The 67793-nt window shown below is 58.4% G+C and overlaps 1 protein-coding gene, 3 long non-coding RNA genes and 2 other non-coding genes across 16 annotated transcripts; 4 read left to right on the top strand and 2 right to left on the bottom strand.

Moving 5' to 3' along the window:
* Positions 1-27919: 27919 nt before the first annotated feature.
* On the bottom strand, positions 27920-29736 carry LOC140696197 (uncharacterized). The gene is made up of 2 exons (XR_012072364.1): positions 29662-29736; positions 27920-28425 (listed from the first exon to the last, which is right to left on the bottom strand). It is a non-coding gene; the product is annotated as an uncharacterized lncRNA (long non-coding RNA).
* A 37-nt stretch (positions 29737-29773) lies between these two features.
* On the top strand, positions 29774-33768 carry LOC107034962 (uncharacterized). Of its 4 annotated transcripts, XR_012072362.1 has the most exons (6): positions 29774-29932; positions 30805-30875; positions 31039-32365; positions 32457-32741; positions 33147-33249; positions 33554-33768. It is a non-coding gene; the product is annotated as an uncharacterized lncRNA (long non-coding RNA). The 4 variants fall into 4 exon arrangements; XR_012072363.1 differs by lacking the exon at positions 31039-32365 and having other exon boundaries at positions 29777-29932; positions 32457-32603; XR_012072361.1 differs by lacking the exon at positions 31039-32365 and having other exon boundaries at positions 29777-29932.
* Positions 33769-37337: 3569 nt separating this feature from the next.
* Positions 37338-41923, top strand: LOC107034961 (uncharacterized). Of its 4 annotated transcripts, none has more exons than XR_012072359.1 (6): positions 37338-37474; positions 38252-38292; positions 38489-38618; positions 39313-39477; positions 40346-40437; positions 41236-41923. It is a non-coding gene; the product is annotated as an uncharacterized lncRNA (long non-coding RNA). The 4 variants fall into 4 exon arrangements; XR_012072357.1 differs by having other exon boundaries at positions 38446-38618; XR_012072356.1 differs by having other exon boundaries at positions 38252-38618.
* On the top strand, positions 38435-38565 carry LOC116280418 (small nucleolar RNA SNORA17). Its single transcript, XR_004189805.1, has one exon. It is a non-coding gene; the product is annotated as a small nucleolar RNA SNORA17 (small nucleolar RNA).
* Positions 39550-39683, top strand: LOC116280417 (small nucleolar RNA SNORA43). The gene has a single exon (XR_004189804.1). It is a non-coding gene; the product is annotated as a small nucleolar RNA SNORA43 (small nucleolar RNA).
* Positions 41924-42077: 154 nt separating the features above from the next.
* DIPK1B (divergent protein kinase domain 1B) lies at positions 42078-50282 on the bottom strand. 5 transcript variants are annotated; one of them, XM_072960464.1, is made up of 7 exons: positions 50070-50212; positions 48797-48879; positions 47943-48123; positions 46499-46633; positions 44086-44193; positions 43811-43987; positions 42078-43336 (listed from the first exon to the last, which is right to left on the bottom strand). In XM_072960464.1, the coding sequence occupies exons 4-7, from the start codon at positions 46562-46564 to the stop codon at positions 42524-42526; spliced, it is 1164 nt and encodes a 387-aa protein (XP_072816565.1). In that variant the 5' UTR covers positions 46565-46633; positions 47943-48123; positions 48797-48879; positions 50070-50212; the 3' UTR covers positions 42078-42523. The 5 variants fall into 5 exon arrangements, with proteins under 5 accessions (XP_072816565.1, XP_072816564.1, XP_072816563.1 ...); XM_072960463.1 differs by lacking the exons at positions 47943-48123; positions 48797-48879 and adding an exon at positions 46737-46803 and having other exon boundaries at positions 44086-44212; positions 50070-50182; XM_072960462.1 differs by lacking the exons at positions 47943-48123; positions 48797-48879 and having other exon boundaries at positions 44086-44212; positions 50070-50282.
* Between the last annotated feature and the right edge of the window lie 17511 nt (positions 50283-67793).

Raw genomic sequence — 67793 nt, 5'->3', positions numbered from 1 at the left:
AGCTGAGACTCAGCCGGTGGTGGTTTCAAAACATGTCTGCATTCTGAGCCCCCTTCCCATCAAGGAGGGAGCTGAACCCCAGCCCCCTTGCACACAGCCTGGCTTTGGTCCCTGACTCTGACAAACAAAATGCCAAAGAGGGGATGCTGTGGGACTTTGCAAGACAGGTCATGAAAGGGGATGCAGCTCTGTCTGTCTTGGGGACACTGATCTTGGAAGAAATCTCATCCAAGCTAAGAAGCCCAGGCTGCTGGGGAGGCCAGTAGGTGTCTCAGCCGGGAGCAGCAGCAACCAGCAGATGTGAGGAGGCCTTCGAGGTGACGGGGGTCCAGCCCCCATCATCCTTCCCCCAGCCACGAGGGTGTGAGAGACAGAGACAGAGAGACAGTGCTAAAGGAGAAATGACCACAGGAGGAAGTGGCCAGATGGGAAGAGCAGGAAAAGAGTGGTCTCAGAGGAGGGCACAGCACAGGCAAAGGCCAGAGTCAGGTGGAGCACAGAGGGGAGGTGCTGTGGGAGGGGCCAGGCTGGAGAAGCAGCAGATCGGAGTGTTCTGGAAAGATGGTTCTGGCTGATGGAGCAGACAGGGAGAGGACCAGGGAGGCTGCGGGAAAGATGAGGGAGCCTCACCCAGAGCAGCGGAGAGAAAGCAGGACAGGTGAACTGGAGACACACTCACAGGTGGGACTGCTGGGCTGGTGCCCAGCAGGTGTGGCTGAGGGTGAAGGAAGAGGCAAGCGCGGTTCCCAGGTTTCTCCCTTTGGCACCTTCCTCAGCGCTCCAGCGGGGTTCCCACCGCACACTCAGCCCGCGAATCCCGCACCCCGCTTTCCCGACGCACCTGCGCTTGTCCAGCCTGGAGCTGTTCCAGGTGAAGCAGGGGCCCGGGTGACCGTGCCAAGGCGGGCAGGGCAGGGCTGGCGCTGAGAGGCCCGGGGACGAGAGAGCCTGCCCAGGACTCACTTTCGGGCCCCAGGCGGTCTGCACGGGGAATCCCAGTTCCGGGAAAGACCGCTTTGTGTAAACGGGGGTGAGGGACACTCCGAGAGTCTCGAGCCACCCGACCCGACCAGGACCAGGACCAGGACCAGGACCAAGGAGGGTCTCAGAAGGCCCCAGAGCTGCCGTCGTGGCCGCTCCGCAGGCGGCTCTGGACGCCCACCCCTCGCAGCCCTCGGGCGCAGAGTCGCGCTTCCCCGCCGGGGCCCTTCCCACCCGGGGCCTCGCGTCCCTCGGCGGCCGCCCGCGGCCTCCGAGGTGCCCACATGCGGCCCGGACTCCCCGACGCCCATCCCCGTGAGGGGACAGTGGGCGGCGCAGGGGGCCGATGTGGGAGGACAGAGGGAGAAAACTCAGGGTCCCAGGGACCCCAGCCTCGTGGGGGGACGGGGTCTCAAGGGGCCCCAATGAGGCCATGCCCCCTCCCGGCCACGCCCTCCGGCCCCTCACCATTCCTCTACGCCCCGCCCCCACCCACTAACCAGGGACCGAGTCACCTGTCCCTGCGCCCCCAAGACGGGTCCCAGACTCCCGGACTGACCGACACCGCGGCCCCTGGAGTCCTGGTCTCCGCCCTCCCTCCACCAGGCCGAACCCCGAGCCCCAGGACCTTTGTCGCCCCCGCCCCTCCTGGCGGAGCGCGGCCCCTCCGCAGCCCCCAAGTCCGTCTAGAGGTGAGTCCCTAGTTCCATCCCGATCTTGAGGCGCCTTCGTGGGCCAAAAGGTCCGGCCGAGCGGCTGTTCCGTGTGGCCCTGGCTGCGCCTGCCCAGCTGGGCCTCCGCCCAAGGAAGCCAGGAGATGGTGGTGGGGTCTGGACCAAGGATTCTGTGTGCCACCGGGAGAGGGGAGGGAGGGGGATGGAAGCGGCATCCTGACGGTGGCTGTGATCGCCACCCCGGAAGTGTGTGCCAGGTGCGCTCCGGAGGCCTTTTACTCTCTTCCAGGCACATCAAGGAGGTGCTGCAATGCGCCTTCTTTACAGGGGAGGGAACTGAGGCGCAGGGAGGGCAGGCAGTCTGGACGGTGGAGTCAGGGCACCCCCTTGCCGGGCTTAATCCTTGAATTTGCGAGACCGAATGAAGGAAATCTCCTGTAAAAGGGAGCCTGGGGGCAGAAGGGGGTGCTCTCAGCACTTTCACTCCTTGCCCTCCGCAGACCCCAAGCAGAAAGAGACCTACCTTGCATCTCGGAGGGGAAGAGGGTTACTGCTCTGCTGCAGAAGGAAGGAAGGCCCAAGGCCACACCAGGGAGTGTGGGGTTGATCTAGAATCCTGCCCGCTGGAGGTGGGGCAGCACTGGGATCAGCCTGCTCCAGCCAGACGTCCAGAGTCTGAGGTCAGGGGCGGAGGGGACGTGAAGGTGGGGAGGGAGGCCTCACTGACCTTGCCCTCGACCTTGGTGGGAGGAGGCCTCCACGATGGCCAGCCTGGAGAGGAGCCCCCAGAGAGCCCAGAAGAGGCAGCAGCAGGAGAAGGTTCCTGTGGCTGTGAGGGAGGGGCTCCGGGGTCAGAGGAGGGGGCTCCTGCCTCCCAGCAGGAGGCCTCCATGTCAGAGGGAGGGGCGTCCTCCCCAGCCCTGACTCCTGCTGCCCCAGAGCCCGAGTCCCGTCCATCAGAAGTGACCAGAGCAAGAGCCTGGGAGAGCCAGGGGCAGGATGGGTGTGGGTGGGGAGGGGCCAAGCCCCCAAAGCTGTGATTTGCTAAAAGCTGGCTCTGGGAGGTGACCAGGACGAGTTTGGTGTCCCTGGAGGCTGAAGGGGCGGCCCTGGGGGAGGGCAGGTAAGGGTCCCAGGCGGCTCCGCGGGGTGGGCGGGGTGAGAGGGGCTGGGCTGAGGTGTTTGGGGGAGGGGCTTTGGCCGGCACCCAGAGCAGGCTCCTCAGCACCCCCACCTCGACGGCACTGGGTGCTGTCCCCTTCATGGACCTGGTGATGCTGGGCATTGCAATGGAGGACAGTCTGGGTGGAAGCCTGGGGGCCGGGTCAACGGGACCCGGACCCCCAGGTTTAGGGGAAGAGAGCGCGCTCTGAGCCCTGAGCTCCCGACTGCCTACTCTGAGAGCCTCCCAGCGCCCTGGGGGCTGGGGCGTCACGCCCACCTGAGCCTGGAGTAAGCGGAGGCTCCACAGAGCCCCTGGTCCAGGCCCCAGGCTGGTGGGCTCAGAGCTGCGGGAGGCTTGTCTGAGCCGGCTTGGCCCTTCCCTCAGGTGATGCCCGTGTGGAGGGGATTGGGGCCACCCCAGCATCAGGGAGCACAGAACTGCCCGAGCAGTCCCGAACTGCCCGGGGAAACCAGTCTCCCCATCGGTCATCAGAGAGGGTGGGGCTGGGAGGTCCCTGGGCCTCCCTCCCAAGTGCCCCTCCCAGGGCTCCAGGCCTGGCATAGGTCCAAGTCCTGTTTCTGGGTGTGCTCTGCTCCCTGGTGGTTCCTGGTAGTAATGCAGCACCAGAAGGGGCCAGGGTTGGGGCTGGGAAGAGGCTGGAGCTCTTTCCGCTGGACCTTAGCTGTCTGCCTTCCAGGGAAAGATGATCAATTTCCAGAAAAGGAGGGGAGTGGGCAGCTGTGGCCTCATGGCGGGGAAGGTGGGGTGTGAAATCAGAGCCCCTCTGGGGCAGACCCTCCCCGGCTCCATCCCCTGCATCTTACATTTATCTCGAGAGTTTGATGCACAGAGCAGAGGAGATCTGTCCCATTGGCTGATGGTGGGAGGGCTGGCATCAGGGAGAACCTCTTGGAGGAGGGACATTTGAAACCAACTGTAAGAGAGAGGGTGTTGGATGGAGTTGGAGGGAGGAAGGTCTCATGTGAGCAAAGGTGGGGGGGGGCAGCCCCCTGCCCCAGCTTGCAGCCCAGCCCCCAAGGTCTCACAGCATCCCTCACCCAGGCCTGTCTGTCCCCTGTCCTTCCCTCTGGCCCCGGGAATTCAAAGTAATCAGGGAGCTCTGGCTGCTCCAGGAATCTGCAAATCACTGAGACCAAGCAGCACTTTGGGGCCTGGTTCTGAGCCCTGGAGTGGCTCAGCGAGAATGAGCAGTGAGGCTGGGAGGAGTCAGGTGAGGGCAGGGCACACCTGCCCTGGGGTCATGGCTCCCAGGCCAGCCCAGTCCCTGTTGTGTGAAGACCCCTGGGGCCCACGGGCTCCAGTGCAGGGACTGGCGCTGGGAGGGAGACCTGAGTGTGGGCCCTGGAAGCCAGCAGGTGCCTCTCTGTCCTGTGGCTACAGTTAGCCCTGCCAGCTGGGGGCCCCATTCCAGCCGGCCAGCAACATCCTCAAGGCGAAAAAGAAAAGGCTTTTTCAAGCTCAGGTGCAAGTGAGTGTTCAGGGTGGCAGAGGAAGGCTCCCTTGGGGCTCATTCTCAAATTAAAGAAAACATACATCAGAGAGAAAAATAAATCCAATGATATGACAATGTTATTTTTACCTAAATAGTATCATCTTTCAAGTCATGTCCAGAAACCTGACGTTTTCACTCAGCAAAATGTGTAGATGGTCATGTTTGAATATATAGACTTCGTCATTTTTTAAAAGCTCATGCATTGTATTTCAATGTATGAATAAATTGGTGTCTTTAATTATTTCCCTGATAATGGACATTGGCATTATTTACAATTTTGTGCAATTACAAATAGTTCTTTCTTCTATCTCCTTGAGCAATACGGAGTGTTTTTCTCTTTCCTAATACATATGGCAAAATATCTTCTCTCAGTTCTCCGTTTATCTACTGATTTGAAGTGTGATAAATATAAATGTATAAATATTATGTAAATAGAATATGTAAATATACTTATAAATATACAAGTAGAATATATAAAATATATATCAGTGTAATAGAGTTTATCAAATATACCAAAATATTTATGTTTATTTCAAGACTTCTATTTCCATTCCTTTCCCAGTAGAACTGTGTTCTAACAGCACAATTGGATGAATAGTTTCATAATTTAGTAAGGCAAGCCGTCTCCTGTGTTCTGCTTTTCAAAACTAACTTATTATTCCTGTACATTAACATTCCTTTAAGGAGTTTAAAATCAGTTCCTTATGAATCAATTTTTATGAAAGAGTCTATTGGGGGCGGCTGTGTATGAATTGAATTTTTAGATTTATTTTGAGAATAGTGGCATTTCCAATAGACAGCTACCCCCCGAAGACTCTTTACTCCCCTCGTTTCTTTTTCTTGCCCAATTGCGCTGGCCAGGGCCTCTGGTGCGACAGTAAATCCTGACAGTGAGGGTGGGTCGCCCTGCCTTACTCTGGTGGGGATGTCCTCCTGCTTCAACACTACACATGCTCTTTGATGAGGTGTTTGATGCTGAGTAAAATCTCCTCTGGTTTTATCGCAAACACAGCTTTTTTACAGCATGATTGGTAATTTCTATCAAATGGCTTTTTAGCACTAATCAAGATGTTCCTATGGCCTTTTTTCTTCTTCTATTAATACAATGCTTTTTATTGATAGAGTTCCAAAATTGACCAGTACAGAGAAACCAGTAGCTTTTATCCTCTTAAAGCAGCCACTTACACAAGAGTCCAGATCAGGCAAAGTCAGATAAGAAGTTGTTTACAATGGAGTCTTATGGGGTAAAACGTAAAATCGGGGAGTGGTCAGCACAGAATCCGGGGGACTGGCTCTGGGAGGGAAGGGATGAAAGCCACACGGATGCCCCAGAAGGAAGCGGGCTGTCAGGTCCCCGAGCTCCTGCGTCCCGAGCTGCTCCCGTGCGCTAAGAATCACGGTCCAACTCACAGGCGTCTGCAGGAGCAGAGAGACCGTGTGTGTCCCACAAGGCTCTCCTGTGGTTACACAAGGAAAGGAAGGCCAAAAGTAACTCCCTGGGTTAAGGAAATCATGAATAAAAGGTGAGAAGAAATAAAGAAATCTCCGTTCTCACTACCAACTTGAGGAGGGTTGACAACGTCTGTTTTGTTTATCCCTTTGCATTCCACAAAATCTTCAAAGATTCTCAGGACCTCTGGGTTCTCGTCTCAGGTGCAGCCTGCAGGGCCGATGGGTTAAGGTGGGTCTGGGAAGTTGAGGCAGGCCGGCCAATCCCTTGTCGGTGGGGGGCCCTCTCCCAGGCAGGACGCCTGCCTGCTGTCCCCAGGGACAACCCCAGGATGGCGCACTCCCTGCCAAGACATCCAGACAGTTGGGACCCTCCAGAGCCTTCAGGGTGAAGAGCATCTGAGTGCCCTTTGGGACAGGAGCCGCCTGAGCCCAGGAGCTGCCTGCATGGCTGAGGACCCTGAAGTGGTGCCCTGATCTGAGGACTCATAGGAAGAGGGGCCCCTCCACGGTCTTCATCCTGGAGCGCAGAGAACTGTGTTCTGCTGATGCATGCTGGGGAACTCCCTGCAGACACCCATCCTGGGCTCAGGTGCCCTGTGCCCCGACACAGTCTCCCCTCAGGGCCTCCTGTGTTTGACGGCTGGGTGGTGGGGAGGTACCACACCAAGAGAAGGGAGCCAGGCCATCAGTGCCTGCCTCCAGGGGCCAGAGACTGTCCCACCTTCTTCTCCTCGCCCTGAACCCCTCAAGAGGGGACCCCCATTTTCCCAGCATGGCCATTAGGGCCTGTCCCCCCACCCCTGTGAAGGCACCCATCCTGGAGAGGGATGGGCTCTCGGTGCAGCCCTCGGCCCCTCCAGGACGTTTGCCTCTTCCAGCCTCCTGGGCCTGGCCTCTCCCTGGGGAAGTCTAGGTTGCAGAAGCTGCAGCCAGACCGCTCCTAGTGGGCAAAGGGCACGTCGCACCCCCTGCCCCTCCCAGCTGCACACCTGTGGTGTGTGTGGTCTACACACTGGGCCTTGCTTAGGCCGAAGGTTTGTCCCCTACGGAAAGTGGGGCAGACAGTGAGGAGAGAAAGGGCCTGGGAAAAGCTGCCCGGTGCGGGGAGGAGTGAGGTGGCCCGGGATGCCTGGGAGCGGTCTGGGCATCGCTGGGGGCCCTTGTGGTCTGTAGTCATGATGTGATTGGGGGATCACCCTTGGCTCTGCACTGGCCTCTGCCCCTCTTCCAGCTGGGGGCAGGTGCAAAGAAAGCAGAGATTTGGGGTCCCAGGGACCTGGCCAGGACCACGGAAGGGCAGGAGTTCAGCGTGCGCAGTTAGGAAGGGCGTGATGTAGGGGAAGGCAAGTGGACGTCGGGCAAGGTTGGCAGACAAAGACCCGGTGGGCTGGGGGCTTGTCTGGGGAAAGAACCCATGATAAATAGGCTGGAAAGACACTACGCGAGTGCTGGCCAGAGGGACTGGCCCGAAATGGGGGTGTTTATATGTATAGAGTGAGGCCAAGGGAGTAGGTGGCAAGGGTCTGGTGAAGGAAGGGGGGAAGACAGGGCCCTGAGGGTCCAGGATGTCAGAAAGATCATCTTTGTGGATGAAGAGTGACCAAAAAGGGTCAAGTCACCGTGATGGAGAGAGACGTGCAGGCTTACACTCACACACACAGAGCTCCTGATCGGTACACGGGGTGGAGTTTGCCCCAAAGGCTGAGCGCTACTTCCTGGGGTGCCAGCTGGGGTGGGCAGCCCCCTCGGTGGTCACGCCACTGTCCTCAAGGCCCCTCCTGCAGCTGGAGACCCTCACCAAAGAGCTCCATCATCTGAAAGTCCTGATGGTTCATCCTATCTTTGAATTAGGCGATGCCGTGGTCCCTCTCCACAATGAACCAGATGCTGATGACAGGTCTCCACCCTGGAAGTGACACGGACTGGAGCCACAGTGGACGGATCAGAGTCCCCAGGGTCAGGGAGAGCAGAGGGAGGAGGGAGGCCTGGGCAGGGAGTTGTGGGGTCAGAAGGGTACAGGCTCAGACAGTCCTCGGGGAAGGGTGACATAGATGGGGGATGCAGGGACCATCCACTGTGGCCCCTCTACTGGCCTCAGGGTCTCTGCCCACAGCCAAGGTTCCCAGAGGCTCATTTCCATGAATTCTCCCAAACGCTGCGGGGAGTTTAAGAGCAACTGGCCAAACCCCAGACTTCCCGAGCAGCTCTCTGGATGGAGCAGAAGGGGCGATGGGTACTCTACCAACAGTGTGCGGTGTCCCCAGGGGCAGGGACCCTGCAGGTGGGGGAAGCACAGGTGTCCTGGCTCTGGGCGTGGGACCAGCTTTGGTGAGAAAGGGTCACCGCTGGAGGGCTGGCCTGGGCAGGGAGCACTGGGGCTCCAGGGAACGGGAGACAGTTGCTTCGCACATATGGTGTGGAAGGACCGGGAGCTGCGGGGAGAACTGATGGATCTGAGTGCTGGACGGAGGAAAACTGCCCCATCCCCCCACCCCCGCCCCAGGTAGAGAGCTGAGGTTTTCAGGGCACAGGGATGGTGAGTCTGTCACAAGCACATGCAGCCAGATTCAGTCTGGGTGTCACCGTGCGTACTCCGGCAGAAATGCTGTCCCTAGGGCCCCAACCCTCCGTGTGGCTGAGCCAGTGGCCACTTACAGGATTGGAATTTCCCAGGTCTTATTTCCAGAAAAGACATTTTAAATAGTTGGCATCCACTGGGCTTCCCAGAAAACAGAAGCTGCCTTGTAGCCCATCTCTGGTGATGGACGTGTCTCCAGGTCTCTCGAGGGTGAGCCCTAGCTTCTCAAACAGAGGGCGCCCTCCTCCCTCCCAGCCAGGGAACAACTCCAGCTCATGCACCCGGCCAGGCTCCTGCCCTGCCGGTCCCATCCGCCCTGCCAGTCCCACCTGAGGCACCGAGCAAAGCCCCCAGCCTGTAATTCTGCAGCACCTTTGCTCGACGAAATAAAAGGAGAGTTTCAATCCCAGGCATCATGCCCTGTACATCCCCGGCATGATTTCCGAAGCACGTGGTCTCCCTCACTAATGTCCCCAGGCAGCGCCGATGTGGCCACGTAGAATAAATAGTCAGGAACTTCGCCAGCGAATCTTGCTGACTTCTCCTCCCCCAGACCCCAAGCAGGGGCTCAGCTCCTCGCTGAAGCTCTCCCAGTCCCGCTGCACCAAGCGTGGGGACACTGCGGGCGGCAGGACTGGCGATCCTCCCGGGCCAAGCTTGCCCATCTGTCACTCGAGGGAACTGCATCTTATTTATCTTTGTGTCCCCAGAGCCCAGGATGGAGTAAACCAGCACCCAGCGCGTGTGGCTGAGCGAGGGGAGCGAGCTAACGGCGCAGCTCCCTTCCCCCGCGGGGGCTCATGAAGGGACCTTCAGAATCGCACCATCAGGCCCGTGGGCAGGAACCCAACGCTCACCGTGCAGACAGCGGCCGGCAGGATCCTGGCCAGGCTGGTGGCCTGCTGTGGCGCATGCCCCGACCCCTTGCCCTGCCCGTCCCCGCCGCAGCGCCGGGCTGCGGGATGAACCCACCAGGGCCCTGCCGGGTGCAGCAGGAAGACAAGCGCTCCGCCTGCCCCCCGCCCGCCTGCCCACCTGTCCTGTGGACAAGAGGCCTCTGTTGCTCGTCTCAGCAGAATCCCGTCCCACGGTTTGCACTCTGCCCTCAGGGATCCCCAGTGCCTGTCCACCCGTTTCTCCTGTTCCCCAAGCACCCACAGCACTGGGCTTCGCCAGGGGTGGGTGGGACAGTGAGACAAGGCTTGGAAAGCACGCTCCAGGTAACGGCACCGCGGTCCGTTTTCTGTACACGATGGTGACTTCCCCTTATTTTCAGTCCCCCCACCATCACCTTTACTCCTACGGATTCTCCTAGGAGAACCAGCACATGGAGGACGCGGCAGACACAGCACCGCCGGGCAGGCAGCAGCCGGCCCCAGAGCACAGGCAGGGAGTGAAGCCCGTTTCCTGCAGCCCCCAGGTGGGGACCGGGGAGCCCGGGGTGGGGTGGGGGGACACCCACACGATGTGTGTTCTAATCTCCAATAACCGTTGACGTTCCTCACAAGGCTGATGGGTGGCAGGGGAGATGATGCTTCTCCCTGGGGATACCCATGTGTCCGGCCCAGTGCTGTGTGTACCGTCTCCCTAAAAGGCTGGGCGGGGAAAGGATGTCTGTAATAAAGGCTTTAGTCAGGAAAATACAGAAGAACTGTAAGGACTGAGCCTGGATATGTCTAAAATGACTAACATCTGCACAGGTGTCCGTAGCGCAAGGAAAATGGACTGTGAAGATTTGGGTGAACGAGAGAAAGAGGTTAGTTAGTTGAGGGAGATCTGAGAAGCAAACAGAAAGGACCAGAAAGGAAGTCTCTGTTTGTATGGGAAGAAAGACACAGCAAGGTGTCCCCATACTTGGGTCCTGCCTCCCACCCGTTCAGCAGGGGAAGCTGATCCTGGACGGAACGTCCCGTGAGATTTCCCCAGGGGCTGCCACAGCCCCCACCTCCTGAAGACGAGTGGGTTAATGGGCCCATTGAGCGGAGAACTGCAAAGGTACCGGACCCCGTAAGAGTCGGACGTCCCCAGATCCAGAAGCAGGGGAGCCGCAAGCAAAGCAAGAGGAGAGGGTGGAGCAGCTTCGTGGGGAGCTCCCGGCGGTGGTCAGGTGGACCTAGACTGTTACCTCAGAGGTGGCCCTGTGAGCCTTATCAATCCTGGCTCACAGGCCTCCATCCATCCATCTGTTCATGTATCCATCCATCCACCATCCCCCCCATCCATTCACTTGTCCATCCATCCATCTATCCAACCTGCATTCATCCATCCACCCACTATCCACCCACCATCCTCCTATCATTCCACCACACATCCACTATTAATTCATCCACCCACCATCCATCCACTCGGCATCCATCCATCACTCACTCATCCATGGATGCATTCATCCATCCATTCTTTCATCCCTCCACCCACCACCCATTTACCTACCATTCGTTTATCTCTTCATTTGCTAGATCATTGAGGAACTTGAGATAGAAATTATTATGATGGTGGCCATATGTTTCTTTGTCCTGACACGATGGAGGGCCCCAGGTCCTCTAACCATTACTCTTGCCAAACTCTATCCCTTGAAACCAAGGACAGTTTTGTTCTGATGACAAGCACCCCTATGCAGGGCTGTCCCTGGGTTTGGGGCAGGACCAACAACCAGCATCCTGGTTTCAGAGAAAGCTCCTGCCTCATCCTTGGGTCTGCCAAGTCTCACTTTCCTTGAGAGGCTGAAGGTCCCTCTCAGGATGAAGGAGCCCAGGCCTTTCATGGGTTGGGAGGAGGGGGGAGCCAGACATGGGTGTTTAACAGGAAAAAGACAAAGAGAGGGGATCTTGGGTCCTTAGCCATCAGGTTGACCATCTTCAAGAGTGGGAGGTGGACGTGGGGAGGCAAGTGGGCAGAGAAGATGCGGGAACCTTGGACTCTGCAGGGGGAGGCCAGGAGTTGGGGGTGCTTGGGGCACAGGCTCGAGTGTCAGGGACATCCAAGAGGCAGCCCCAACAGGAGGTACTGAGGGTCCCATGGAGGTGAGGCTGTGACCAGGGAATGGGTGGCATCTGGGCATTTGCAGAACTCAGATATTGTTCCAAGAGCACCATGGAGTTCCGAGGTTTCTGATATGTTTGGTAATAATGTGTTTGATTGTTAATATTGGCCCTAATGCAGTATCTTGCAAAACAAAGTAAGGCTAACATTTCTCATGTTTCCAGAAGGTCTGTAAGAAGGGCTTGATATATGCCAAGTTCCTTTCAAGCCATGACTTTGAGCCCCCAACGGAACTACTTCTTAGAAAGGCCGCCTGACTGGCTCATAGCTCACTGGGATGAATCATTGTGTGCATTGCGCACTGTGGACGGAAACCTGGCCAAGGCCTCCCTGGTGGGCGGGAAGGAGGCCCGCCGTCCCGGGGCGCGGCTCCCCCTCCCCTCCCTGAGACGCCCTCAAAGACGCAGAGGGGGCTCTGGCCGAAGTCCACCTGGGGCTGGGAGCAATAGGACTGAGACCCTGAGCCAGTGCAGGCGCCTGATCTGGGGCACCCTTGCTCCCATCACCCACCTGTCCCACAGGCTCTCACCTTGTCAGACCGGGCGGGGGTAGACCCAGGCCCCTCGGCTCCCAGCACAGAGAGCAGACCCAGCCCCGCAGCCAGGACGAGCAGCCGCATGTTCAAGGCCTCACGTCTGCTCTGCGCTCCCCCGGCCTCCCTGCCTCTCATTTATCCTCCGGCTCCAGTCTGTCCAGGAGACAGGATCCCGCCCCGCCCCCCACCTTCACCAAAGGCCCCTCAGTTTTGCTGTGTAGGTGGTGATCCAATTGTTTTGTTTGGATCCTGTGAATGGCTGTTCTCAGTTTCGGGTAATTAGCTCATTACTCTCGAACAGGATGCCTTCTGAGAGCCTTATCTGGGAGGGAGGCTGTCATCAGGAAGGGAAGGAGGGCCCCCTGGATTAAGAGCCAGGAGATAAAACACCGGCTTCCCTACGCTCCCCGCCCCCCACCCCCTGCCACAGGGCCTTCCTGCACCAGCCCTGGTCCCTCCATCTTCCCCAGGAGAGCTGATCCACGTCCTGGCTCCAGCTGCCACCTCGGAGCTGATGTCCCCGTGCCCCGCTTTACTCCCAGACCTCCTGAACCCCAGGCTCAGCATCACGCCCTGAACACCTTCACCAGGCTGCCCGTCACACCACTGCAGCCCCTCCCCCAGGCGGGCTGGATTGATCTTCCCCACAAATGTCCCCGGGCTCCTGTGTTCCCTTTAGGGCCCCCAGAGAGGCCTCACTGACCCTCTGGAAACTTCTCCTCTGCTGCCCACGCAGCCCGAACACTTTGCCCCCAACCCCTACCCCACGTGTCCTGAATCCACCTCCTCCCTCTGTTCCTGCCCCTTCCCCCCTCATTCCAGGCTCCTGGGTGCAGCTCAGCCACCAACCAAAGCACCCTGAGTGGCCTCCACTTCCCTGCCCCCCATTCTGCTCCCAGAACTTTCTACCAAAGTGCAATGGCATCGTCTGGCCCCTGTGCACGTGTGCGTGCAAGTGTGTGTATGCATGTTTGTGTATATGCTTGTGTGTGACATGCGTGTGCATCTCGGTATGCACGTGCATGTGTGTGTGCACACGTGCCTTTCTATGTTGACGGATGTGCACGTGTGTGCATCATGGGCACAGGTGTCTTGCGAGGGTGTGTATGTTTCATTGTGTGTGTATTGTGCTGTGTCTGTGCTGCAGGTGTGACTGTGTGTGTGTCTGTGTCTGTGCATGGTCGAGGGAGGTTCCAGAACATTCCCTCGGCTACACAGTTCTTACGCCAGTGGTGGGTGGTCCCATCCCCACCAGACCCAGAACCTTCTCTGAGCCCTCCAGCCTGACCTTGCAGCCCCTCTGCTGGGGATGCATCACCATGTGGTCACGACAAAGCTCGGGCTCCCCTCTTGGGGGTCTTCCCACTGCTCCTAAGGGGTCAGCCACGCGGTTTCTCCCCTTTAATGGCTCCTCACACACCAGTGACACTCGTGTGGCAGGAGGGAACATCTGCTCCATGGAATTAGCCTGGCACGTGCCCCGCCCACCGAGAGGCCCTCGGAGTCACCGTCTCGCTGGTCCCTGGCAGCGCTGCGCGCGGTGCCCTTCGCGGCTGGTCCAGGCCAGACCCGTCGGTGTGTTAGACTCACGGCAGGGAGCCCTGCAGGTGCAGATGGGCTGAGGGGCGGATCAGCTCCCCTTGAGGTGGGAGACCATCCCGGATCAGCCATGTGGCCCAGAGCAGTCTCACCTGTTGGGAGGGGCAGGGGGAGGGTCAGAGAGGGAGGACGGGAGGATGGGACAGGGTCAGAGTGACGCCTGTGGGGTGACTGCGCTGGACGCTGCTGGCCCTGACGGTGGACGAAGGGGCCGCCAGCCCCGGGAAGGCGGTGGCCTCTAGAGGCTGAAAAAGGTGAGAAAACGGATTCTTCCTGGAGGCTCCGGAAGGCAACCAGCATGAACTAGGAAAACAACCCTGGTCTATGAAATGGATGGTTCGTTGGGGAGGCCGCCGCACCGTCTGGCAGACGAGGAGGCGCGGCTGGTCCCCTCGGGAGAGGCAGGAGGTGGCTCTGCACGGAGGGCCTGGTCCAGGCCCGTGGGAGTGTGTGTCTGTGCTTGTCTGTGTGTCTGTGCATATGTGTGTGTGTCCGTGTCTGTGTGTTTCTGTGTGTGTGTCCGTGTGTCTGTCTATGTGTGTCTGTGTGTCTCTGTGTCTGTCTGCGTGCCTCCGTGTGTGTGTGTCTCTGTGTGTGTCTGTGTATCTGTGTGTGTCTGTGTGTCTGTGTGTCTCTGTGTGTGTGTCCGTGTGTCTGTCTATGTCTGTCTGTGTGTGTCTGTGTGTCTGTGTGTCTCTGTGTGTGTCTGTGTGTCTCCATGTGCGTCTGTGTGTGTCTGTGTGCACCCGCATGATGTTGGTGGTTCACAGTAACAGGAAGTTCTCTCACAGTTTGGAGGACAGGTGTCTACATTCAGGTGCTGTCGGGAAGTCACCCAGGGCGTGTCCTGAACCAGTGGCGTCTGTGGCCCTGGACACACGGCTGCCCGGGCTCTTCCTAGGGTGGGGCTGGGTGTCCCTGTGACCTCTGCCCCCTGGGTCCTGTCGTCCAGTCTGACTGTCCTGGTTCCTACGAGCTGTGAGAGCCACAGGACCATGGCCCTGAACTGTATTTCCACATAAACCCACTGGAGAGCCTTCTGGCACCTGCAGTCAGAGCCCCGGTTGGCCAGATGCTTATAAAGAACAGTCAGCCCAGTGGCGCCAGCACCGGGGTCTGTGCGGAGCCGGCGCCGGCGTCCTAGGCTCTGTCCTCAGACAGAAGGACAAGAGACGGGAAACTTGGGAAGGGACAGAAAACCCGCGGACGGTGCGCTGAGGCCCTGCAACTCGTCTGACGCTGCTCATTTCTGAATTCGGGGAGGAATCTGAGGCTCTGTAAGTCATGTCATCAGCACAGGGCCAGCTTTTGGTGCATCACAGCTTTGCCCACCTACACCCATCCTGCCCCTGGCTCTCCCAGGCCCTTGCTCTGGTCACTTCTGATGGATGGGACTCGGGCCCTGGGGCAGCAGGAGTCAGGGCTGGGGAGGACACACCCCCCCCTGACGTGAGGCCTCCTGCGGGGAGGGAGGAGCCCCCTTCTCTGACCCCGGAGCCCCTCCCCCACAGCCACAGGAACGTCTCGTGCTGCTGCCCCTTCTGGGCTCTCTGGGGGCTCCTTTCCAGGCTGGCCATCGTGGAGGTCCCCTCCTGCCAAGGTCGAGGACAAGGTCAGCGAGGCCTCCCACCCCACCTTCACGTCCCTCTGGCCCCTGACTCAGAACATCTGGCCCGAGCCAGCTGGTCCCAGTGCTGCCTCCACCTCCAGCTGCGGCCATGGTTCTAGATCAATCCCACACTGGTTGGTGTGAGCGTGGGCCTGGGGCCTGGTCTGCCTGAGCCGCTTTCCTCCTCTGGAAGGTGTGAGGGGAACTCCCCCTGCCTCCCAGGGTCTCCGGAGGACTCTGTCGTGTGGCGGTCACCCTGGCTCTGGCCCTCACCCCCCTAGGGGAGCCAAGCACACTGCTACCATCCATTCCTCTCTGCCCTTGAACCTCATCTCTGCCCTGTGAGGCCTGGGCACAACATCACCACCCTCCAAGTCCAGATGCAGACACCCAGGCCCACAGGGACAGCAATTTGCTCAGGGCCCCTCCCAGCCAGAGGCCCCTCCCAGCGGCCCTCACCACCTGCGGCACCACCGCTGACCAGGGCCCCCTCCCCTAGGTGCTCGGTGTGTGTCCCGGCCCCCAGACCCGATGGGCCGCAGAGGAAAGGCCCAGGACTCTCCTGGGGGCCTGGCCAAGCAGCTTCTGCTGCCCCTGCCCCTGGGGTGTCTCCTGCAGGTTTGGTCCGAGGCCAGGAAGGCTGCCCCTCCCTCCAGGAAGCCCTCCGGATGCTCCCCCGCTCCTGCACAGAGCTCTGTCTCCACCAACCTCTGATGGACAGGGGAGGGGCTCCCAGGCACAGGTGGTGACAACTGGCTTCCCCTTTTGCAGGGAAGCTTCTGCATTCTGTTCCAGAAGAAATGCATTAGCCGCCCCGAGCGTCCTCACGAGCCGCCTCGCCGGCACCGGCTCACTGCTCCCAGACGCGGGCAGGCGGCTGCTCCTGTCACTCTGGTCGCAGCAGCTGCCACCTCAACGAGCCTTTCAGACCCTCCTGCCTGGCACCCCCCCAGCCCTCCCTAAAGAAGACTGTCCATATCACATGTCACCAGGGGAATGCAAATTAAAACAACGAGATGCCACTACACGTCTACTGGACTGGACAAAACCTGGAGCGCCGGCATAACAAACGCTGGTGAGCATGCGGAGCAGCAGGCACTCGCATCACCGCTGCTGGGAGCGCAGCGGGGTTCAGCCACTTCGGAAGATGATTTGGCGGTTTCTTGCAAAAGTCAACAGACTCACACCACATGATCTGGCAATCCTGTTCCCTGGTTTTTATCCAAAGGAGTTGAAAACTTACAACCACACAAAACCCACCCACGGATGTTTTCAGAGGCTTCATTCATAATTGCCAGCACTTGGAGGCAACCAAGACGTCCTTCAGTAGGTGAATGGATCAATAAACTGGTTCATCCTGACAGTGGGATATTATTCAGCACTGAAAAGAAATGCGCCTTCAAGCCATGAAGACATGGAGGGATCAAACGCGTATTACTAAGTGAGAGAAGCCTGCATACTGCGTGATTCCATCCTAGGACTTTCTGGAAAAGGCAAAATCAGGGAGCTGGTAAAACGCTCAGTGATTGCAAAGATGGATGGGGGTGGGTGCGGGGGGGTTTAGGACACTGAAATCGTGTGATACCATGGTGATGGATACGTGCCAGACCTTTGTCCAACCCCACAGAGTAAGCAACACCCAGGGTGAACCCTAAGGTAAACTATGGACTTTGTGTGATCACGATGTGTTAACACAGGTTTATCAGTCATAAAACATTGAGCGCCCTGGGGGAGATACTGAGATGAGGGAGGCTGTGTATCTGCGGGTTAGGGAGTCTCTGAGGAATCTCTGTGCCTTCCCCTCGATTTTTGCTGTTAACTTAAAACTGCATTAAAAAAATAAACTCTTAATTTTTTTAAAAAGCATACAATTTGGTGGATTTTAATATATTCTCAAGGTTGTGTAATCATCAATACTATTTAATTCCAGAAACATTTTCATCATCCTGAAGACCTTCTTTGTGCCTGTTAGTAGTCACTCCCAACGCCTCCCTCCCTCAGCCCCTGGCATCCAGTCATCGATGCTCTGTCCCTGTGGATTTGCCAATTCTGGACTTTTCTTATAAATGGAATCATACAAAATGTGGTACTTTGTGTCTGACTTCTTTCATTTTGCATAATGTTTCAAGGTTTACCCATTTTGTAATGTGTATTAATACTTCGTTAATTTTTATGACTGAATAGTGTTCCATTATATGAATAGCCCACTTCTGTTTATCACTTCATCGACTGATGGAAATTTGAGTTGTTTCCACTTCAGGCTCTCAGGAGTGATGCTGCTATAAATACTCGCATACCGGCTTTCGTGTGGACATGTGCTTCCATTTCTCTTGGGGAGACACGGGGAAGTGCAAACTCCCAACCTATGTTTCTAAGCAGCTGCTCTGTTTATATTCCCAGCAGGAGTGAAGAGGGAGGGTTCCAGTTTCTCTGAATCCTCTTCAACACTTGCCATTATCTAAATTTTAAAAAATTATTGTTAGAGCCACACTAGTGTGTGTGTGAAGTGACATCCCCCTGTGGCTTTGATTTGCGTTTCCCAAATGTCCGCTGCTCCGTCGCTGTCTCCGCGTGCGCTTGCTGCCACCTGCGTGTCTTCTCGGGAGGGCCGCCATCCACGTGCGCTGCGCGTTTTCACCGGGCTGCGTGTGTTCTCAGCGCTGAGCTGTGGGAGCTCACTGTCTGCTCTGCACAGTAGCCCCTTATCAGAGACGCAGACGTTGTAAACATGTTCTCCCGGCCTGAGGATGGTCTTTTCCCTTCTTGATAGTGTCCCTTGATGCACAGAAGTTTCAATTTTGGTGAAGTTCAATTGATCTATTTCTCTCTGGTTGCTTGTAGGTTGCGGGGGTGGGGCATACGTAAGAAACCATTGCCTTTTCCAAAACCATGAAGACTTAATCCTATGTTTTCCTCTAAGAGTTTTACAGTTTTAGGTCTCACATCTTTGATCCATTTGGCTTAGTTTTTACATACGGTGTGAGGTAAGGATTTGACTTCCTTCTGTGGCATGTGGATATCCAGCTATCCCAGCACCCCTGGTGCCAAAGACTATTTTTCCCCATTGTCTTGGCAGCTCAACTAACATTTGCACTTGTGTTTGGGGGTGTGGTTTGACTTACAGTTCCTTGGAGATGCTCTCTACCCAGAAGTTGTTTACCTTTGGCTGGAGGGGCCTCACGTGGTGCGTATGTCGGCTGGTTTTCAGTGAGGAGCTCTGTGGGTCTCTGGGGCAATTCCTGTGCTTAACTTCCTTTTCTCGGGCTCTTTGCTCAACTCACTCTTGTCATCGGCCTAGATCATGGCTGTATCTTTCTGGCTGGTTTCTCCGTCTTTGTATTTGCTCTGCCTCCATCCTATCCTCAACGTGGCGACTGGGGTGACCCTTTAAAGCCATAAGGCACGCCTGGACTTTGCAAACTGTCCCTGTGGGGTCTCCATTTCTCGGAGCACATGATAAAGTCCTCATGGGGGCCTGCCCTCCTGACACCACTGGTCACCCACCTGTCTGACTCACCTGTGGCCAGTCTTCCCTTGGTCATCTGCCCCAGGCCCTCTGCCCTCCCCTGTGTCCCTGGAACACACCCGACACTCTCGCACCTGAAGATCTGCACTGAATGTTCTTTCCACCTGGAAGCCTCTTCCACCTGCCGATTTCATGGCTCATTTCCTCCAATGTCTTTACAGTGTGTGCAAATGTCTCCCTGGGGAGGCCGTCTCAGACCCGCCACTTACAATGTAAACGGCCCCCTTGTCCCCACACTTCCTACTCCACCCGTTCCACTTTGACTTTTCCCCTTAGCACGTATCACCTTTTAAAATAATATATAATTATATGAATCAGCCTTCAGATCAGGACACAGAAGCCATTCAATAGGCTGGGCAGGGATGGTCTGTAGAATGAACAATGAACTGTGAAGAACTACAGAGAAGAGCCCAGGGCTACAGCAGAGCGGCTAAGGAAGGGTCAGGCTGGGGAGAAGGCCCCTCCCCAGGGCTGGGTCCAGATCTTGTTGAAGAAGGGGAGACTGAAACCCGAGGGATGGTGGGCAAGTTCGCTGGGTCACGGTGGGCCAGAGCTGGTCCACGGTCAGGACAGAGGCCGGCAGGTAGGCAAGCACAGGCTGAGACTGGCAAGCAGCAGGCCTCTCTCCTCTCCCAGGGGCGGGTGCGCTGAGGCTGGGAATCCTGCAGGGCTCACCGGGAATCCACTTGTCCAGGTGCCTCTGACTCTCCGCAGGAAGCCATCCCTGGGGATTCCCTGCATCAGCGTGCTGAGTGGCGGTGGACACCCCCGACTGGTGCCGCAGTTAGTCATCCAGCAGGAGAGAGAGAAAGAATGAAACGGAAGCACCCCGGACCCGCAAGGAGGCCCCTTCGTCCTAAGCCTCCTACCAACAAAGCTTAACTCGCAGCAGGTGCGAAAGAGGAGTGTCTGCTGGGTCCGGCCCCATCGCTGCAGAGCAGGCAGCGGAGGACGGTGCACCGACGCTGCATCACAGAGGCAGCCCATTGACAGCGGCTCCGTAGGCGCTTGCTGACGTTTTCTGTGCTTGTACCTCCTTCCTGCCTTTGTTGTGAGAGCTGCAGTAAGCTTTCTGAGGACAGCACATGGTTGTATCACGGCTTTTAATCCATTCTGCCCACCCCTGGTCTGCTTTGTGTACTTCGTCCTTTACTTTTGGCAGAATTATGAACGTGTTGGGGCTTGTATTCATTTCCTAGAGCTGCTGTGCCACAGTGCCACATATGACGTGGGTTAAAACACAGAAATTCATTCTCTCACAGCTCTAGAAGCCAGCAGTCTGAGGTCAAGTGAGACGGGGAGGGAGAACATGCAGTCAAATGCGTGTTCATGAGGTGGTCACCACTGTAGGCACGGGGACTCGGTCCTCCTAAGCACCTCCGAGAAGTGGGTGGGACCAGTCAGATGTCCCACTGGGGAGCAAGGAGCCCGGGACGGGTAGCCCTGAGCTCCCATCCATTGCACTGGGTGTGTTAATTCGCCTGCACATCCGCTCTCACCCCGTGTGTCAGGGGAGACACAGAAGGAAGGATGCAGGCAGTTGAAACGGGAAGCCATGGTCCTGTCGGGGGCAGGGACTGTGTCCTCCAGCTGCAGGAGGGGCTGGAGGGGGGATCGGCGCCATCAATCACAGTCCACCCCTCGCCCTGCTCCGATGCACCCCTGCCCCGTATTGAGTGGTTCTGGCCAGCACTGGAGCTGAGGATCCAGGGTAGTGATGGCCACAGCCCCTCAAGTGATGTGAATGGACGGCTAGCGGAGCAGCCGCAGTCCCGCTGAGCAGCCGTTCTTGGACCCTCTGTGTAGGCATCCTGCCTCCCCTCTCCCTTCTACACGCCCCTCAGCCCCAGCTGGCGTGCCCTCTGGTCTGGTGTTTGCTAGGTGGGGCCGTCAAAACCTTCTGATACCCAAATACCAGGGAAAGCAAGACACTGTCCACTTCAGTGAGGCACCCGGGAGGTGGCAGCACCGAGACTCGAAGGCGAGACTCAGCAGAGCGGTGACAGCCGGGGCTGTGGAGGGGGCAGCCCCCGGCAGCCACATCACGAAGGGGTGCAGAACCAGAGAAAGGTCCCGGCCTTTCTCTGGCACTGCGGCAGGGCTGTGTCCCCCCCTCCTGCCCCCCATCTGCCAGTGGGGTCCACCCTCAGTGGTGCACATCCAGTGTCCAGAAAGCACACAGTTGGAGAACTGGGCAGCGTTCAGCCCGCTGGGGCACAGGGCACGGGGGTGGAGGACGGGAGCCCTGGAAAGCTCAGCCACCCCAAGCAGAGGGTTCAGGGGCGGGGGCCCCCTTGTTCTCTCGGTGAGACCTGCGTGTTGTTCCAGTGTTTCCTCGAGGATTGAATTAAACTGGTCCCTGTCATAGACGCTGAGAGCAGTGACTCCCACATAACAGCCTGACTGCGTGCTCCCTGGGCACCGTTGGGAGGCGCAGGGAGCAGAGGAAGCTCTCCCGTCGACGAGGAGACTCAGCGCAGCCGCTCACCTCCGGCCCACCATGGGGGGCGGGCGAGGCGGGGGCTTTCTGCTCAGCCGCACCTTCCAAGCTGGAGTGATTCCCGGATCATGCCAGCGCTTTCAGTGAAGCCCCAGGGGGAGAGAAAGGGCCAACTCTTATTGTTTAGCCAGTGCTTGGGGTGGACAACCTACAGCAGCATCCAACCTCGGGCCAAAGAGGCACAAAGACACCATGTGTGACCCCAGCACCTGCCCGCAGGGCCCGGGTCAGCCGTGGGTCTCAGGGAGGTGTTCGGGCTCGGGAACTGCAGGGCCGGGGAGGGAGAAGCCCAGGTTCCTGCTCGGGACGTGGCCGGGGCCGAGGCCAGCAGGGCCGGGGCCCAGGGAGGCCCAGCCGCGACGGCAGCACAGACTCGCACGGGGCCGCCTTGGACTCTTCCAGCCCGTTTATCCGAAAGGAGTAAGATGCGAGGCCTGTCTTGGGTGACGTGGGGGCCAAAGCTGATGGGGGAGAAGCTCCCAGGTGGCCGGGATTCTAGAAGCATGAAGTTCAGGGGCTGGACAGGCTCTCCGGACCCACGCGCTCTGAGCCTCCTGCGGGCTGGGAAGGCCCGTCACTCGTCCTCCGGGGAGCCCGCGCCGTGGCCCAGAGCCGCGGGAGCTGAGGGGCCCCCGCTGGAGAGGAGTCCACTGAGGCTCTGGAGACGAGTCGCGGGCTCATCCCTTCAGGGCCAAATATCCAGCGACCCCCTGCCAGGTGGCCGGAGCTCCTCCCTCACCAGCCAGCAAACCGCAGGAATCAAGCCCCTGCTTTGGGGAGTTGCGGTCGGAACAGGGGTGCCAGGCCGTGGACACGCGTGCGCGGAAGCGAGCCCGCCCGCCCGGAGAGAACCGCGCGCCCTCCCGGGAACGGCCGGCGCCCGGAGCCCGAGCCAGGGGCCCCGGGGAGGCCATGGCGCTCCTCCCTGGGCCTGCGGGGAACTCCCTGAGGAGACGGCACTGAGACTGAGCCCAGGCCACGAAGTAGTGCCCCGCCCCCAGGCAGCTCTGGGGTTTGCATCCCAGGCCCAGAGCCAGGAGCGCAGAGCATCAGGGCCGGGGCGGGGGCGTGCTTGGTCCCCGGGACCCCGGGGCCCTCAGCCAAGTGCACCCCGCAGGCCTGCAGCGCTAAAGGCCAGTCCCTCTCTCCTCCCAGGTGAGCCATGCTGAAGATCCCAGCCGGGGCTCTGGGAGGTCAGGGGTGGGAGGGAGGGTCAGGAAACCAAGGCCTGTGCTCTGTGCCGAGCGCACACCCGTCCGTGCTGACAGCATACCCCTGCCGATGGCGCACCTGTGGGTTTGCGCCCTTGGGCGGGGCAGCAGCGTTATGCGTCCTTCGTTGTGGGGTGGCTCTTAATGGTCACTCAGCAGAGTCCAGCAATAACCACGAGCCGCCTTCCCGATGCAGAACTGGCCGGGATGCTGTGTGGGAGGGACGTGGTCTGTGCCAGGTGCTCAGGTGCCAGCAGCTCAGATGGGTATAAACTGCAGCCTGGTGTGGAGCCGGCACAGCCTCACCCAGACCCCAGGTGACCTGCCGGCAGCTGCGAGCGCAGAGCCCCGGAGATGAAGGCCCTGTTCCTGATCGTCACTCTCAGCCTGCTTGCTGCCCTGGAGGCACAGGACCCCCTGTCCTTCCCCTTGGAGACACAGGATGTGAGCCTGGGAGGGCGAGGCGGGCAGGTGGAGCGACAGGCGGACTGCCTGTAGGCGGCAGTCCCAGGGGCCCTGTCTTAGGAAGGGTCACTGAAGGTTGGCTATGCCTGTGCTCTCTGCAGGAAGGGGTCAGATGGAGCAGGAGAGCAGATCTGTGGGGTCACAGACACTCCCTGCCTCTGTTCGGGGCCGGGAGCCCTGGGTTCCGGGCTTGTTCTGACTGAGCGAGGGGTGTGGGCACGAGACAACCCAGACTGCCTTTAGTAGGGGCTGCAGCTGGGCGCTGGGGGGCTGGGGCGCTGGGTGAGGAGGGGAATCTGGGCCACGCTGGGGTGGACTCAGGGGCTCAGGACCCCCATCTGCTCAGATCACAGGGACATGGTATGTGAACGCCATAGTGGCCGACAATGACCTGCCTAAGGAGAGGAGGCCCAGGAAAGTGTCCCCTGTGACAGTGACAGCCCTGGACGGTGGGGACCTGGAGATAATGTTCACTTTCCTGTGAGTGTCACCCACTGTGGGCCCTGCTCCCCGCTTCCCTCCCCCTGCCCTGGCCTAGGGGTGGCCTCCAGGTGCCTCCTCCCATCCCAGTTGGGTGTTGGTAAAATGCATGTCCCCTTGACCTTGAGGGGAAAGAGTCCTGGGCAGCAGGGGCAATGGTGGAATTTCTGGGGACACTGGGTAGAGGCCCACGTGTCAGGTGAGCTCAGGTGGGCGCAGGTGTGTTTGCTGAGCATGGCTTCCTTGCTCCGCCCGTCTCCCAGGAAACAGGGTCAGTGCCATGAGAAGAGAGAGGTGATGCAGCCAACTGAGGAGCCCGGCAAATACAGTGTCTGTGAGTCCCGGCCCAGCCCCCTCCAGAGCCCAGGCCTCCCCCTGGGGGTCCCTGTCCCCTCTCAGGAGATGCTCACCTCCCTTCCCAGGGGTCTCGGCCTGACGTCAGACACCAGATGGGACAGGTTTGTCCACATCAGGGATGAAGGGACCACGCCCTCCCTCTGGGTGGTCCTGGCTGTCCCCCCCCCCCCGAGGGGAGCTAAGGGGTACAGCTGCAGAAGAGGGCGGGGCAGCTCTGGAGCGTCCAGCCGCAGCCTCTAAGTCCTCCAGCCTCTCCTGACTCCACGGCTCTAGCTGAGACCTTGCCAGGAGGAGGCTCCTCCCCACGTCAGGGTCACTGCTGGGGCAGCAGCATGTCCTGGGCACAGGCCCACTTGGCACCTGGGTGACAGGGAGCTCGGTACTGCCAGGGTGGCAAGAAGCGGGAACATTCGAGTGTTCCTTAATGCGGTCTCAGATATCTTCTCTAGGAACTGAGACACAAAGGACCCATTTCTCCCTTCTGTCTGCAGATGGGGGCAGGAAGCACGTGTACATCTTTGGGCTGCCAGTGGAGGACCACTACGTCTTTTACTGCGAGGCCCAGCGCCATGGCAAACAGTTCAGAGCGGGGAAACTCTTAGGTGAGGGGCTGCCATCCTGGGCCCTTGGAGACCCGCACCTCCTGACCCGGCCCTTCAGGCTCTGCTTCCAGAAGCCAGCGGAACCGGCATCAGCCACATCCCGGTCCAGAACATGAACAAGTGGTGGTCCTTGTGTGTCTGGCCCAGTTTACTTCCCCGGGTGGCCGGTCTGAGCTCCCTCAGTGACCTGACCACTCACGGGGTGGATTCCAGCCACTGCTGCTGCAAAGAGCCGCTTCCCAGGGTCTTGGACCCGGGGCTGGTCAGCGTGTTGCTGATGGAGGCTTTTTCCCAACAAGGACCCTCCAGGGTGAGGGTCAAGTCCAAGAATTCTCTGGTCAGAGGGCAGCACGTTCCTCTGGGTCAGGGATGTGACCCTACAGGTCAGCCTCGGAAGCCAGCCTGGGGCCCCCCGGAGCCCTCACGGACGCAGGGCGTCCCCACTGCTACCCCCCTTCTTGGGGACGTGTCAGCTGGGTGGGGGCCTGCCTCCTCTGGGCCTGCTCTGTGTCCACTCCCCGGCTGAGCGCCCCTCCTGCCCTCGGCCACTCCAGGGTGAACCCTGGTGCGGGGGGGGCCCCTGCTCCCTGGATCTGCTCCCCAAGTCTGGGGCTCACCTGGTGCCCAGCCTGCAGGCAGGAATCCCGACGTGAACCAGGAAGCCCTGGATGCTTTTAAGAAGTTCACGCAGTGCAAGGGATTACCCCAGGAGGACATCTTCACTCCTGCACTGATGGGTAAGGGGACGGCCCTGCTGTGTCCCCGTGCCCCTCCCTGTGTCCTCTCCTCTTTCTCCACGCAGCCCATGACCCTCCTGCCCCTTCCCTGGCGCCTGCGTGGGGTGGGGAGGGGCCTTGGCCCTTGGCCCGGCGTCTCCTCACCCCCGGCTCTGTCTTGGTCTCTACAGAAAGCTGCGATCCTGAAAGTGATTAGGGTGAGTGACCTTGAAGCCAACCAGAGTCCTGGGTCCAGTGGGACGTCAGGGGCCACTGGGGCTCCCCAAGCTGCAGGCAGGAGGGGCCCGGCCTGAGCCAGGAGGGACTTCTCTGCTCCGAGACCCCTCTGGAACGGGACCCTCCCTTCGATGTCTGTTCCTGAGCTTCATTGCCAGACATTTAGGCCCCCTCTCTGCTCCCCCAGTGTCTGCTGGGTTCACTGCTGTGCACTCGGGAACACGGGGTCTGTCCCCACCCACCCGTGCACCTGGGGAGCTGGATTCTGCCCCCCAAGTGGCCTGAATCTGCCCTCCCCCTTCCCCTCCTGGCCTCACTGACTGCCCCCCCTTTCCACGGCAGGGGCACCGAGTCTCCACAGCAGCCCCGGGGTCGCCCCACCGGGACCCTCTGTCGTGGAGGACATGGAAGGGGCCCTGTCCCGGGGGCCTGGGCTGCTCCGCCCCCTCTGGCCCCCCCACTTCCTCCCCCAGCCCCCCACCCCTCTCCTGGCTTCACATAAAGAGCTTCCGCATCCTCCGTGGCTCTGCCTGTCTGTGGGGTCCCTCAGGTGGGCTGGGACCAGGAGGGGGTGTGGACGCAGTGGGGGAGGGTGGGAGGACCCCTGCTGTCCTGGGTCTCCCTGGTCCTGTCTCAGTCCAGGAGGCATGAGGGTCAGGGGAGAGGTGGGTGCCGGCAGCCCTGCCCGAGGTCCCATGGGGGCTCCTGCAGGTCTGATGCCCGTGAAGCTCAGGGTCTCCCTGGTCCTGGGGGTGGGGGGAGGGCTGTGAGGATGACAGGGTCAGCTCCAGTCCCCAGGTGGGGTCACCTTTGCAGGTGGGAATGGCCTGGCCCCTAGCTCCCCACTGGCTGGAGACCGAGGTAGGAGTGAGGGGAGCCCCCAGTGGAGGATGCAGGAAGGCGCCAGGCTGGTCCAGGCCCACCAGGTTGGGGACAGCAGGACACGGGGACCCCAGCTGGGGTGGGATTCCGCTCCTGCCCCTTCCCCCACTCCTGGCTGGACACAGGCGCTGCCCCCGGGGAGGGAATCACTTCAGCAGTGACCTTGCCCGCATATTCTGACGCCAACACCGCAGTTTCCCAAAATCACCCTGGGGCTTGGTGATGCGTTGCCTGACAGCCAGGCAACAGCGTCCAGGGTCTCCTCTCTTGTGGTGGGAGGGTGACCCCAGACCAACCTCCCTGGAGACTGGGGACAAGGGGGCTCCCTCCACTCAGGTGCACCTTCCCAAGTCCCAGGCCCACAGCCCCCCGTCGGGGAGGCCAGCCTTCCCGGGCCCCTCCTGGGCACAGAAGGCCCCGCACGCAGATGCTGGGGCTCAGGCACTTCCCTCCCTGACAAAGAGACGCCAGATGGGGCTCCCTGGCAGTGCAAGCCCCTCACCAGTCTGGGGGTGTCTGGGGGTCCGGCCACCTCAGGCTTTGGTGGTGAGTGTCCCACTTTCTGCAATGACAACTCTCCTGGCCCCACTGTCCCAGCAATGGCGTGAGGCCATCAAACTGGGTGCCTGGTGGGGGGACCCGGTGAACAGTGCCTGGTCCACTGGCCCCTGTCCTGGGATCCGGGCCCTGGACCATTTGTCTGCCTGGTGCTGCCCTGCCCCTAAGCAGTGGGTCCCCTCTGACCTGGCTGCCCCCAAGGGGCTGTGCAGAGAAGGGGCTGGCGCCTGGCCAGGGCCAGGGCTTAACGATCAAGGGCTAAGTCTCGGGCTGGGGGTGCTGGACCCGACAGGAGACACTACTCCTCAGATCTGCCCGGGAGGCCTCCCTCCACCTGGAGAAGCCTGGGCGGAGCTGGGGGTCTCTGCGCCCAGGGCCTGGGCTTCCAAGGAGCCTACTTTGGGGTCCATCTTCCTGGCCAAGGGCAGTAGGGCCCCCTGTGGAGACGCTCTCTTCTGTCTGGGAGCCCGAGCCCGGCAGCCCGCTCCCCAGCGCCGTCCGCACCCCTTGGTCCCTCTCTTACACCCCTCGGGTACAGACCTCTCTCAAACGGCTACCTTGACAAGAGGCCATCTCTGGACCCTCCAGGCAGCGGGTCCCACCCTGAGGGGAGTACGGGAAGACTGAGGCAGCCTCCTCATCCTGGTTGGTTTGGGGGATCCCATGCTTGAGTGGGGGGTGGGTAACATGCCCACTCTGATCCCTCCTAATCTTGGATGCTGCAGCTCTGATAAGACAGCCTGTATCGTGTCCCCTGATCCCCACCCAGACAGCAGTGACCCCGACACCTTGCCCGATGTCCAGAGCCCTGGGTGGTGTGGTCCAGACATCTTCCCCAGTGTGCACCCCTCACTCCAGCCTCCCTACAGCCTTCCTCCCCCAGGGACCCTTCCAAGCCCCTCCCTCCTCAGAGCCCCTGCCTGCAGTGCCCCTCCCCACAGCCCCCCATCCACAGGGGACTTACCTCCGAGGTTGGACTCAGAGGTCACTAGCTCAGGCCCCCATAAAGCACAGCCTTTGGGGTCAGATTGCCCTGGGTTCAAACTCACAGTGGGGCCACCTCACAGCTCTGTGACAGGCAAGCTCCTGTGACTCTCAGAGCCTGTTTCCTTCATTGGAAATGGGGTCAGTGACTCTGACCCCGGGAGGGTTAAAGCGGAGGGGATGTGGGTGTTACTGGACCCCTCCAGACTCCTGGACAGCAAGACCGTAGAAATGGACGTCGTTCCCACAAGACTCCTAGGGACACAAAGCTTTTTATTGAAAGGAGAGCTGTGCACAAGAGAGAAGGGGGAAGGGTGCCAGGTACCTGAGGACTTTCAGGGAAGGGAGTTTAAAGGATGTGGGCGGGGGAGCTGCAGGAACCTGAACAGTTTGTGCTCAATACTCGGATGGGTGGGAATCAAGGTGAAGTTCTGAGCACCTTCAGCCGTCTGGTTTCAAGTGGTCTGGGAGCTATGTGCTCGGGGCCAGCAGTTTTCACGTGGCGGGGGATCTGCTTCCTGCAAAAACGATCGAGAACGTGTCAAACCTTTATCTTTTGGGGAACTGGGAGTTCGGGGACCTGCCACGTGGCACATTATGGTCCCGCCTTTGTCCTCAGGAAACTGCACACACGTCAGGGAACAGAGGTGTCTTTTGCTCCTGTGGGTCTCCGGGTGTCCTCTCAGAGACCTCGGCCTTTGGGCTTCGTTTTCTCAGGCCTGTCAAGGCCATTCCCTGGTCCTTTTCCAACGTAGTTGTACTCTGACAAAATAAATTTTTTCACATATTGAGACACAGGGAAGTCGTTCTGGCTTATACACGAGTTAACTTGAATTTGATGCTGACTAGAACAGCCTGTGTGTGGCCCATCCAACGTACACTGTACATCTGCTTTAACCATTAAAGAAAAGGGCACATGGACCACAAGTAAAGAACATCCATGATAAGAATAAAGATTAGGGGGGGAGGCTGTAGCTTGGTGGTAGAGCATGTGCTTAGCATGCATGAGATCCTGGGTTCAATCCCCAGCACCTCTTTTTAAATAAATAAACCTGATTTATTAATAACCTCCCCAAAATAAAATTAAATTTAAAAAGGGATCATCTCAAAAAATGAAGATGAAATGCCCCTCTTCCGGGACACCAGTGCTGGTCCTCCTTTGATGATATGCCTCGTCCCGGATGCCGAGGCCTCACTGACCCACCATATATGTGCTGGCCTGTTTCCTTTTTCTTCTTCTACCTCGAAGAACTGCATCCCTGACTTCCTAACATTCTCTGTCCTGACAATATATAAACCTGTGCTGGAAACCCTGCCTCTCTGGAGCAGTTTCTCAGAGGCATCTGGGAAGCGGGCTTCCAGGCTAGTCCCGAGTTTGGCTCAAATAAAACTCATTTCTGTTATTTTTAATGGTTGTTTATTATTTTTCATCGACAGCTCTTGTCTTCCAGTCTCAAAGGCACCCACAGTGCTTGGACTCAGGAGGTTGCCTGGCCGGGGGAGCCCCACACAGGACAAGGCTCTGATGGCCAGCGCGGGGCTCAGTGAGGAGCAACGATCCTCAGTCCCCCTTCATGGCTGGACTTGGTCACTTAGAGCCGAGTGACCCAAGGAGCTGGGGCCCCTGTTCCTTTGTAAAGTGGGGTGAAAACACTCAGTGCCCAGGGGGCCCCCTAATAACAGTAACTACCCCCAACGCCTGCTCCTCTGGGCGGTGGGCTTCCTCCAGCCCCTCCCACAGCAGCCAGGACAGCCAGGGACAGGCTGGACCCTGTGTCCCGGCGTCCTGTGAGGGGGACAAATGGTGGGGCGGTGGAGGAGGAGGAGAAGCGGCGGCTGGACCTTCTCCCTGCCCGGACTGAGTGGCCACTGCCGCCCCCAGGTCACACAGGCCCAGCCGTGTCCTGAGCTGGACCCTGGGGTGGGGTCTGGGGACCAGGAGAGCAGGTGAGAGTATATTCAGAGACCCCTGTGTCCCCAGATGTCCAGCACACCCACCCCAGCATGCTACATCTCGCATCTGATTGGGGGATGGGGTGGGTTCACGCGGCTCAGGGGACGCGGAGGGTGCCGAGCCGTTGACGGTTGGGACACAGCGGAGCCACGCGGGGAGCGGTTCGTGCTGCGCATGCGCGCGGGAGGCCTGTCCGCCGCCAAGCGGGCTGGTCCTCGCCACGCCCGTCACCCGTCCGGGGCGGAGAGCGCGGCGCTTCCTCGCAGAGCTGGGCTGATGCAGGTCCCTGTCCAGCCCCTCCTGAAGCCAGGAGAGGTGGGGACTGCCAGGGGCCAGGAGGTCGGCAGAGTCCGGGGGAGCAGGGAGGGTCCCCGCCTCCGAGGCCAGACTCAACCCTCCACTAGAGTATACACTGGGAATGAGAGCCCCTCAGATCCTGGGGGGACCTCTGCTCACCCCTCCCATGTGGGGCCCATTCCCCTGGGTAGCCTTGCACGCTCGCACGCACACACACACGCGCACACACACTGACTGACTGCCCTGAGAGGGGAGGTGAAATGGGTGAGAAGGAGGTTGGGGGCAGCTCTGCCAGGGGCAGGGGTATCCAGCAGCGTAGCAGCATGCCCAGGCCCACAGCACGGGGAAGGGAGAGATTGCAGGCTGATGCGGGGGTCCCCTGGGCACTGCCTGGGCTGGGGTCACCCCTAGAGCTCCCTGGAGAAGACAGGGTCTGGGGGTCCTGGAACAGGGATGAGACCCCCCATTGTGGAGGGGCTACGGGAGATGAGGCCTCAGCTCCCTCTCTGTAAAGCGGGGTGCCGAGACGGGGGACCCCTAAGGTCCCACATGCTTGCAGAAGAGTCTGTTGGACTTGGTTCTCCATCCGTGACCCACTGTCCTCCAGGTCCTTGGAAAATGCTTTCTACCCTCTGAGGTCCTCTGAGCAGGGGCAGCCTGGGGACTTGGGGGACTGGAGACCTGGGGGTGCAGAACATGACAGAGCCCTGGACCACTCATTGGGGACCAGGGACAAGACCCTCCTTGTTGGCACCCTGGGTCCTCATTTGTAAGTGGGTGGAGTCATTGCACTGGTTGGGTGAGGAGGCCTCATTTGTGACCTGGACACCGGGACAGTGGAGGGAGAGAGAGGAGCGAGAGAAGTTTCTGAGGCCCCTTTCTTCCCACAGGAGCCTGCTGGTCCTGCTGCTCTGCCCCCTCGGCCCTGGTGAGACCACTGCCTTGAGGACCCCAAGCAAAGGTATGTGATTAGTTTCCTGCCTGGGGCTGCAGTGCAGGGACTGACCACCAGGGGGCAGCTATGCCCACTCTACTCAATGGAGCAACTGGAGTAGAGACGGGACACCCGGGGTCATTCTGGGCATCCCCCTGCCTCCGACCCAACAGGCACCTTTTATTACTAGCCTCCAGGCCCACAGTGTGAGCTGCAGAGGCGGGAAGGGGCTCTGAGATCCTCTATTGATTCATTCAGCTACTGTGCCCTAGGCACTCACCCAGGAGCACACAGCCTGGAGGGCCAGATGGACAAAAGCAGGAAAGTAAATCCCTGGGAGAGAGAAGAGCACGTGCTCCAGGGAAACGAGTCAGGGTCCTGGAGGGAGGGCCGGGAGCTCCTGGGGTGGGGGAATGGTGTCTAAAGGTCTCCAGGGTGATCATGATGCTGTGACCAGAAAGACCAGAGGCACCAGCCCTACAGACTCTGTGAGAAGTGAGTGGGGGAAGGTCGAAGGTGCAGAGACTTGGAAACAGAAGAGACTTTGGCCAGAGAGGAGGGCGGGAGGGAGGAGGGCAGGGCCGGACCCGGGTCTGGAAGGCCGACCCGCTGTCTGTGCGGGGTGACAGCGTTCCCCTAACTTAGCGCTTACGAGGACAACATTGACCATCTCCGTGTCTGTGAGCAGGGTGCAGGCTCAGCTCAGCTCAGCTGGGAGCCTCTGCCTGGAGGGCTCCCCGGACGCTGGGCTGTGGTCTCAGTCGAGTCTCCGTCAGGTGGGTCCGTCTCTGAGATCACTCGCAGGTTATTGGTGGCGTTCAGTTTGGACGGGGGCTCAGGTCTCTCCTGTCTCTGGGCCAGGACCCAAGGCTGGGTCTTTGCTCTGGCACCTCCTAGGGCAGCTCATAACATCTGATCTTGCTTCTCCAGAACATTGAGTCAGAGACAGAGACAGAGAGAAAATAAGAGATAGAGACAGACAAAGACAGAGAGAGACAGAGAATGAACGCAGGAGGGAGGGGACCCAGCAGAAGTCACAACCTTTCATAAATGAGTCTTGGAAAACACAGCCCATCCCTTTTATCACAAAGTCCATCCACCCTGAGGGGAGGGGATCACACGGGGATGTGTGACCAGGAGGCAGGAACGCTGGGAGCCATTGAGGGGCTGCCCCGCCAGCCCCCGACCCTGGGCCGAGATGACACAGGACGGAGGAACTGGAAGGTCCTCTGTTGGGGGGACTGGGAGGGGGCGTGGCTGTCCCTAGGTCCCAGGCAGACCTGGCCTGTCTGAGCTCTGCTCTGTGCCCCGCCAGCCCCTTCTGCGGCCCTTCCACTGCTGAGCCTGCATGAGGGATGTGTGGTCCCAGCCTAAGGGTGTGCAGGCACTGTGGGTGTGTACAAGTCTCTGTACCTGATGACACCCATGAAGCAGATGCCAGAATGACCCCCACTGTGCAGACGGGGAGACTGGGGCAGCCCTGAGAGGCACGCGACTTCTCCAGGGTCATATCACTGGTGAGAAGGAGGAGTGAGGTCTGAGCCCAGTTGTGTCCCCTGAGCCGGGGCCCAGGCTGACCCAGGCCTCCTCGTTGGTGTCGCTGTGCAGGGACATGGCATGGGGTCAGGAGTGAGCAGTCAGCAGCCTGGAGGGGCCTGCTCATGTCTGAGCAGGAAGCCTGGAGAAGGGCACCCCAGGAAGTCATCTCACTTCTTGATGACAGAGCCCAACAGAACTTGGAGCCCAGGATACCAGGTGCGTGTTCTAGGGAAGCCCCAGTCCAACTAGCGTGGCCAGAGACCTCAAATGAGCACCATGTTCTCCTGCTGTGTCCCGATGTCCCGAGGCCATAGCCACAGACGCATCTGGCCATTTGCCTGGAGGCACCCAAAGGTAACACAGGGACCACCAAGGCAGCCGGGTCCAGGCCAGGCCACCTCCGGGATCCCACCTGGGCAGCCCTATGTCCCCTCCCTGTGTGTGTGGAAGGGGAGGCATGGTCCATGTCGGGTGGGCTTCCCCGAGCAGGAGCAGGCTGATGAGGGGGCAGAAGCCTGATGGGCCTGTCCTGTGAAGCACCAGGTCAAGGTGTCTGGGTGGACGAGGTGCTAGGGTGGTGACCTTCAGCCCGAGGTTCATCCTACATCCTGGAGGCAGACCTCACCGCATCCCAGGTAGAGGCTGTGCAGACACAGGTCTGTGCCCGATCTGGGAGCAGAAGTCCAGCAGGTGGAAAAGCATCATCTCGGGCAGGCAGAACTCCATCCTCAGGACTGCTGCCGGGCACTGTCTTTTCAGAGCTCCGTGCAGGAGATGGTGAGGAGCTGGTCAACAGAGGCGCCCCCTCCATCCCCCTGGGTGAGCGGCAGCCCCACGGCCACCGAGGGCAACACAGGCTGGAGTGAGTACCGGCCAAAGGGCTCCCCAGAATGAGGGCCCTAAATGGCTGGGGAGGCCTTGCACCTGCTCCCACAGGAGCCCCAGAGCCGGTTCAGGACCAGCAGCCCTGCGGGGAAACCAGCCTGGAACCCTCCTCAGTGCTGGATCCCAAGCCACACCTTCAACTCACTCCCCCCCCAGAAGGTCCCTTCCCTCCCCTGTTCTTGTTCTGGGTTTTTTCTTTTTCCACTTTACACTTTACATGGTGTCTTATATTCTAGGTTCTAAATTTAAAATATTAAAACTTCATTTCACATCATTTTCAGCTGAACAGTTTATAAGCATTAAGTCCACTCACGATGCCACGTGACCTTCAGGCCTGTCTCGGAACCAACCGCCTCACTCCCCAGAAGGAAGCCTGGGACTGAAAGCCATCGGCCCCCAGCCCTCCCTCCCCCGCCCCCTGCACCTCCTAATCTGCTCTCTGTCTTTGTGTCTTTACCTGTTCTGGATGTTTCCATAAATGGAATCGTGCAACACACGGCTTTTTGTGTGTCAATTTTGAAAGAATAGTTCATTTTTGTTTTCTTTTTCTACCTGAAATAGCACTTCTGTTATATGAAGGGGAAATCCCGATGCAGTAAAGGTGGGATGCACAGAATGAAGCCCTTTCGGCAAACACGTGCACAGTCTCAGGGCAGAGACCCCGTTCTAAGTGTGACAGCAGCTCCCGAGGACAGAAGGGACACGCCCAGCTCCTCCCGGGGCCGATCAAAACTGCGAGAAACGCGGAGAGAGCGGGTGAGGCCGCACCCAGACCTGAGCGGCGCTCCTCATGCCCAGGGGCAGAGAGAGGGCGGACCCCCCTGCGGGCCCCGAACTCTCCAAAGTCAGTGCTTTTAAAAGGGCCCAAGAACAAACATGCAATTCCGACGAGAGGCCGCACACATGGTCAGTACGTGTCAGAGACGCTTGCCCTCACTGATGGGGACACACAGACATAACCACTGTGGAGACAGCACCGGCCACCGTCACACTGGCGGGTTCCTCGTCTGGGGGTGACCAGCCCTGGGGACGACGTGAGGGGCAGAGGCCCCCCGGGCCCCCCGGAGGGAGGTGTGGAGGACACGCCTCTCTGGGAGAACCGTGTGCGTGCTGCACCCGCGGCGCTAAGCCTCGGCTCACCCACAGGAGTTCTTGCACAGGGTTTTGAGATGTATTTTCAAGTGACCCATCACAGCGTTGGCCGAAATGGCAGGGACCTGGAAACAACTCTAGTGTCCATGGAGGGGGATGGGACCCATCAATCCTGGTCCACGCAGACGGGTGGTGCTATGCAGCTGTCCCAGTGGGTGTGCGGGTCTCTGTGCTGACAGGGGAGATCCAAGGGGTCCTTTTACATGAGATACACGTGGACAACCATCTGCATCCAGGAGCTCGTCTGTAAGACTACATGTATGTCATGTCAACATGCAGACACGTGTATATGTAAACGAATCTGCATCTCAGACAGACAGACAGAGACAGAATGAAACCAGCAGAGCCCGAGGGAGACACACTGAACCTCTCACAATGGTCGGCCTGTGGATGTGTTGCAGAAAGTGTGTTACAGCTCAGTTGTGACAGCAATCTGGATCCGGGCAAGGGACCAGGCAGCGCCCTGAGAGTTGGAGAACTCAGGTTTATTATACCACCAGACCCAGAGGAGTTAACACTCCAAGCGCTGGACACCATTTGCAGGTTTATACAGGCTTTTATAGGCTGCAAGTTTACACTTTCCAACATCATATGCAAATAAGGTATAACAAAAGTTGACTAATTAGGAACAAGCTTTGTAGAAACGGACCAATCAGGAGGGAGAGATAACCAATCAGGAGTGAGCTCCATGCAAATGAAGTACTACAAATAGACCAATCAGGAGTTAGCTCAGGGAACCAATAGAATTTTAGGGGTAAGTTCCACTTTCCTAGAAGTAAGCTGTTTCAGAGGCAAAGAGTGAGATAACGCCGCTGGGCCAGGGAACTGGATGGTGCGGGCAGGAGGGTAGTGGCCCTGCCTGGGGGTCTTGCCAGTCTTTTTTTATGGGGCTTCCCACCTCAGGTGAGACTCTGAGATCTCTTCTCCTTTAGGTGATAAATTTTTTTATAAAGTGTGCATATTTGCTTATATAATTCTAATATTAAAATCATAAATGTTATCTTTTAATCTCTTATCTATGGAGTAATTAAAGTACATTATTTTCTTTTTAAATGTTTTTTACTACAAGGGCAATAAATGTAAAATAGTGAATTCTGAAAGAATTAAGAATTAAATAAAGAACAAAGTCTCCCGCCTGGAAGGAGGGCCCTAGCAGGTGGTGTCCAGGTCCCCTCCTCCTCCTCTGTGGTTGCCCGTGAGCCCTTGTGGGTGTCGGGCGGGGAGGATTCCTGGATGTGTGCTGTTCTGGAACCTGGTTTCCCCAGGTGGACAGTGGCCAGTCCATCCTCTTCCTTCTTTGCATTTTCTGTGGCACTGACTCAGAATTTCCCAAGAGCTCCTCCTGTGAATATAGAATTCATTTCCGATTTTCACTCCCATCACCGTGCTGAAGAGAATTTCTGTGCCCCTGAATCTGTGTTGAGAACAGATCCCTGGAAGTGGAGGGGGCCCAGGGAACCCCTCTGCAGCGTTTTGGAAACATCGTCTTTCTTGGAGAGCTGGGTCTTTCTGGCTAGGATTTTGCTCCCTCCAGGCTGTGGGCGGTTGGGAGGGGAGGGAGCCTTCCTTCCGCAAACCAGTTCAGCCTGTCCCCACGAAACCAGGCCCCATTGCTCTTCTGTCGTTTTGTCTGTGTTGGCTTCCAAGGCGGGGGACACAGCACCTGCCCAGGGACGGGGCACTGCTGGGGACGTTCTCGGCTAAGTGGCCACAGGGGCTGTCCAGCCTTTGGCCCAAATGGCTGGCCCCAGGAGGCAGGTCTGGGACTCCCCACTCTGCCCCCATCACAGAGAATCCTGTAGGATTCTCACGGAGGTGGGGTGGGGGGCTCGTTAGCCACAGCTTGCCCTGAGGTGTGGTCTGCATCTCCCAAGTCAGCAGCAACTTGTTAGCTCATGAGAAGTCCCAGGGGACTAAAGAATTCATGGTGGGTCCTTCCTGACTGCACTTCAGAAGCTTCCATGTGAAAAAGGAAGCAAAGCGTGGCTCCCCAGTGTGCCCTGGCAGCCCCTGCCTCAGCAGGTAGCATCTAGGGGACCCCTCCTGAGCAGTGAAGGCAGAGCTCCCTACAGGAGAGCGTCCCGAGGGGCTCAGAGGAAAGGTGTCCCTGGGGCAGAGGCTCCAGGGGGACTGGGGCAGGCAGGAGCAGCTCGACCAGGGATCCCCAGAGAGTGGCAGGCTTTTCTGCAAGGAATAAAGAGCAGGCCAAACTTCAGGGACGCTCAGGTTGGAGACAGTAAGTACAGGGACACTGTAGGTGCCTAAGTGCCTGGCACTGTTCTAAGTGCTTCATCTAACTAAGTTGACAGAGGAAGTCCTGCCACCCACGGGAGGTAGGTCTCACCCTGCAGTTGGAGGACCCAGTGTTACGGAGTCCAAACTCGTGCTGCTCACCGCACGACAGGCCAATAAACCAGGAGACGAGGCGTTGGGGCAAGGAATAATGACTTTATTAGGAAATCCGGCAGACCAAGAAGATGGCAGACTAACGTCCTGGAGAACCATCTTCTCCAAGTCAGAATTCAGGCTCCTTTTATTCTGAAAAGGGGAGGGAGTGTGGTTGGTTGTTGCAGACTTCTTGGTGTTGGAATCCTTTGTTCTTGCAGCCAGCCACCTAGGTCAGATCATGGTGTTCCTGTAAACCTCCAACAAGACAAATGTTATTTTCTATTCTGCAACTTATCTTTGTACGAATGGTGTTGTACCCTTAAAGGTCAGAGCCTTGAGAATGGGCTGTCCTGTGTATTTCAGGTTTTAGGCAACTAGCTTTCTTTATAAAAGGTCACCGGCGTGGCGCGGCCGGGAGGGTCCACTAGAAGGCGCTGCAGCGCGAGCTCGCTGGGGAGCGGGGATTGGGCCTCGCGGGCTACCGTCCGCGCTATAAAAAGCGCGGCGCGCGCTCGTATGTTCTTTCTCCCGGCGCAGATGGAGACGCCATGGTGGTTTCTCAAGTCCTTGGGGTCCGAGCCTTGGCCTCTCCATGGGCCCCACCGCCCGCGGCCGGCGAGCTCCGCGCCCCGCGGCTCCGTCCTGGATGCCGGTGACCAGAGGTGCGCGGGCTGGCGCGCCCTGGGCCTGCGGGACGGACGGGCGTCCTCGGCGTGGGGGTGGATGCGGCGAGGCTCCCGCGCCTCGTTGGGGCCTCGCGAGTGCGGGGCGGTGGGGGCGCCCCGCGCCCCGCTGTGCTCTCTGGGCTTGTCCAGAGCCGAAGCCTCGGGGAGTAGGGCCAGGTGGCAGTAGTTTAATGGGCGAATCGGGGCATTTAAGAAGTGTGCCCGCCGCCCCCCCCCGTTCCCGCCTCCCTTCACCTACACGGCTTATTGTGAGAATTTAAGGGAAGGAGTCTTTAACGCCTGCCTAAGTCACTTCACATTTCTGGGCATCTGTTTTTAAACGCATTGTCACTGCTTCCTAGGTTCTTTCTAAAAGCGGGGTGATTGCTGAATTATAGCAGTGTGACTGCTCCTACTGTAGTGGTGTGTGGGTGTGGGCACGTATATATACAGTATGATGCAGTAGAGTGGGTGTGTGCGTCGCCTCCTGGTGGAAAGGAATACCTGTCGTCATCGCCCTGGTCGCGTGATCCCTGATGTCCGCAGACGGTGATGGTGGCCAGGACTGAAGTGCCTCTAATGCAGTGCCACTGTATTGTAACCTGGATTTTCTACACCCCCCCAAATTAAGCCGAGAATAAAATGGAGGGTGACTGGGTTTGGTGAATAGAAACGTGTAGACCTGGAGGTCAAATGCAGCAAAACAAATCCTGGATGAAATGCTTTTTTGTGAACTCGTCAGGTTCTCATAAAGTGGCTTTCTTTTTTCTCTAGGGGGTTTGCCTGCTGGGAACTGAGCACCTCTGAAGTCTCAGGTGAGTCGACACATTGGTGCTGGGAGATAACATTCTTGCAAATTCAGTGCCTTCTGTGTTACACCCTAAGCGCCAGGGCCAGGTGGTCCACAACAACTTGGTCGGGATAATCAAAGCTTGGATTACCTAACTTTCCATACATGCTGCCCCTAGAGGCGTTGCATATGTGGCTGCGGTGTCACGTGTGTGTCATCAGGTGGCAGAGAGAAGAGAGGCTTGTCTACGCCCAGTGTTCTGGCCCGTGAACGTCTGGATGATTGATAGTCTGACACTTGACTGCGTGCGAACTGTTGGTGTGTGTTTACAGGCAGCCTGAGGCCTGTCAGGTAAAAGCTCTAATTCTTTCCTAGTTCTTGGCTAGCCTCAGATAATGAGGTTGTCCCAGCAGGTGGGCTGCCCCCACAGTGATGAGCGAGGGAAACGTGAGTGTGTTTCAGTTAGGCTGACTTGCTGAAGGTCCGAGTGTTATTTACCTGTCACGTTGGATTTAAAAAGAAAGATGGCACTAAGATTTCCCTTTCGAGGGTGAGCTGAATGGTGTAAACTGATTTAAACTGGGCTGTGCAGCCAGAAGCTTCCAAGTTGCCAGTTTCACATGTTACAGAGACAGTTCCAGAGGCTAGCAATGCTGGCGTTCTCTGGCACATGAGGTTTTTTTGTTTTTCTTTTAATTCCAAAGAGTTGTTTCTGTGTCACCTTCTCTTGTTGAGTGGTCTTCTCTGATTAGATTGGTCAGTACCTCGTTAATAGCTTTCTGGGAGGGGCACAGATTTCTGAGGTGTCCCCCCCGGCTGCACTGTGATTCCCCAAGTTCAGCCAACACCAGCCAGGTGCCAGAGTAGGCAGCCCAAGTCGTCTTTTTCTAATGTTTGGCTGGGGATAATTAGGTGGGTTTTTTTAACAGAGGTACTGGGGATGGAACCCAGGAACTTGTGCATGCTATGCACAAACTCTTACGGAGCTACACCCGCCCCCCACGCCAGAAGTCTTTTTTAATCTTCTCTTCGTGCTGCCCAGCAGGGGTCTGAAAGGTGACCGTGGAAGAGGTGAAAGATCCTTTGGAGCATCGTGCACTGGATTTGAATACCAGCAGTGATGGAGCCAAGCGGTTCTCTTACTAATACGAGAACAGTGACAGCTTGTGACCATTGGCCAGAATGACCAGCCATCACGATCCAGAGCCAGGTAAGAGGCCGTGCTTTTCTGAGCATCTCCTTGGGCCTTGCTGGGTGGGAGGGAGGGGACAGCTGCCCCATGGATGGCGGACCTGCCGGCACCACGGATGCAGCTGCCCCGCTGCACCCGTGACATCGGGGCACAGAGGAAGCGGCTATTTCTACGCTCAGTGCTCAGAACAGTGGGCACTAAGAATGGTTTGTAGCCGGACAGTACGATTTTCTTCTTCCATAGAGTAAGGCTCGTAGTGAGGATTAAATGAGATGCATGAGCACGTGGCAAGCTTCGGGCACAGTGGGATTGACTGAGGGTCTCCTTCGGCCATTCAGTAGGTCTGTCTAGGGAAGACTTTGTAGAAGAAAAGGGTTGGGCAGGTGTGACCTGCTTCCCTGCCTGAGAGCTGCTGAACCGGTATCAGTGGCCTGTGTCCTGTCCAGACCCATTACTCCCTGTGCGGGGTCTGGAGCCACCTGGTCCATGAGCACTTGTGCTGTGAGGACCCTTGACAAGGAGCAGGAGACGGTTTGGTCATTCTGGAAAGAGCGCCAAGGGTCGCTCCTGGTATTGGCCCTGTGGGTGAGGCAGAGGTTAGGGCCCTGTGTGGAGCCTGTCCATGGGCCAACCATAACCCTAAAAATGATTATCCAGACCAGGGCCCTGGAGGGCAGAGGGGGCTGTGGCCCCCTGTCAGGTGGAGGGCTCAGTTTGCTGTTGAGGGTCGAACAAAAGCTGTAGGTGACTGGCTCTCAACCAGCGTGTCCCTCCCAGGGCATGTGGCAGTGGGGAGGGGTCCGCATGCTGGTGGGGCTGAGGTTGAGAAACCTGCTGTAGAAAAACATGGTTTGGGGGGATTCACTGATGAGATTCCATGTCTCAGATCCGTGGGCCCAGCTCGGTTCTGTGCAGCTGGTCAGTGGAATAGACCTGCAGGTGTGGGCTCTTGTCACTCCAGGACTCGCTTCAGGACAGGTATGTTGGGGGGTTTCTCACAGACCTGAACCCTCATTGTGGACACTGGCTTGCCAGAATCTGGTCAGGGGTAGTATATGAAGTTGTCCTAATTTCAGAGGAGGGCAGGGGGTCATGGGTGATTAGGCACTTGAGTGGCCACCGGGAAAATGAAGATGAGCCCTGACTGGGAAAGGCATTGCCTGGGCAGAGGCTGGTGGGCTGCCAAAGGTCTGCCCTGCACCCCAGAGGTGTTCTCAGGAGATGCTTGTCCTCAGCATCCTCCAGGAGCAGTCCTCGGGCCCAGCAGAATGAGGGGTGGAGGGTGGGAGTAAACTGAGGGCTTCATGAAGCTCCTTCGTTGCTGAGCTCTTGGAGGGGGGCAGCATGCAGGTCACCCTTTCATACAAGCACGTGGCATCTGTGTCCAGGCCTTGTGCGCTTTGCAGAGAGGTGAGAACTGGGGTTTTGGTGGTTTCAGGTATCCAGCAGAGCTGCCCTCGGCAGAACTGTTGGTGGCGTGCTCTGGGCGGTGCGGCAGTAGAGTGTCTGCTGACCTCTCTGCTGGGCTCATCCTAGATGGTAGAGCCTTGCTGGTTCCCCCACAGAAACTGGGTGGTGAGTGGGGTGTTGAGAAAGAAGGGAGCTGGGCTTGGCATGTCTTGTAGGGGAAGGCGTAGGGGGCCTGAGCAGCTGTTTCTGCTGTCCTGAGGTCTCCAACCCAAGGTGAGGAGGCTGGACCGGGTGACAGAGTTGTGGCCCCATCTGTCCAGCACCAGGAGGCACTGCTAGGGGGTCGTTCTGGTTTACTGTCTGCAGATGGGGTCCTGCTGGATAGATGAGCCCGGGGCACTGTGGGCCTCAGCACGCAAGGGCGGCGGAGAGCTGGAAGTCATGGCCTTGGGAAGTGTCCTCCGATGAAAAGAACCTGCAGGCTTACAGAGCGGTGGCGTGTTGGCGTGCTGAACAGCAGCTGTGTGCTTCCCCGTCCTGGGTCGGCAGGGCTGAGGCAGCAAGTGCGTGAGAGCCTGAGCAGAGAGCCCCGGGGACCCAGGAGCTCCAGGGGGGCCAGCGAGCGCGGCACAGTGGAAACGGGAGCTGGACCCAGTGGTGGCCTCAAGGCCCTGGGGGCAGTGGTGATGGCTCAGCAGGCCCCTCATCTCTGATCCTGATTCTTAAATCCTCTGGCCTCGGGTGTTCAGGGAGTGAGTGGAGCCCATGGTTCTGAACTGGCCTTCACCAACCTGGCCTTCACCATGTGGATCATCTTCCCCACACAAGGAGGGGAATTTAGGTGAAAAGCAAGTTGACCCATTTGGGATGAGGTTTAAGGAGCCCAGTGCTGAGAATGTGGGTGTTTAGTTGAAATCTTGGGACAATGTCTTTTATGCAAAAGATACTAAAGTGAATGGAAGGGTTTGTATAATGCATTTTTTTTCCAAGGAGGGTGTGTCTGTTGGCAAATCTAGAGAATAAATTGGTCTTGAATAAACTGTCCTGACAGGTTTTCCTTAGTGGCTCAGCTGAGGGTGTCGGGCTCCTGGGCTCACAGCTTCCCGTCGTGGGGCGGGAGCGTGGCCCTCAGCAGGCGTTACACCAGGCAGCTCGCTGAGGTGAAGAAGGAATTCCTACAGTGGGCTGCACTGTTTTTGAGCAGCAAGCATTGTAAGAAAAAGTTTTTAATCTTGAAGTTCTTAGAAATAATTGTGTAAGTCACATTTCCACGAACCCCGCCATGATCCAGGTTGGGGCAGTGAGACCAAAAGCTCAGCGTCTCACCCACCGCCTCCCCCTTTGTCTAGTCGTAACCCCACGACGAGCTGCAGGGAGGAGAGGGGTCACCCCCACCCCGGGCCTCCAGCCACTTGGGGGCAGGGGTCCAGAGTGGGCCAAGGGGACTGTACTCACAGAAAAGCTATTTACATCACATGTTCCTCAAAGTAACAAAACCCGGTTTGTCCTTGGCAGGTCCCTCGACCAGCGGATCCTTCCCTCCTATTCCAGCCGCTTCCGTCTGGGTGGTCAGGATGCCAGGACCCCAGAAAGTCCTGGAGGGGGTTGCAGCGCTGTCCTCTGCCCTGGGAGGAGGGGGGGGGGGGCCGGCAGGTCAGGTGTACTTGGTGTTGGAGATCTTTTTCCAGAGCAGGGTCTTGAGGTGGCTCAGCACCAGCGAGTGGTGCGCCTCCACCTGGCTGGCCAACCCGCTCAGCGTGGTGCACGTGCGCAGCTGCTCGCCCAGCTCCTCACGCAGGTCGGCGGGGGCGCCGGGCAGCAGGTAGTCCCGCAGCAGCTCGCACACCTTGGCCAGGTTGGGCTGCACCAGGTCACCCTTGCACTGCCTCATGAGCGTGTCGCAGGGCGCCCGGCAGTCCCGGCCATAGGTGCAGTCCGCGCTGCGCTCACAGTGGCGGCCCCGCAGGAAGCGGCGCACGGCGGCCTCGGGCGCCACCTGCTGCAGGTCTGCCATCTTGAAGTCGTACTTGGCGGTGTAGCCCACGTTGGCCAGCGTGGTCTCGCACATGTAGAAGGTCCCGTAGGAGCCGTGGAAGAGCTCCTCCACGAACTCCAGCAGGCCAATGGCGATCTTGGCGCGCCAGGGCCACGCGGGCCCCAGCCACCGCTGCAGGGCTGGGTGCAGGGCGGGGGGCAGCAGCGGGCGCAGCAGGGGCGGGAGTGCGGCCACGGGCCAGGAGCTGTGCGGGACGCCCTCGGTGACGTAGAGGTCCCCGCAGTAGCCCAGCAGCCGCGAGGCGTGCTCCTTCTCCTGCAGGGACAGCAGCAGCAGGAACTCGTTCCGCTGCAGCAGGGCCCACACCGACTTGGCCTCGGCCAGGGACACCCTGTTGTCCTTGTTGAAGTCAGCCATGAGCAGGACCTGTCCAACCAGTGCGGGCAGGGAGGGCAGGTCTCCCAGGTTTGCCTAATGTTTGGGGCCAGAAGAAAAGGAGGCTGGGGTATAAGGGAGCTGGCTGGCCAAGCAGGCTGCACGCCAGACCCCACACGTCCGCCAGGTTTGGGGAGCCCAGCCTCCAGCCAAGAGGATGGAGGTGCCCACTAGGGACCCAGAGGCCCCCTCGCCACTTCCTGGAAGCCCGTGTGGCTGCGTATCTCCTGGAGCTGCTGCCAGCGCTGTGTCCCTAGTGACCCTGTCTCCGCCAGTGCTTGGGAAGCCTGGAGCTGGAGACCTCAGCACAGAGGTGAGGAACACTCGGTGGGGCCGGTCACTTCTCGTCTGCTCCCTTGCACCTCCTCCCTGCTCTCCCCACAGATGCCCCTGCATCTGTGTGGGTCCTCCAACCTCCAAGCCTAGTGGGTGCTCCCCGAGCGCGAGTCGGCTTGGGCCCCTGGCTAGCCGGGCGTGAACTCCACACAGCCCCCAGGAGAGCCAACTGACCTTGAGAAAGCTGAGGGTCATCTCCTGGAACTCCTTGATCGAGGTGCCCCGAGTGGGCTTGTTGAACAGCACCAGCTCCCGCCGGGGCGCCACGTCTGACCCAGCCTTCGAGTGGAGGCCCTCCTCAATGCCACACTTGATGGTCACCTCCTTGCCCTGCCAGAGCCCGCTGTACACCTGCACGGGACCACAGGCATCCATGCAGGCCTCCCCTCTGGCTGCACCAAGGGCACCTGAGCCCTGGGGCCGACATTGGCCCGACCTGCTGAGCTCACCTGCTGGCCCGGGACGGAGGAGAGGCAGGTCCTCCACTCCACCCTGTGCAGGTTGCACAGGTCCTGGCAGATGGAGCCTGAGATGATGCCTTTGCGATACTGGTCACACTGGGGAGAAGGAAGACACCTGGAGGTGGCCGGGGGAGGTAGAGGGTCCTCTCCCGGCCCCCTCCAAGCCCCTCCCCCTTCCCTCCCCCCACCCCCTACGTGCTGCACCCTGGGTGGGCGGGCTGGGGCCCCATCACATCTGCCAGTCACCCCCGGTTCTTAGGCCATAGCACTTCTCAAATGGGGCCCAACCCGCTGTGGCCTGCAACCTGGCAGCCTCTGGCCACATCCCAGCCACAATGAGCACCCGCCAGCCCCTCCCCAAGTCAGGAGCTGCCTGCCAACCTGTCCCTACTGTCCTGTGAGACACCAGGCTTCTCGTGTGCACACTGCTGAGCAGGTGTCCGCTTCTCCCTGGCCTGGCCTCCATATTTGTCGGGCTCAGCCCCTCCCCGTGGGCTGAAGGCGGGCAGTGGGACCTGTGTCCACCGCTGTGAGGGAGCTGGCCGGCTGGGTGATGAGGTCAGGCTGCCTCTACTCCTGTAATGGGGGCTCCTCCCAGCCCTCCAGCAGTTGTCACTGTGGGCTCGCCCTGCCCGCCTGCCGGCCACCTCACTAGCCACCACATAAGCTAGATGCTTTCAGCAGTACTCAGGCTGGGCTCCAGGTAGCTGCGCCCCTGCTGGCGCCTTCCCCATTCTGGATGGGGCTGTGCAGCCCCCAGGGTGCTGTGGGTCTGGGCTGACCGAGCAGGAAGGTGAAGCTGGAGGTGGAGTCAGGCCCTTCCCCTGGGTGAGTTGTGTCTGGAGAGTGCGGGGTGAAGTCCTGGATGTGCACATCACGTTGCCATGGAACCCAGGGAGCTTGGGGGACAGAGAGAGAAGGGAGGGTGCAGAACGTGGTGCCACCCAATGTGCAGACGATGGGCAGGGAGATCAGGCCCCTGGGACACCAGAGGCCCTGGATTCTCCTGCGTGAACCGAGGAGGAGGCCTCTGCTGCTGCGTCATGAAAAGCCACACACTTTCATTCTGCCACCTTGCAGGGAGGCCTTCCATCATGCACCTGCTCTGACCCCCCACCACCCAGAGCCGCAGCACCCCATGGGGCGGTCTGCTGGGAAATGTGGGCAGCAGGGCTGGGCTAGGGGTGAGGCCAGTGCCTGCCCACCAGGATCGGGGTGGGGCTTCCACAGGAGCTGAGGTAGGCTGTGTGTCCTGCAGCCTCAAGACTCCTGAGGCCCATCAGGCTTAAGGCCTCACATCCCAGTGTGCTTCCCATCTGCAGACTGGACCATGGTGGGGACCTGGCCAAGTGCCCAGAGGCCTGTAGGCACCTCATCCGTGACCCCTGGTCCTGCCTCCTGCCACCCTGGGGAGCCTTCGACAAGCTGTGGAATCTGAGACGCTGATACCCACATGAGGACAGCAGGTCTCTGGAAAGGAGGGGGTGTCCCCACGGCCGGGCCTCAGGAGAGCTGGGCCCAGCAGCCTGGGGCGGCCCCCGCTGGCGGGAAGGCCAGGCCACTTAAGGGAAACAGAGGCACAGTCCTCCTCGGCCCCCCAGGGCCCCTCAGTCCTCTGCATGTTGGGGGCATCCTGCAGCCACACGGGAAGAGCTCAGAAAACACCCACCACCTCTGATGGCCTGCTCACTGCACCCCACTGGCCAGACCCCCACCCCATGCCTCCTCCCAGGTTTCTCGGCCCGACAGGCCCCCTCTACCCTGGCCCATCCTGGACCTCCCCAGCAGGGCCTCTCCTTGTCCCCTCCCCAAGGCCAGCTTCATCTCCACGTTTTCCCTTGGGTATCCCCCAACCCCCAGACCTTGAGGGCAGAGCCAGGTGTCGGCATCCAGCTCAGGCCTGGCCTCTGGAGGCCACCAGTAAGCATTTCTAGAAAAAACTAGTGTACCTGAGAACAGACTGAAGGTCCCGACCTCCCCCACCTCCCCGCACTGTCCTGGAGCTGGGCGCTGCCCCCTTGGTGCCTGGTGCTCCCCTGGCCCCTAGAGACACTCAGCCAACCATCGGCCCCCTGCAAGTCCCGCCATGCAGACTGTCCCCCCTCTGAACCCCCATGCTCCTCCCACCCCACCTCCAGACTTTCGCAAGTTTGGCCCTCACAGGACCTTGGCCAGAATGGGGCTGCCTGAGCCCTTGGGGGTGCCTCCCAGCCCCCCAGGAGGAGGGCCCGTCATTCTGCAGAGGAGGAGAAACTCCAGGCCCCTGGCTGTTGTGAGGCAGGTGGATAGCCAGAGGCAGCTCCACATGGTGCAGTCAGCACAGTCAGATCCAGCTTAGAATCCACTGAGCTGGCACCACGGCAGGAAGGCGCCCATGGGCCTGCCCTGACGTGACACTTACGATGACCACCTGGCAGATGTGCCCGCGGCAGAGCTCTGCATAGGACGAGTAGTGCACGTATGCCATCCAGCTGCCCACAAAGACGCCCAGCCAGACCAGGAAGACATACTTGACCTTGAGGCCCGGGAGCCGGCCCTGTCGGGGGTGAAGGGGGGCAGTGAGGAAGTGCCACATTCGGGGGTCTGAGCCCCACCTCCCGGACCCCAGCCATGCTGAGAGCCTTCCCTGAAGCCAGCACCTGCTCCACCCAACGTCCAGGACTGCTCGCCGCCACCCAGGCCGCTCAAGCTCTCAGACCTTTAAATCTTGCAGGCAGACAAAATAAATTCCCAAATGAGGGAGATACAGGGTACACGAATTTTAAACAAAATTTCCTCCTGTCCTGCCCTCATTTCATAATGACATTTAACCTCTGTGCAAGGTCAGGCTGGAGAAGCACCCCCCCACCTCCCCACCACACCATCCTCTCCCTGGTGGAAACTTCAGGCTGGACCAGGGCCAGTAGGGAGCACGGGGCTTGAGCAGAGGGCAGGGCCCCAGCGGCAGTCACCCGGAGAGCCTTTAAGAGACGCAGCTAAAGGGTGGACACAACTCCTGTGCCCATCGACAGATGAGTGGAGAAACCAAATGTGGTCCATCCATACAATGGAATATTATCTGGCCATGAAAAGGCAGGGAATTCTGACACAGGCTACAACACGATGAACCTAGAGGACATAATGTTCACTGAAATGAGCCCAATGCAAGACAGATTGTGTAGGATTCCACCCATGGGAGGGCCTGGAAGAGTCAAATCCATAGAGACAAGAAGTGGACAATGGGTGCCAGGGGCTGAGGGGGGGAGGGTGGTGAGTGTTTCCTAGGGACAGAGTTTGAGTTTGGGAAGATAAATGAGTTCTAGAGATGGACAGTGACAGCTGCACAACGTGAAGGTGCTTAATGCCTCTGAGCTGTGCACTTAAAAGCGGTGAAGAGGTTAAATTTACGTGATGTATAATTTACCACAATAAAGCTGAGAGAAATAAGTCACACAGATGTCTGGGGTGGGTGGGAACTGCATCCATGGGGGGCTCAGCTCCTCTGCCAGGTTTCTGCAGCTGAGGAGTGCATGGAATGACACGATGTGAGGGTCCCAGAGCCCTGCAGCAGTTAGGCTGGGGGCACTGTCTCCCATCCAGCCCCCAGGCTGGGATTGCTATCCAGGGTGGCCAACGGATGGGATGGGGTTACCAGATGCTGTCTGGTGCAGGGGCTCAGACACTCTGACCGGGCAGCTGAGCCCCAGAGAACAAGGCCTGGGCCCAGGGGTCAGGAGAGCAGGAGGGCGGGGGGTTTCAGGCCAGGCTGTCCTTGGAGAAGGCACCACTGTCCGAGCTGGCTACACACCCCACCTCCCATGGCCAGGGAGCAACTCCAGTCCCCGCTAGTCCTGGGTCCAAGTCACCTGGGGGCTGGGGGCTGGTGCTGAGAAATGGGGCCATCGGCTCCCCGCTGAGGATGGGGCAGGGGCCTCCAGGCCCAGCCCAGGCAGCTGCAGTCATTTTCATGGTGCTTCCAGGAGAGGCAGGGTCCTCACCTCCTGCTTGCCTGGCGCTGCCTCACACAGCTGGCCGCCCCAGGAGGCGCTGCAGCAGGAGGACCCGTAAGAGCTCCGGGGCCAGGCTCAGAGCTTCAGAGACCCCTCAAGGGTGATGGGGGAACTGGGGTGGCCCTGGGGCAGCGTGAGGGGGTTGGGCCCCAGGTCCACTCATCTTTGCCACCACGTCTGTTTCCGCCAGTTTTGTTCAAAAGGAAAAAACAGGAAAGCAGAGGACGGGCAGGTGGGGGGCTGGGGAGCTGGGGGTGTTGTTTTGGCAGCACAAGGTCAGAGGACTTCCAGCTGCTGGTGAATAATGCCCGGAGGCGGAGGTGGGCAGGGCCTCTGGGTGGACTTTCAGCTCCAAGAAGGCCTGGAAGGCCAGGCTGACTCTAGAGGTCCCGGGGGACAGCCAGGAGGATGACAGGCTGTGGCCAGCATTGAACCCAGGGACTGAGCTGGGGCAGACCCAGGCTTCACAGACTGACTGCAGGACCCAGAGCCTGCCGGCAGGGCCCACCCCAAACCTGCCCACCCTATGGCCAGCCCCTCTCCCCATACACCGTCCCCACTTGCCTAGCTCTGAATGACCCCTGGGTCCTTATCTCCGGTGGGCACTTCCTCCAGGAGCAGTCCCTGGCCCCCATCCTTCTACCCTGCCCTGATCACCCGGGTCCTGTCTCCCACAAGAGAGTAAGCCCCTGGGACAGGGAGGGTCTTACACATCAGTGGGTCCTGTGTAGCTGCGCCCCGACCGTGGCCTGCCCTGGTTCCTGGTGGGACCCCGAGAGGGAGGAAGGTCACTCTGGAGACAGTAACAGCACACTGATTGGCAGCCCCCCGGCCAGTGGCCCACATGCACCATGACTTCCAAACCTTGCCATCAACTCAGAAGGGTGTTTCACAAGTGGGGCAACTGAGGCTCAGTGTGTGTCCTGACATTGGTGGAGGTGGGTAGGCAGGGCTAGGCTCAAACCACTGGGAACCCACCAGAACCCCTCTCCCGCCAATCTGCTGTTCCTGGTCTGAGCTCAGAGGTCTCACACTCAAGGTCCAGGATCCACGACTCTGGCCTCCCCTGCAGCAGCTTGGTCAAGACCCTTCCCTCGGACTGGAGCCAATGCACACTCCACCTCCCAGCATGGGGTGGACGTTCAGACCCGCAGCGCCCATCTTGCTTAGCGCAGGGCCGGAACCACCACGCACCCTAAGGCCCCAGGCGGGCAGGGAGGGCTTCTGGCACAGACAAGTACTGCAGCTCCCACCCTTCTCCCCAGGAGGGATCCTCCCGGGCTGGCCAAGGGCCGCCCTGGGGAGGCCAGGGAGGTGCGGGCGGCTCTAACCAGGGCTGTCTCCTTCCCCTGGGGGGCTGGGGCCCTGGAGGGCATCGAGGTCACAGTTTGGCCTGGATGATCTGAGACGCTGATGTGAGCCTGGATCAGACCGCCGGAAGCAGAAGTGACAGGGTTCCCAACAACTGACATCCAAGGCAGCCTGGGCTTCCGCCGAGACAGCAGGGCCCGGAGAGGGGCCGTGATTTGTCCAAGGTCACTGTGGGGTCAGAGCACGCTCCTGATCTGGGACTGGCTGAGGGCTGACCGAGGGAGCTTATGTCCTTCTTAGGGTGGTTCTATGCGTCCCAAGTTTTCCATCACAGAAAAACAAACCTGATCTGCTGAGTAGAGGGAAACGGAGCGGACCTGGTGTGGCTCCTGGGCCTGTGGGGGCAGGGTCCAGCCCGGGGCGGGGTGGCGGCCTTTTTCAGCCCCAGAGGCAGGGGCTGCCACCCTGCAGCATCCGCGGGGCCCAGACCCTCCGCTCGCCCCATCGACCATCCCACCCCGGCCCCCAGTGCCCTCTTGGCCCCCCAGTCTCCCCGGGGGCCACGCATCCCAACGCTCAACGACCTTGAGTCCCGAGTCCGACGCCGGGCCCCAGGCTGGACGCCGCGCGCCCCCGACGCGGCCCGGGTACCCAGGGCGGGGGCGCGCCTACCTGCAGGCCCTTGGAGAAAGGGCAGAAGAGCACCAGGTGCGCCAGGCGCCGCAGCCGCCGCATGGTGGGCGCCGACCGGTGCGCGGGCCCGGCTCGGCTCGGCTCGGCTCGGCCTCAGCCCCGCCGGCCGGCCCGCAACGGCCGCCGCGCCTCCTCCCGCCCCGCGTCCGCGCCGGAGTGCTCGCCTCTGCCGGCCGGCGCGGGCGCGCGGGGAAGGGGAGGCGAGGGGAGGGGGCGCGGCGGGGACGCGCGGCGGGGGCGGGGCGGGGAGGAGCTGGCGGGCGGGGGCGCGTGGCCGCGAGGAGCGGGGCGGGGGCGCGCGGCGGGGCGCCGGGTGGGGAGAGGGAGGGCCGGGGCCGCGGAGGGCCGCGGAGCCCGGGAAGGGGGCGGAGGCGCCCGCGGCCCCGCCTCCACCCCTCCGCGCCCCAGCGCCCCTCAAGGATGCGACTGGGGAAGGCGCTGAGGCCCCGCCCACCCGCACCCGCAGCCGGGCCGACACGGGAGCGAACTGTCACCGGCAGGGCTGTCGCGGGTGGGGCTATCTCGCGCGCGCCTGCAGAGGGGAGGCCGGTGACGGAGCCGTGCAGCCTGCGGAGGTCCCCTGGGGAAGGGTCGGACTCGGGGGGCGCGCGAGGGGCAGTGAGCCCCGGGATGGGAGAGGCCCGAGCGGGTCCGCGCCAACCACCCGGCATGATAGGGGTGGACACTGTGACAGCATTTGCCTCTTTCTCCACTTTTTAAAGAAATACAGTAAAATGCACCCTGTTCGCTGTACCAGTGTTTACAAATACAGTCCAGTGGGCACCACCGCGTTCAGGCTGCAGAGCTGTTCCACCCTGGGAAAGCGCTGGAGCCCCTCTTTCTTCAAGCCCTCCCCGTGGCCCAGCCCTGGTAAGCTGTGGCTCGTCCCCTGCACGTCACATAAATGGAATAAAGCAGCCACAGCCTTGAGGTCTGGCCTCTGTCACTGGGCAGAGCGCCCTGGAAATTCAGCACCCCTCCAGGGCCCAGGCACCAGCTTGATCAGCCCTTCACCCCTTGAAGGCCCTTGGAATTGATTCTGGTAGTTTATTGTCACTCGGGTAACACGGAACAGGGGTTGTGGAGCTGTGTGGTCAGAGTGGGTTTAATTTCCTCCAGCAGCTGCGGGGACAGTCACTGGCAGCACCTTTCCCAGCCCCCCCCCCCCGGGGTGGGGGAGCTCTAGTGGTTCCACATCCTCAGCAGCACTTGGTATTGTCCCGTTTTAAAGTGGAGCCATTCTGCAGATCAAAACTGCAGTGAGGTATCGCCTCACACCAGGCAGAATGGCCATCATTAAAAAGTCCCCAAATGATAAATGCTGGAGAGGGTGTGGAGAAAAGGGAATCCTCCTACACTGCTGGTGGGAATGTAGACTGGTGCAGCCACTGTGGAAAACAGTATGGAGATTCCTTAAAAAACTAAAAATAGACTTACCATATGATCCAGCAATCCCACTCCTGGGCATATATATCCAGAGAAAACTCTAATTGGAAAAGATACATGCACCCAATGTTCATAGCAGCACTAGACACAATAGCCAAGACATGGAAACAACCCAAATGTCCACCGACAGATGACTGGATAAAGAAGATGTGGTATATATAAAACGGAATGCTACTCAACCATAAAGAAGAATAAAATAATGACATTAGCGGCAACATGGATGGACCTGGAGATTGTCATACTAAGAGAAGTAAGTCAGACAGAGAAAGAAGAATGCCATATGGTATCACTTATATGTGGAATCTGAAAAAAAGGCACAGATAAACGTATTCTCTGTGTCTGACACAGACATAGAGAACAAACGTACAGACATAGAGAACATAGAGCTTCACAGACATAGAGAACAAACTTACGGTTACTGGGGGGAAAAAGGGGAGGAAGGGCTAAATTGGGATTTGCAGATACTAACTACTACATATAAAATAGATACAGAACAAGCTTCTCCTGTACAGCACAGGGAACTGTGCACAATATGTTGCGGTAACCTATAATGAAAAAGAACAGGAAAAGGAATGTACGTATATACACATATGGCTGAAACATGATGCTGTATGCTAGAAATTGACACAGCACTGTAAACTGACTGAACTTCAATTTAAAAAAAGTCTAGCTCCTCTAATGACTGTGTGATGATGTCTTTTTGTGGTTGTTTTTGCATTTCCCTAACAGCTAGTGATGTGAACGTTTTTTACATGCTTAGTCAAGACCTTGTATACTCTTTGGCAAAGTATCTATTCAAGATCTGTGCCCATCTTTCTATATGTGTGTGTGTGTGTGTATGTACGTATGTGTATATATTTTGTTGTTCTTTCTTTCCTTGTTGTTGAGTTTTGAGAGTTCTTTATATTTTCTGGGTACCACTATGTCATCAAATATGTGATTTGCAAAGATTTTCTCCCAGTCTGTGGCTGTCTTTTCATTTTCTTGACAGTGACTTTCAAAGAGCACAGCTCGTCCTAATTTTGATGAGGTCTAGTTTCTCCGTTTTTTCCTTCTATGGTTTGTGTGTGGCAAGTCTAAGAATTCTTTGCCTCACCCAACACAAGATCACATGATTTTCCTTTGCGATTTCTTCTACAAGTTTTAAGTATTAGGTTTTACTTTTAGAGCAGTGATTCCATTTGAGCTAAATTTTGTATACGGTGCGAGGTATGAGTCAAGCCTGTGTTTGGTTTTGGGTTTGGGGAGAGTTTGTTTGTGGGGTTTGAGCAACGGATAGCCCATTGTTCCAGCACATCCGTTGCAAAGGTGAGCGGCTGTGATGCTTCAGTAGCAGAGTGCCTCCGTGAGCCACTGCCCTGCCAGCAGCTTTCCCCAGTACCCGAAGGCTGGTTTTCCAGCAAGTTCCAGAGGGCAGATTTCCTGCATTTCTGCCGACCCCACAGTGACTTCTCTGCCGTCCCACAAGCCACAGCTGAGCCCTCCCGTCAAGAGCTCAGCCTGGGAGGGGGTCTCTAGCCCTGCCCTGCAGGGTCCTCCTTGTGTCGGCTCCTTGATCCTGTGTTGGCTAATAATTCTTGTAAACTTTCCCGATTCCAATTGCCACATGGATACTATCTCCTTGAAATGGAGCAGAACCTTGTGGGGCCTCCCCAGGTCAGACCTCCTCCATATCCTCTTGTCTGTAGAAAAACTTCAAAGAATAAGTTTAATAAGAGAAATAAGAAAATACAGAAACAGAGAAACAAGCAGGGTAAAATAATAATAATTTAGTCATTAAGCAAAGGTCCCCCCTCCCTCCACATGTGCACCCCTGAAACTCCCCTTTAAAACCTCTTGCCCCCTGATTGTCGAGGGGGACTTGGCCTCCCTCCCCCTCCCCTCTCCCAGCCCACTGCCGGCCTCTGGAATAAAACAAACTTTCCTTTCTCCCAACGTGTGCTTCTCTTGATGTTGGCTTTCGAATGGCAAGCAGCTGGACCTGAGTTTTGGTGACATCCTGTTGAGGTCCAAACTGACAGGTCTGGTGCAAAAGGGACATGGGCATTTTTATAAACCTTACGGAGACCCACTACATCCCATAATTTGGGCCACGTGGCCCATCCTCCAGCACCCAACGTCCTCAACCAAATGGTCCTTATTCCCTAGGAGAGTTCAAGTGGCAGGGCCAGAGTTAAGTCTGTGTGCCCTCGATCCCCTGATGGACCATCCAAGCTGGCCGAAGGGTTCCCTTAGGAGAAAGGAGGGGCAGCTGTTCATGAGGTTCGGGGCAGAAGCCTGACTGTCCCGAAAAGGCCAGCGTAGCCCCCACCCCACCTTGCATCCTGGTCATCACCACGGTGACCAAACAGAGGTGCTCCTCTCTGAGGTCAGCCACGTTCAGTGACTGCGCTGCCTGCCTCAGGTGTGTAGGCTGGGAGAAAGGGATGGAGCAGAGTCAGTGCACAGAAATCAGAATGGTCAGGAGAGGCCATGCCAGTGCTCTGCGCCACCAGCACGGTGGGCGTGGGTGGGAGTGCAGAAGGGTCCCCGGCACCTTGACCGCCAGCCTGCTGTTGGGAGGCGGTTCTGGTAAAGAAGCACCGGGTCAGGCTGCAAATGAAGCCAAACACGGGACACTGCTTTGTGACCGGGACCACAGTGCTGTGGCTGGAGGCAGCTGCTTGGCTTGGAATCAGAGCCCCGCAACCCGGAGGGGCATCAACAGCACAACCAGAACTTCTGACACCTGCTACCGCACGGATGACATCAAAACATTTCATTAAGGGGAAGAAACCAGACGCAGAAAGGGGTCCACTTTTTGGAAAAGGATTCCACAGTAAGTGATTCCACTTATATGAAATATCCAGAATGGAAAAACCTTTAGAGGCAGAAATCCGACGGGGGGCAGCGAGAGTGTGGAGTGATGGCTTCCTGGGTACGGGGCTTTCCTTTTGGGGTGATGAAGATGTTCTGGAACTAGACAGAGGTGCTGACTGGACAGCAGTGTGAACATCCTGAACAGCGCTGAGCTGCACAACCGTAAATGGCTAATGTTATGTTCCAGGGGTTTCATCTCAATGAAAGAGGCCACATGGGAGGAGGAAGTCAGGCCAGCCGTGACCTCAGCACCTCGCCAGCGCCGTCGGTGAGGCGCCTAAGTGTGCGGCTGTCCGGATTTGGGAGTGCGTACCACGCGCAGACACACACAGTCACACACAGCCCTCAACACGCACTTGCGCACCTGCGTGTGGCTCACGTAGCGGGGCACGCTCCCCCTGCTTTTCTTTGCCTTTCTCAGTAGAACTGAGAGCATCAGCTGTATTCCTGGCGACCCACAGATTCTAAGTGAAGCTTTCAACGTCGTGTTTTCATTCTGGTGGTACTTGAAAGTTGTCTGACATCAAAATAAAAATAAGGTTCCTTTTGGGATCAGAAAGACTTGTTTTTGCCCCAAATCTTGGACTCCTAGACAGCTTCTCGGGCAGACCCCTGGGCCCTGCAGAATGTGTTTCCCTTGAGAAGCGTCCACAGTTTGAGGGCCCAGGGCTGTGTCTCTGTTTTAAGGGTTGCACAATGTTCTGTTGTCCGAGTGGACCTTCCTTTATGTAACCAGTCACCTCTAGGCGAGCATTTAGGATGGTCCAAACTTTCTCTTTCTTAACAGGCTGGGTGAGTGACCAACGAATTCTACAGCTCCTTCCTTAATTATTAACTTGGGACAGGTTTCTGCGGGTGACATTTCTGGGTCAAAGGCCCTTAACCAGCTGCTCCTTGAGTCCCCGCCCCGGAGATAGAGACACAGGCATCCCCCACCCCCACCCCATCTGATGGGGCCACTGATGGGGGTGGGGGCAGTGCTAACTGTGAGGATGTGGGGGCTGCAGTCCTGGAGGGGTTCAGCCTCCTGCCTGCTGCCCTCCCTCCCTCCCTCCCTCCTGGGCAGCAGACCGCCCTCCCCGTTGACCCCACCCTCACCACTCTCACTCTTCATCCAGCCCCCAGATTGCCTCAGAGCCTTTTCCAATGCTGATCCCTCTGCCAGGAATTCCGCCCACTCCACCTCCCCTCCAGAGCAACCCCTTTTGGGTGGGTCCCTCTCACAGAAGACTTCCTGGTCTGACGGTCCCTCAGGCCCCCTCATGCTGGGCTGCCCCATCGGATCCTATCCCCCAGTCCACCCCCCCGTCAGTGCTGGGCTGTCCTGGACCCTGAGGTCCCCGCAGCCAGGGCCAAGTCTGCCCCCGTCTAGCCCACAGTACCCTCTGCCTCCCTGAGCCTGGCTGGACCTTGGCCCAGACCAAGATCTTGCAGGACGGTGACCCCTTCCTCCCTGGAGAAGCACCTGGAAGACCAGCAAGTGGGTCAGGGCGGGGATGGAGAAAGGTAGGGGGAGGGCAGGGGGCGGAGGGAGGATGCAAGGAGAGAGAGACCAAGGGGGAAGAGAGAGAGCGCCGCCGAGCACGCAACAGGAGTAGCACCGGGCTGGGTGCACGAGGTCGGGAGGGTGGTGGCTTTGGGGGTAGTCGAAGGCTGAGCTGGCATCAGTCATGCGGGTTCCAGTCCTGGCCCCACCATGGCGATGTGTGCCTTCGAAAGACCAGTCATCTTCACGACCTGCAAAGCGTGGAGGCATAGTCCTACGTCTGAGGGTTCCTGTGAGAATCTTCTGGGAAATGCACTCCCATGTTTGGTGTTCCACTAGGGAAGTTCTGCACTGGGTCTAACCTCAGTGCCTCCTGCTGTGGTTTCATCCGGGTGTCACCGCCCTGTATGGACCTGACTCATCCTTGAGGATGCGGGTTGTCAGGCTCCCAGGCAGCCCCAGGGACCCTCACTCCTGGCACAGTGGGAGTATTGGTGTGTGACTTCCAAGAACAGGCTCTGGCCTGGCTCTCAGTTCGCTGGCTCTGGGGGAGGCTAGCCACCCTGTGGAGGGGTCAGCATGGCCAGGAACGGAGGCCTCCCCCGACGGCCAGCACCAACATGCCGGCGAGGGAGTCCTCCAGCCCCAGGTGAGCGAGCCTGGCTGATGCTTTGACAGCAAGGTCGTTAGATTCTGTGTCAGACTCACGTAGCTGAGCTGCTCCCGGACTCCTGCCCCATAGAACGCTTGTTGTTTTAAGTTGCTAAGTTTTGGGTGCTTTGTTACACAGCCATAGATCACTAATACAGGATGCTTTCGGAACTGAATGCACAGAAAAGAGCCCATAGGGAGAATATTCTGGAAGGAAGAGCAAGTGATAAGGAGGGGTCCAAAAGGCATTTTAAAAAGAATCCCTCAGCTCAGCCTCTAGAATATAAGATCAGTTTCTGGGGGAAGGTGTAGCTTGAGCAGCAGAGCGCATACTTAGTGTGCATGAGGTCCTAGGTGCAACCCCCACTACCTCCTCTAAAAAGTAAACCAATAAACCTAATTACCTCCCCAAGCCCTGCCCCCAAAATAAAAAAATTAAGATTAAAAAAAAGAAAGAAAAGAAAATCAGTTCACACGCTGTGACAGGAGCCAGCAATCTCATGGGATCAGCCCCACCAGCCCTTCTGCACCCGGACTCTCCAGGGTTCCTGCTGCAAGCCACATTCTAGACACGCAGAACTTCGTGGTTCTTGAAAGCACCCCCCTGCCTCTTTTGGCCCATGCATGTGCTGTTCCTTCTGCCTGCAGTGCTCTTCCCACTTCTTGCCCCAGTACTCATCCCTCAGGCCTCACGTGAGGCCGCCCCTCCTACAGGAAGCCAGCCCTGTTTGCCGCTCCTGCTCCCAGGCCCACCCACGCACTCCTGCCCCCTGTGCTTCCCTCTCACACCCAGAGCTGTGGGCACCCCAGGACTGGCGCCTGTCCTGTCTCACCTTCTGTGTTCTGGAACCAGCACAGACAGTGGCAGGAGCAAGTGCCCTGGGGCCACCATAACAAATGAGCACAAAAGATGGCCAAAAATGACAAAAGTTTAGTCTCCCAATTCTGGAGGCCAGAAGTCCGAAATCCATGTGTGGCCTGGCCATGCTCCCTTCGGAGGCTCTGCGGGAGGGCCCTTCATTCCCACCCCTGCTGTCTCCAGTCCTCCTCACCAGGAGCGTCGTGGCTTCTGTGTCTGCTCTGTCTTCTTCCCCGGGTCTGCCTCTCCTCTGCGCATCTCCTGTGAGGACGCTGGTCATTGACGATCTCCCCGTCTCAGGATCCTTAACTTAATCACATCTACAAAGGTCCTTTTTCCCGTTCACAGGTCCTAGGGCCGAGGATGTGGATACATCTATGCAGCCCACTCTAGGCAGCCAGTGCACTAGACTCCCAAGAGGCCCTCCCACTGCAAAAAAACCAAACCTAGATTCTGGGATCCAAGAAGCAGGGGTCTCCCAAGACCTCCTCTGACCTCTGTCGGAGCAGGGGAGCAGGTGAGCAGTGAGGAGGCAAAACCGGCCCCGAGCGCAGATGCCCGCAGCTGTGCCCTGCGCTCTGTGCCCGTCACTGCACCTCCAGCTCTGTGAGGTCCCCGCCGGCACAGGTTCAGTCTCTCCCAGCACCCTGGGCTTAGGTCAACAGGCTGCTCATAGATTAAGGTCTAGCAAACGTGAATTCAAAAATCAAAGACTGTTGCAAATGTTGACCACTATATATAAAAATAGATAAAATATAGATATAGCACAGGGAACTGCATTCAATATCTCGTAATAACCTTTAATAAAAAAGAACATGAAAATGAATATATGTGTATAAATGCATGACTGGGACATTAGGCTGCATGCCAGGAACTGACACATTGTAACTGACTATGTACGTCAATTAAAAAAAAAGAAAGTCCAAGGTCATCCTCTAATATCCTCAGACCTCCTAAGAAAACAAATTACTGTAAAATTAAGCTAAAAATAAAAATAGTTAAGGTTTATTCATCAAAAAAACCAAAAGAATAAAATCAAAGACTGACAAGCATGTGAGTGAGAAAACAGAGCAACCCACGTCGGATGTAGGCCCCCATGAGCCCGAGACCCTGGACTCGCCGGAGCAGCTAAGTGCAGAGAGAGGAAAGAGGGCCTCACGGGGGCGAACGAGCATCTCCACTGCTGCTTCTGCAGAAGCTCCGTTTGTCGCCTGCCCACGTGCTCTACCGCGTGCAGGCTGATCCCTGGCAGTATCTGAGCTCACTGTGGCTTGAAGGCCTTAGCCAGGATGTGCCTGGAAGGATGTGGAGGGGAGGATGCTGCCCGGGGAAGATGGAGGTGCTGGTTGGGGAGGAGGTGGAGGATGGGGGTGCCTACAGGGAGATGGCCAGCCTGGTTCTGTCCCGCCCCGCCAGAGCTCCTGGGACGTGGAGAATGTGCACTCCTGCCTGCTGGCCTGTCCATATTCCTCGAGGCTGATGGCTCCAGGCCCCTGAGTCCCAGCGCCCATCACCCCGCTGGCCTGGGATGCCCTCAGCAGGTGATGAATTAAGATGAGCGTCTCCTGCCTCAGCTCCAAAGTTCTGGTGGCCCCTGAGGCCCCTGCAAGTACGCTCAGAGCCTTGGCTTTACCTTTCCCAAAGACGGGGGTCCTAGAGGGCTGAGGACCTCCCACTCCGGGGCAAGCAGGGAGATGAAATTGGCTTGAGCAGGAGGAGGAGGGGAGCAGCAGATGGAAATGTCTCATTGCTCTTGGGTTGCAGTTTAATCAGTCACTACGAAGCTACTGGGATGGAATGTGATTACCTCACGGCCCTGCACATCCCAAGACACACACCGCCATGGATTACATACTGGGTACAGAGGCAGGAACACGTGTGCACAGAGAAAGGCGGCATCTGAGCTGAGCCCCTCCTGGGCTTCCTGGAGGAGGGGGCTCCAGAACTGAATCCTAAAGGAAGCTGAAGGGAGCCAAGGTAAGGAGGCATCAGTCAGGAGTGGGCTTAGCAAGGACACCCGAGCCAGAGGCCAGGACCCACTCTCTCTCCCTCTCCTTCTCCTTCTCTCTTTGTCTCTCTGTAGGTCTCTCTCTGTCCTGATACTGCCTGGGCCTGGCTGGAGATGCCCGGGCCCCTTCCTCTGCCTTCCCTGCCACTCCTGGGTGCCCCTCGGGGGATGGCAGTCCTCAGTGGCTGTGTGGAGCTGCCCTCTGTTAAATGACAATGATCAGGAAAGGTGAGATGGTGGCTTGTGCAGACATGAACTGAACACGGGGCTAGTGTTCTCTCACTCAGCGCCAGATGAGGAACCCGGCAGGTGCCACTCCCTGGTCACAGAGTCAGAGACCCACGTGCTTACTCAAAGCAGAGGCACCGACTTGCAGCTTCTCTGGACAAAGGCGAGATCAGGCACCAAAGGGCAGACACCCCGATGCTGACGCTTCTTGGAAAGGAGAGGCTATCTACCTCCTTGGCCTTCGACAGTCCCAACTTCCCCGCTTCCACCCTCCTCGGACCCTCGCCCTCCTTCACTCACCAACACACACAGGATTCAGGAGCGTCTGACCCAACCAGACGTGCAGGTGTTGACAAGATGTCCCAAACGCTTTGTGCTCACTGGGCTGGGGCAGGGTGGGGAAGGCGGCTCCCTGCTGCGAGGGTAAAACTGGGACTGTGCTTTTCATTATGATTTTTGGTTTTTATTTTGTTTTGGGGTTTTTTGAGGGGGAGGTAATTAGGTTTTAGTTTATCTTTAGTGGAGGTACTGGAGGCTGACCCCAGGACCTTGTACATGCTAAGCACTCGCTCCACCACTGAGCTGTACCCGCCCTGCCGCTGTTAATTTCCTTTAGCCCAGATACACAGAACGTAAAACTCACCATCGTAACCACTTCGAAGTGCACAGTTCAGTGGCACTAAGTGCGCTCACTTGGGTGTACAACCAGCACCTCCTCGGTCTCCAGGCCTCTGCCGTCTTTCCAAACTGACACTGTCCCTGTTAAACACTCGCTCCCCACCCCTCCCCCAGCCCCACGCCGCCATCTGCTTCCCGGCTCCGTGGCTCTGAGTCCTCTAGGGCCTCCCATGAGTGGGAGTGCACAGGATCTGTCCTATGTCGGTGCGTTTCTCTGAGCACAGCGCTCTCCAGTTTCATCCATATTGCAGTCTGTGTCGGGACCCCCTTCCTTTTGAAGGCTGAGTTCTCCTCCACCGTGTGGTTGGACCCCATCATCCTGCCCCTGTCCGTGGCCACTCGGGTGATCCCAGCTCTCGGCCACTGTGAGTGGCCCTGCATGATCAAGGTTGTACAAGTTCCCGTTCGAGTCCCTGCTTTCAACCTGGGACGGAGTTTCGGCTGGGCCGTTTTGCTTGAGCCATCAGCACTTGAAGACACCCAGCAGTGCCACTCCAGGGACTTAATCGTGGAGGGACATTCAGAGCATGGACAAGATGCCCCATCAGAACGTTCAACACCCCTTACTTGCCGCACTGAAAACTGGGGTGGGGAGCTTGTTGTCCCTGGGGAGGGCTGGCCAATCGGAGCACGGTGGCACACTCTGCCACTGGTACCCGCTGGCTTGGCTCCGGGATGCCCAGGGCACACTGTGGTGGATACAGAGGGAGTTGCGGAAGGACAAATGCCACAGTCCTGTTCTAAGGAAGGGAAGCTGTGCACATATGTGGGTGTGTGCAAATGTACAGGGGCCGTTAATGCACGTGGAGAGCCGAGAGATCGTGTCAACAGGCTGCGCCAGGTTCCACAGAGCAAAGAGGGGTGAGGTGACTCCCTGGGGCATCTTGGCCTTGCTGTGAGTGTCCCTCCAAGATAAACTTGGAGGGGAAGCTTACCCAGCTGTTTGCAGTCTCCGTGGGATGGGGCTGGGTGGGCACACGAAGGGAAGACTCTGCTTAAAGGCTCTGGCCCGAGGTTCCTCCGAGCACGACCACAGGCAAATCAGAACCCACAGGTCCTGCCCTGGCGGGCAAGACCTCTCCCTGGAGGCTGCTCTGCAGGGCTCCGCCTTCCGAAGGCAGGCTCTCCCCAGAGGGCACAGTGTGGGGGCGGCACCCTGGGGACCCCTGTGGCCCGCGGGACGGGTTCCTGCGACGCTGCGGTCTCGCTGGACTCGATGCTGGGCACCTGCCAAGATCTTTTTACACTTTGTCTCGCCGGCCAGGCCGTGTTTTCCTGGGCCGGCCTGGCGCTCTGCCCAGGCTTGAAGAAGGCGGTGTAGAAACGGATGCACCTCAGTGCCAGGGTGACACGGGCACGGACAGAGCTCTTGTGGACACTTGGGTGAGGCAGGGTCCAGGGCCCAGCCCTGCTGTGTCTGGGCAGGGCAGCATGTGCCCTCAGAGGCCCTGACCAGGACCTCCGCACACATCCCCCTCGCAGCTGTGGCTGTGGGCCTCCGCACTTACCCAGCGGCTGAGCCCTGCAGGCCCAGCGCTCCACAACTGGCCAGTGCCCTCGGTGGGGACTCTATTCAGGTGGCAGGGTCACCAACCCCTACTGAGCAGACGTGGCCCTCCCCCGGACACTGGCCCTTGGAGGGATTTCCGGGCTGAGACAGGCAGTTGGGTGGGGGGGTTCCCTCCCCAGGGCTCAGGGCCAGGCAGATGTGAGCAGATCTGCCAGGGCGTTCGCACCTCCTGGCCTGCGGCACCGCCCCCGCCACTGCCCTGTGTCTTCAAGTGTTGATGGCTCAACACCCGTCTGGGTAGGGGTCATGTCTGCTGTGCCCCTGGTTTGACAAAACCCAGTGACCAGGCTCGGTGAGGGGGGCTCCCCGCCCACAGGTCAGAACCCCCGAGGGTAACTGGGAAAAGCCCCCTGCTGGGCACAGAGAGACTGCACGCCCCACAGACCCCACGGATGGCCGGCACAGTCTGGCTTTTTGTGGGGGGACGGGGGGACGGGTGACAATCAGGGGTATTTACTCACTTGTTTGTAATGGAGGCACTGGGACCGCAGACGCGCTAAGCAGCGCTCTGCCACTGGAGCTATGCCCTCCCCGCCACCACAGACTTTTAGGGACCCGGGGAAGTGTTTTCATTTCTTTTCAAATCAGGAAAACATCGAAAGAAAAAAAATAAACTTTCAGGGTGGGACATTCGATCCACCTTATGCCAACACAGTCATAGAATATAATTTTCAGTGTTTTTGCAGAGGGAGGTGTCCACGGAGGCCAAGTGCTGAGAGCTCCACGGCAGCCTGGACACGGATGGACAGAGACATGTCAGTGTGGAGCCCAGGAGGAAGGAGGGAGGAGGGGGAGGAGGAAGGGCAGCGACCGCCCGTGTGCTGGGCACCAGAGCCACAGAGCCAGCGCCGGAGCCCACAGCCTTGGTGGTGGGTGGTGGCCTCTGCTGTCCCCCAGCCTCCAGGGGGCCACCTGGCGCTGGCAGCCGCTGGGGCCTAGCCCCCGGGGCTGCTGCACCCTCTGCTCCTGGCCCGTGTGCTCGGGAGACACTGAACCACAGCCTGTCTCCCAGCTCTGACCCCACGCAACTGGACGGATACGTGGGGTGGGGAGTTCTGAGGAAGGGAACAGAGGCAGGAGGAGAGAAGCCCCTCAGACACCGTACCACCCCCAACACTTGGCACCATCTCCAGGCCACCTACACTGTAGGGCCCACCAAGGGCCCGCGCGCTGCTGGCAGCCCAGGGATGACCACTGTGCGCCTCGCCCGGCGGCCAGCCCTGGGTGGAAGGGATGCTCGGGTCAACTCTCAGGGGCTCTTCCCCCCTGGGGAGCGAAGAGAATCTGGGGCTCCCCTCTGTCCGTCCTCACGGTGGCCAGGGCTGCTTCCACTAGAGGGCAGTGTTGCCCGTCGGCAGAGGCCCCAGGCCGGCTTGGCGGGTGGAGCAGAGGATGCAGGAATACAGGGTGTGAGTGGAGGAATTGGCTGAACTCTGGGGAGGGGGTCCCTGGATAAAATCCAGGATCTCTTGTGAGATCTGAGCTTCAGAGAAACAACAGATGACATTTTTTAGTACAAGTATGTCCCAAATATTATATGGAACATTCTTCTACTAGAAAAGTATTCCCTGCTTATCTGAGATTCAAATCTTTCCCGGTGCCCTGTGTTTTACTTGCTAGGCCGGGTGCCTGTACCTGGACAGCACAGGCACCTGCAGGGAAGGAATCCAGGTGGGGCTGCAGCCCAGCTCCGCATTCATTAGCTCAGTGACTGACATCCGGGTGGGTCACCAGGAGGCCACACCTGCCCTACACAGTGGCTCAGGTGAATACTGGCAGTGGTGCTGGCTGAGGTGGGGCAGGATGGGTGGGGTGGCTTGGGCTGAGCTCTGGAAACTTGCCTCTGATCTCTCACCCAGAGGTAGCAGGACTCACTGACCTTGACTTAGGACTCATTTATCCAGGTCGGTAGGTGGTGAAGGGTGTGGTGAGAATCAAAGGCCAGACATCTGGGTCTGCTCAGTCTGGAAGGGGCAGCTTCAGTGGTAGTTAACGTTGTTGGAACTCTCTAGACTTGTGCAGTGCACAACCTGTGTATCTGTGCCTGGTAGTCGTGGGCAGTGTCTCTGCTTCCCTTTTCTCCACCTGCCAGACTTCTGCTCCCACCACTGCCCCTGTGCTCCTGCAGGAGTGTTTTGGCTTATATTTAAGAGTTTAACTGGGTTATGGATGGAGATAAAGGCTCTGCCTCACTCTTGCTCCCCTTGGGGAACGCTGTTGTCCCAGTGCCATGAGGCCAACACTCCACACTCTGGTTTGAGTTGGGGGTGTGTGTGTGTGGTGTGTGTGCATACAGAGGGCTAGAGGCAGGAACTCAGACACACGACTCCCTGGAATGTGTTCTCCACCAGGAGAAGCGGAGAGGGCAGGACAGACAGAAACGGCAGAGGTCTGACGCCTGTGGGCATGTTAGCTGTGTCCAGCTCACTGCAATGACCACTGGGTCCTTGGGTCTAGGTAACTGGAGGGCCAACCCTGGTCACCGCGTAGGAGCAAACCAACTGTTCCCACCATTGGTTTTTTCCCGATGGCCTCCGGAGTCCCTGGGGCCCTTTCTGTGGGAGGCGGGCCCAGCTCAGCAGGTCAGGCCCTCCGAGTGTCCCCTAGCCCCCGACAGCCTGGGAACTGGCAGCCCCCAGGCAGCACTGAGGCTCCTCATCTGGACTAGGAGTCCTTCGTTCATTCATTCGGGTGCCTGCTGTGGGCCAGACACCTGTTCAGGCCCGGAGGGTGGAGCCGGGAGCCACACAGAGAGGACTCAGGGGCTAGACCATGGGAGTGAACCAACGTGAGGAAGCCACCCGCTTCTGCCCACGGAGGCCAAGGGCTGCCAGGACCCTGGGACAGCGGCTCCTCCCCCCCCCCAGGCCGCCCAGGCCCGGCCTGGTTTGGGGGAGGACAAGGACTCCCTGTGATGCAGGAAAAATGGATGTGGGGCGTGAGAAGGGCCGTGTCCCAGGTCTCGGTTGAGCCCCTGGGACGTGCCCTGCCAAGTGTGGATCCTTGGCTTCACACAGGAAAGAATTCAAGAGCGAGCCACAGTTGAGTAAAGGTGGATTTATTCAGAGAGATCCATTGAAAGGCAAGAGAAAGGCCATGAGGTGTGGGGGTTGGGTGCTCAGCTCAGAGTAAAAGTAGGTACACACTCCATAGACAGAGTGCGAACCGTCTCCAAAGGGAGAGAGAGAGAGAGAATGTGGCTGTGCGGCATCCAGTTGCCAGTTTTTATGAGCTCAGTGGCTTCATATGCTATTAAGAGAAAGGACCAGTCTAACTAGCCGGGGGAAGGGGCTGGGAGTCCCAGGAAGTTGACCATTTCCCACCCTTTGACCTTTTGTGGCCAGCCTTGGGACTGCCATGGTGCCTGTGGGTGTGTTATTCACCATGGTAATATATCACAGTGGGCGGAGAATGAAGCTGGAGGTCTGCTAGAAGTGGCTTCATCTTCCACCATCCTGAGCCTAGAGGCCTCCTGGGGGTTGAATCTTCCACCATTTTGATGTTAACTGCTGTATCATTCCTTGAATGGTTGTGCCCTGCCCTCTTGCTGTCTCCCTGTCCCCCTTCCAGAAGCCTGTGTGGGCAGCCCTGGCTCACCCCAGCAGTGTGGCTCTGGGACTGAGAGGAAATGCGGCCAGAGGGACCCACGTCAGCTGAGGACCCCACATCCCACTGTGAGGGCCTGGCCTACCCCAGTCCCTTATTCCCACTTGACCAGGAGGGACAATGGTTGCCAGAGCGGAGAGGTCACTGGCCAGCAATGGCTGGCAGAACTCAGGCCTAGGTCTCTGCAGAGCTGAGCGCCCGACCTCCCACCTCCCACCTCATCCTCCCCACGGACCACCCTGAGGGAAAGTGAAAAATCTCACCCTAAACTGGCGAGTCTGGGTCTCCAGATTGGGTTTGCCGAGGCGCGGCCAAAGGCCCTTGCTGACACATCGGGGTAGGGCTCCGGCCTGGTCACAGTCAGGCCTGGGTGGGCGGGGGTGGGGGAGGACTCAGGAATTCAACTCAGCACACCCAGGGGAAGGGAAGGGAGGCCTGGATAGCAGGGCCAAGCCCTGGGCCCTCCTCCCTCCCTCCTCCCTCCCTCCCCACCCCATCCCACTCACAGTGGGGAGGGCACCCCTCCCACACACACCCAACCCTGGGGGGGCCTTTCTCTAGTGCTGTTGCAGCCTCCCTCCATGGAAGTGAGGCAGAACAGAAGGGGCCGGGGCACCTCTGAGGCCCCACAGCCGGGAGAGGCAGCCCTTTGGCCAGGAGTGGAGGAGTGGATGGCGTGAGGCAGAGGGCAGCCTGCTTGGTCTCCAGCCAAGTGGCCCCATGGGCTGGCCTGGGGAGCGCTGGGGCAGCTGATCGAGTCTGGACGCCATCTGGGTCAGGGGTGAGGTGGCCTGAGGGCAGACTGCCCAAGGAAGAGGGCTGACAGGCCTGGCACCTCACACAGCCTGTCTCATTTTTTTAATCTCACTGGGCCCCAGGCACCCTCCCTGTCCCCCCTGCACAGCTGGGGAAACTGAGGCCCAGAACGGAAGGGCCAGTGGAGGGCACCCCATGGGGGAGGGAGCTGGCAGGGCCACCTGGGTCTGACCCTGAGATTAAACGCCCACACCAGACCTCATCTCTCACTCCCTCTTCCCCTTCTGGGCCCCTGTTGATCCAATGAGGGACTGGCAAGAAACATCTCCAAGGACCCACTGGAGCCCCAGGGTACTGGCTGATGTCAGAGGCTGGTGGGGCCGTCAGGGCACCTGGCTTGGGGGCCTCCACACAACATGAACCTTGATGCTTTTATGTCTTTCAGCCCCTCTTGTCCCCAGTTCCCTGCTCCTGTGAAGGAAAAGCCCAGCTGGGCTAACAAGCTAAGTCACAAATCTAAGTGCAACAAGTGTCGGATTACTGATCTGAGTTCTGCTGGGCTAACTCATAAATCTGAAGTTTAGTGTCAGTCTATTGGGCTAACGAGCTCAGTCACAAATCTAAGTGTGATAAGTGTCGGTTTACTGATATAAGTTCTGCCGGGCTAACTTGTAAATCTAAAGTTTAGTGTCAGTTTACTGGGCTAACAAGCTAACTCGTAAATCCAAGCTCAACAAGTGTCAGTAACGTGATCTGTTCCAAATTGATAAGCTCCAGTGTACTGATTCCTTGCTTTTTGTTGTTTGAACCTTATTGGCTAATAGCCCCATACTTGTAATTAACCCTATAAAACCTCATGTGCACGTCTTGGAGGTGCTCAGAGCTTCGGAGCAGAAGCCCCTCTGAGCCCGCCGGCGTAATAAATCTGAGTGCTCCAACCCTCCGAGTGGTGCTTGTTTCTTGGCTGGCCTGTAATTTCCGTAACATTTCTGGAGGCCCCAGCGAGATACAACCACGCCAGCCCCTTGAGCCGCTGGACTGGTGGCTCCGGCCCACCGGGGGACGGGACTCCGGCAGCGAACGAGGTGGCGCCACCCGACGGTATTCCGGGTTCTCTTTTGTGACGGCAACTCGGCCCCCCGGGTGGCTGGGCTACAACCAGAGCCAGACTCCGTGGAGGGACGGACAGACTCACCAGGTGGCCGTCCGGACAAGGTAGGATCCCCCGGGAGGAATCAGGTCCTGTCCCATTGGACAGAAGAGGAGGCTGATCCCCTCCTACAGGCTCTCCGTCTGATGGTAACTCAGACGGGGAAATCAGGAATCAGGTCAGGAATCAGGTCCTGTCCCAGTGGACAGAAGAGGAGGCTGATCCCCTCCTACAGGAAACAGGATATTGGTATTGGTGGGAGGAATGTTGTTAACCTCTGTGTGTGTGTGTGTGTGTGAGTGAATGAGCGGCCTGTGAAGCATGCGATCAGGCTCGAGTTTGTAGCTCCACGGCATTCTGCTACGGAGTTCGAGTGAGTCCCAACCTGCGGTTCCGTGGTGACCTC

Source organism: Vicugna pacos, chromosome 4 (assembly GCF_048564905.1).
Source record: "Vicugna pacos chromosome 4, VicPac4, whole genome shotgun sequence".
Classification (NCBI taxonomy): Eukaryota; Metazoa; Chordata; class Mammalia; order Artiodactyla; family Camelidae; genus Vicugna; species Vicugna pacos.
This window is presented reverse-complemented; position numbering and strand designations above follow the sequence as displayed.

Excerpts from the sequence above, each read along its gene's own strand:
- DIPK1B (XM_072960461.1), bottom strand. The coding sequence starts at position 50,132 with ATGCGGCGGCTGCGGCGCCTGGCGCACCTGGTGCTCTTCTGCCCTTTC. Across the intron at positions 44,194-46,498 it reads ACATCTGCCAGGTGGTCATC|TGTGACCAGTATCGCAAAGG; the intron begins GTAAGTGTCACG and ends CCTTCTCCCCAG. Across the intron at positions 43,988-44,085 it reads CCTCCGTCCCGGGCCAGCAG|GTGTACAGCGGGCTCTGGCA; the intron begins GTGAGCTCAGCA and ends GGTCCCGTGCAG.